Source organism: Rana temporaria, chromosome 4, assembly GCF_905171775.1.
Source record: "Rana temporaria chromosome 4, aRanTem1.1, whole genome shotgun sequence".
Classification (NCBI taxonomy): Eukaryota; Metazoa; Chordata; class Amphibia; order Anura; family Ranidae; genus Rana; species Rana temporaria.
The window spans coordinates 298722869-298794957 of record NC_053492.1 but is presented as its reverse complement, the minus strand read 5'-3'; positions in this window follow the sequence as shown (position 1 = coordinate 298794957).

Below are 72089 nucleotides of genomic sequence, written 5' to 3'. Positions count from 1 at the left end.
TCCGGGCCCCTGGGGACCTCCGGGCCCCTTACAGGTGTAATGCCTGTACCCCCCTGATGGCGGCCCTGATAACAGCCATGTATGGAAGTGGTTAAACAGCAGTGTCCATACCTCCCAACTGTGCCCGATTTGAAGGGACTGTCCCTCATTTAGAGCAATGTCCCTCTGTTCTTCTTTCCACCTTGTTTGTCCCTCATTTTGGTCTGATCTATATAGTTGTATATAAAATCCACTACATATCTATTAACAAGCATTTTACAGAGCTAAACCTTTAATCCATATTCCAAATTGCTGCATTTGTAAATTCCAGAAGTCAATATAAAAAAATAGTAGTGGAAAAAAAAGCACATGTGGGTTTAACTAATGCTTTTTTTTTTGTATAATTCTCCTTTGAAGGGGGCGTGGTAGGGGGCGTGTCTTATGCCTACACATTTTTGCTAATAGGTGTCCATCTCAGAAACTTGGGAGGTATGCAGTCTCCACTGCTTTGACCAATCTTCCAGCAATGCCAAATCATGTTCCATGTTACAGACACCTCCAGGGATATTAACCCTATTACATACCTTTGTATCATCAGTAAAAATACATACCTTGCCCAACAGACCTTTTAGTTGTATTACTTACATGTAGATTAAATAGAACAGGACCTAGTACAGAACCTTGTGGTACACCACTAGTGACTGATCTCCGTTCTGAATGAACCCCTTTTACAACCACACTCTGGTATCTATCCTTTAGCCAACTACATATCCACCGAACCACTCATAGGTTAAGTCCTAGATTGTACACATTTTGTATTAGATCATTATGTGGAACTGTCTTGCTAAAATCAAGATATGTCCACAGCACCATCCTGGTCCAAAACATTGGTAATATAGTCAAAAAAAATCAATTAGATTAGTATGACATGATCTGCCCTCAGTAAAGCCATGCTGCTTTTGGTCCAGCAAGTTGTGTATTTTTAAGTGATCAATGATCCTTCCTTCTAGGAGTGATTCCAATAATGCTAGGCTCACACCCATGCGTGTGGCTGCGGGTGCAGAAATCAAAACGATTCCCAGTGAAAATGCACGGCTCTGGGAAAATGCTTGGGGGTGCCATTGCTTCTGAATGGCACCCCCATGCATGTAAAAACAGGTGCAGGAAGAGGGTGCAGGAACTGTAGGGAAATTGCATGGTCAAAATAACCATGTGATTTCTCTGCGGGACACATTTTGAAAAAGGTGCATGCACCTTTTTCTGCAGGAAACAGAGCACTTATTCATTTGAATGGGTTGCCATGCCCACGCAAACACGGCCTGCAAAAACGTTAATATGTGACTCTAGCGTAACTTGACTACAACCGATGTTAAACTCACTGGCCTGTAATTGCCAACTTCTACCTTGCTGCCCTTCTTATGGATCCAGGGTAGGTACAATCTGGGCCGGACTTACCATTGGGCTTGACTGGGCTCAAGCCCATGGGCCCCGCTCAGTAGGGGGCCCTGCCTGTTTGCGTTAATTTTTTTTCAATAATATGCCAGTCATTACATTTTTCATTTAAAGTTTGTTGATTGGTCTAGCATTTTTAACTTACTAGGTACATTGATAATTTTTGTCCTCCGTCCAAGTAGACAAACTGCCTTTCTTTTATTATTACCCTTGTGAAGCTATTTTTACAATATTATGCCCGGTGTCTGTCCTTTTGCTGGATGTGGCATGTTAATTTGACTCCAATTTCTGGATTTGCCATTTGAATACATTGCACTCTGACTTGTGGCAGTGCTTTTTTGTGCCCATGCACAGTATACATTATGTCCTTCGGGACAACGCTATGTTTACTATTGATGACTACGCGTCATCATTATGCGACGTGGTCGCAATGACGTCATTACACCCAGTCATTCTTCTGCGCATGTGCGGGCATCCGAATGACACTATTTATAACTGCGGCGGCTACCGATGGACAGACGTGATGGCTCGTACAGCGGAATTATATGATTCCTCTCTATCTGACAGGTACAGCGGAAGCTCTTTCCTTGCCAGGCTCTTTGTGGTGATATTGGGTTATTTATCCCCACACACATTAATTTTATGCTGTTTTGCTTCCCTAGGCATACCCCTTTGAAGTAGGAGAATACATAGCGTGTGTATGTATCATTTTGTTCTATTTAAAGTAATGTATAGAAGGTAGGGCCCGAAAGTGACTCAAGCCCAGGGGCCTCCACCACCCTAAGTCCTGCCCTGGGTTCAACATTAGCTGTCCACCAGTCATGGGGAACTTCTCCTGTTAGAAGGTGGTGGGAATTTTTTTCAGCTTGGGAAAAAAACTCCTGCTAAAGTTTTAACTGAATGGCTGTAAGAAAATTGTTGTTGCATTTAAAAAAAATGCCCAGATAGTTTGCTCAGACATTCTGTTAAAATAATAGCCAAAGTCTTGTTGAAGATAGTGGGCCGGATTCAGAAAGAGATACGACGGTGTATCTCCTGATACGCCGTCGTATCTCTGAGTCTGGCTGGTCGTATCTATGTGACTGATTCAGAGAATCAGTTACGCATAGATATCCCTAAGATCCGACAGGTGTAAGTGTCTTACACCGTCGTATCTTAGGCTGCAATTTCAGGCTGGCCGCTAGGTGGCGATTCCGTATTTTTATGCGAGGAATATGCAAATTTGTATTTACGCCGATTCAGAAACGAACGACTGCCCGGCGCTTTTTTTACGTTGTTTGTGTTCGGCTTTTTCCGGCGTATAGTTACCCCTGCTATATGAGGCGTAGCTAATGTTAAGTATGGCCGTCGTTCCCGTGCCGAGTTTTGAATTTTTACGTCGTTTGCGTAAGTCGTTCGCGAATACAGCTGGACGTAATTTACGTTTACATCAAAAGCAATGACGTTTTGTGGCGGATTTTCGAGCATGCGCACTGGGATGTTTTCACGTAAAATACATGGGGTGTATCCCCATTTGAATTAGGCGGGCTTACGCCGGCCCACATACGTTACGCCGCCGTAACTTAGGGCGCAAGTTCTTTATGAATACGGAACTTGCGCCCAAAGTTAGAGCGGCGTAACGTATCTAAGATACGTTACGCCGGCCGGACAGATACGCCATTGTATCTGAATCCGGCCCAATGCATTTTTTCATGTGCCTGAATACTCAGCCTGTGTGTTTGGGCAGGGTCATATACAACATTTAAATAAAATTCTACAGATGGTCTTGGCAGACAAAACCTCCCTGATCTGCCTCTGACAAAAACAAATCTGAAACAATCTATCTAAAAATGAGAGAAAGATATTATTTAATTTGCCAGTTGTATATTTAGCTTTAATCCAGATGTTTAATTAATGCTAAAAAGCACATAATATTAGAGCAAATTATTGACAAAGGGGTATTTTTTAGGTACTGGTAACCTAAAAAGCTATGCTTTTATTATTAGATTTTATGATAATCATTTTATGTGTAAATGATTGCCCCTATAGCTCAAAAGCCACAACAACTGGAAACAATTCTTTTATTTTTTTATTTTTTTATTCTTTATTTTAAAGTTTTTTTTTCTCATAAAGATACACATACATCTTTACAAATAAACCATCTTATGCATATATTCCGCTTATTATATTCTTAATCATATTCAATTTCTCCTATCTCCTATTTCTACTTTATCTATGAACTTATATTATTTTAACTCTATCCTTAGTTATATCCTTGAGTTATTCTAACAAGAGAATATTCTTGGTTGTTCTTTTAACCATGTGAGGTCTGGAAGGTTTTATCCCCTTCATGACGAGGCCATTTTTTGCTAATCAGCACTGCGCTACTTTAACCACATAGCGACCGCCGCACGCACTTTTAGGTCTACACAATGGCACGGCCAGGCAAATGGGCGTACCTGTACGTCCCTTTAAATATTACGCCCAGCGGGCACGCGCGCGCCCACCTGTGTGCCTCCTGAGTGCGCTTGCGAGTCCAGGAAACTCGATTTTCCTGGGCGGCCCGCGATTGCGGTTGACAAAGACAGAACAGGGGGATGCCTTTGTAAACAAGGCATTCCCCTGTTCTGCCTAGTGACATGTCACTGATCGAATGTGATCAGTGACGTGTCACTGGTAGCTTCTCCCCCTAACAGTTAGAATCACTCCCACACACTAAAACCATTCAGGGCCACCTGATAGTTAACCCCTTCACTGCAAGTGTAATTTTCACAGTAATCAGTGCATTTTTATAGCACTGATCGCTGTATAAATGCCAATGGTCCCAAAAATGTTTCAAAAGTGTCCGCCTTAATGTCACAGTGGCAATAAAAATTGCAGATCGCCGCCATTACTAGTATAAAAAAGAAATAATAAAAATGCTATAAATCTATCCCCTATTTTGTAGACGCTATAACTTTTGCGCAAACCAATCAATATACGCTTATTGCGATTTTTTTTAACAAAAATATGTAGAAGACTACATATCGGCCTAAACTGAGAAAAAATTTCCTTTTTAAAAAAAAAAAAAAATTGGCATATTTATTATAGCAAAAAGTACAAAATATTGTGTTTTTTTTCAAAATTGTCGCTCTATTTTTGTTTAAAGTGCAAACAATTTAAACCGAAGAGGTGATCAAATACCACCAAAAGAAAGCTCTATTTGTGGGGAAAAAAAGGGCGTAAATTTTGTTTGGGTACAGCGTTGCACGACCGCGCAATTGTCAGTTAAAGCGTCACAGTCCCGAATCGCTAAAACATTCCCTGTCATTGGGCAGACAATTCTTCCGGGGCTGAAGTGGTTAATGATTTTTTTTTTCAAAAATTAAAGAAGGGCTTTTAATTACTCTTTGATAGAAACCAGCAATTTAAAGTGGTTGTAAAACTCAGACATGAAATGGGAACAAATCAGGGCTCAAGTCCTGCGGGAACACGTGGGAACGGGGTTCCTGCACTTTTTTCACAACAGGAACTCAGGGCCAGATTCAGGTACAAAAACGTTACGCTGCGGCGGCGTAACGTATCCCATTTACGTTACACCGCCGCAGGTTTACAGCGTAAGTGCCTGATTCACAAAGCTCTTACCTGTAAACTTGCGGCGGTGTGACGTAAATCCGCTCGGCGCAAGCCCGTCTAATTCAAATGGGGCGGGCACCATTTAAATTAGGCGCGTTCCCGCGCCGAACGTACTGCGCATGCTCCGTCCGTCAAATTACCCGACGTGCATTGCGCTAAATGACGTCGCATGGACGTCATTGGACGTTAATGTAAATGGCGTCCAGCGCCATTCACGGACGACTTACGCAAACGATGTGAATTTTAAAATTTCGATGTGGGAACGACGGCCATACTTAACATTAATAACATAAAATGAGGAGAAAAAAAAACGATTACTGATCATTTGTTTACATCATGTGATAATCTGTCATTGGCTGACAGCTGATCACGTGGTAAGGGGCCCGGACCGACCCCTTACACGGATCTGTGATCCACCGAGTCTCAGTGATTTGGTGATCACAGCGTGCGCCCGTTGCACGTGCAAAGGGGAGGATGACTATTGACGGCCTCCCGGATTTTCAGGCCCACGCTGTAGCCATCATTTGACTATAGCATGGGCCTCTAGTGGTTAAAACAACCACTAAGAAGGATGAATGGCAGAACAATAAGAACTTGTATTTTATATGCATAAAGAAGCATATTTATATGGGTCTTCATTAAAACCCAGTTTCTTTTTTTTTATATTGTTGCAGTAAACTTGAAGGATGCTGACTTTTAAAAGAGAAAAAAGTTTTGGCCAATATCCTTCATGTCCCACTTAAAATTGGGGTAGATTGGCAACTTTTGCTCATCATAGTAAAACAAACCTAAACCTCCAAAATGTTTGTATGCTTCAAGGATAGCTTCAATATGCTGGTATAAACTACTGCATTGTCTTTCACCTAAAACTCCTAAAACAATGCAGAATGCTTGAAGCCAATTTCTTACAGTTCTAGCAGTCAGTCGACCCCTATCCCCAATGACGTTTTTTTTTCCCTTTCTTGTAGACAGAAGTTACTTGGTTTGCCCTTTTAGAAGGTTTCTTCTTTTAAGATCCATCCAGGTAGGGGAATTATTTAATTTCCTTCTTGGCAAGATCCTATATAAGCTTGAGGTGGAACTTAGCTCAGAGCAGACTTGTCTGGCTAGTAGGAAGAGAGAAGCCAATAGGGAAACATGGGCTAAGAGGATATTTTTTCATTTGATACCCCAGAGGGATAGACACACCTGCCCAGAGACTGTGATTTACAAAACAGAAAACAATCATTTAATCGATCTGTATGTGGCTACCTCAATAAAATTGAGTGATACTGAGAATATGGTTGCTTCAATTGCCTGAATTGGATCCCTAGTACCCTTGCTGCTGTGAAGTGGGGTAGTGTCCCATTAAGCTTATGCTAGACAGTGCATCTCATGGGGTACACACTTGAGGAAGTAGGATCCCAGTGGAACCAACTGTGTGCAAACCTGGTCAGGCTAGGGGATGGTGGTGGACAGGGCAGTAGGAGTTTTATCCTGTAACCACATGCATGACACCAGGTCCGATGCAATGAGTGCCCACAGCCAGAGGAATAGTGCTGTCAAGAGTGACCAAGAGTATAGTGAATGTGTACACTGTTCACATCATGTCTTAGATAATAATAAACACGGGGGCCAGATTCTCGTAGATCAGCGTATCTACGAGCGGGGCGTAGCGTATGCCATTAACACTACGCCGCCGCAACTTACTGGAGCAAGTGCCGTATTCTACAAGCACTTGCTCCGTAATTTGCGGCGGCGTAGTCTAAATGGCCTGGCGTATACCTGCGTAAATCAAAGGGGGCGGATTGTATTTAAATTAAGCGCGCCCCCGTGCCGAACGAACTGCGCATGCACCGGCCTTAAACGTAGGCCACTGCGCATGCTCCGTAGTACGCCGCAAATACATTGGTTGCGACGTGAACGTAATTAACGCACAGCCCTATTCGCGCCGAGTTGCGTAAACAACGTGAAAAACCCGACGTTGTCCCGACGGCCATACTTAACATGGCATACGGCGGACCGACCTAAGGTTACCCCTCATATAGCAGGGGTAACCTTACGCTTACGGAAACGACGTAAACTATGGCGAAGAAAAATAATTTCAATCTCTCTCAATCTCTCTGAGATGGAGATTATGATGGCGGCACTCACTCGCCATACTGCTGTCCTGTATGGTGCCCAGCGGAAGAACACCACCACAGCCCAAAGGAGGGCAATCTTTGATGCCATCACTTTGGACGTGAATGCGCTGGGCAATGAGGAGAGGACCTGGGACGAGATCCAGAAATAATTAAATGATATGCGGCGTCGGGTCCGGGACAAAATGGTGTTAATCCGCAAGCATACCAGGGGCACGGGAGGAGGACCAGCCTGCCCTTTACATTTGAATGTGGAGGAGGAGGTGATTGCCCAAAGTTTCGCGCTGGAGCAGGTGGAGGGAGTCCCAGGATATGATTCCACTGTTGGGGACTTGGGGACAGGTAAGTGTGTTTTATCTCATATTTGCTGTGTATCATGGGAGGGGGTAGAAGGGAACATGTAACAAGTGTGTTTTATCTCATATTTGCTGTGTATCATGGGAGAGGGTAGAAGCGAACATGTGAGGGGGTAGAAGGCAACATGTGACAAGTGTGTTTTATCTCATATTTGCTGTGTATTATGGGAGGGGGTAGAAGGGAACATGTGAGGGGGTAGAAGGGAACATGTAACAAGTGTGTTTTATCTCATATTTGCTGTGTATCATGGGAGGTGGTAGAAGGGAACATGTGACAAGTGTGTGGCTCCACCAACATGTATTTTTTTGTGTCATCCACAGATGTTGAGGATGAAGCTGGGCCGTCGTCGGCTGCAGGGCGACCCACGCCATCCCCACAACATCATGGGGTCCAGTCAACCCCCATGCAAGTACTGGGCATGTTGGTGGAGGAGTCGATTGCCCTCCACCAGGAGGCCTCTATATACCTCCAGGAGGATCCCACCATCCCTGACCTCCCCACCACCCCTCCGACCATAACGTCATCCCCCTCCAGGGCAAGCCCCTCCCGTGTCCCTCCCACCATTGTCCCTCCCACCATTGTCGCCCCCTCCAGTGTCCCTACCACCAGTGTGACCCCCTCCCCTTCTTCTCCCTCAGTACGGGCCTCAGCCTCTCCTCCCACTAAGGCTCTCTCCAAAACGAGGGGTGTCCCCTCCAGCCTCCGAGAAGGGCTGCAGGAGGAACAGGCCCGGCAGACCCGCCATATAGGGGCCATGGTGAGTGATTTGAGGCGGGTGGCGGACAGCCTGGCATCCTCCTCCTCCTCAGTGCAGCAGGCTCTCACCCTGCATGCTGACCTGGGGAAAAGAGACACAGAGAGCCTGGAGGAAGTCAGCGCGAACTGTCTAGCCATGGCCACCTGTATGGTAGAGCAGCAGGACGCCACCGCTTTGCTCACAGCGGAGGTGAGCAGGTTGGCAGGGGCGGTGGAGGCCAACACTGATGCTGTGCGGGAGGAGGGGAGACGAAACCGGCGGTAACAGAGGAACACTACCACCCGGCAGCTGCGGATGTTAGCACAAACCAACAGTGTGCTCACCCGCCTGGCCAACGCCATGGAGGGCAGGCAGGCACCACCTGCCAGGAGTGAGGAAGTAGGGGATGATGCTCCTCCCCCCCTCCATCCCCACCCCATGCTCCATCCCCACCCCAGGCTCCATCCTCAGCCCAGGCTCCACCACGCCGACTGAGGAGCCAGAGCCGGGGCACCCTTGGCACCAGGATGTCGAAAAGAAAAAAATAATAATTTTCCTGTGCCTTTTTTTTTTTTTTTTTACATATCCCTTGGTGCTCAGATAAGGAGCTTTTTCTATTTAGTTGGATTATGCTCATATGATGTTTTTTTTTTGGATATTTATTTTTTGCTCAGATTATGAGCTTTTCTATATTTATTTAATGCTCAGATGATGAGCTTTTATATTTTTATTTTATGCTCAAAGTTTGAGTTTTTATTTTATTTGTAGTCCCTACACACGGTGAGGAGTGTATACTACAGTGTGACTGGTTTGTGAATGGGGGGGGGGGTGTCACTCATGCTGGAAAAGGGGTGTCACCCTCTGCCATGTGAAAGGTGTATGAATGGACAGCAACATAATTGGAGCCTTGACGCGGCGTTGCTGCTCCCTAATACTGTGCGGTATCCTTGGGTCTAATCCAATTTTGGGTGTATGTGGGGTGTGTGTGCTAGGGAACACAGTGGTGTGCACACGTGCATTCTACTTGTGACATGATTAATGTGTGTGTTTAACGTGAAAAGAGACGTTGCACGAGACCACTACTGACTGCTCTTCCCTCAGTAGACTGGGTAGAGTTTCTTGGGGGGGGATTGTGTGGTTGGGGGGTCAGGTCATCACATATGTCAATCTGCAAGCCCTTTCTCTCTGCAAAGTTGTGCAGAATGCAACATGCACCGATGATCTGGCACACAAAGTTTGGGGAATACAACAGGGTACCCCCAGACTTATCCAGGCATCTGAAACGTGACTTCAGGATGCCAAATGTGCGTTCCACCACTGCACGGGTACGTGCGTGTGCTTCGTTATATCTTTCCTCTCCTGGGGTTTGGGGGTTCCGGAATGGGGTCATTAGATGAGGTCTCAGTGCATATGCCGCGTCACCTGGAAGGGAAAAGACAGAAGGATGTTAGTTGTGCATGTGCCCCTCGTGATGTCTGCATCATGGGGGGGGACAGTCATACCTGACACCCATGTCACTCACCAACCAGCCAGCTGTCCCCATACATGTTCTGTTCAAATTCTGTTGGGATGCTGCTCTGACAGAATATGAAGCTGCCATGGCTGGATCCTGGGTGTTTGGCACGTACGTGCCATATGAGGCCATGGGCATCCACTATCACCTGGACATTGATGGAATGCCAATGCTTCCGATTACAGTATATATGCTCGGTCTCATGGGGGCGCTGTAGTGCCACATGGGTGCAATCAATGGCCCCCACAGTGCATGGGAATCTTGCAATTTGATAGAAATCTGTCACTGCCCTCTGCCGCAGGTCCTCCTGGGTGGGTTTGATGAATTGATTGGACATGCGTCTCAGGATTGCAGGAATAACCTGGTGAACACATCTGCTCATGAGGGATTGTGACATCCCAGCCACCATTCCACCTGTACGCTGAAAAGAGCCAGTGGCCAGGAAATGCAGTGTTGCCACTACCTTGACCAGTGGCTCCACTGCATGTCCACGATGTGTCTGGCTGGTGATGTCATCATGCAGGATTGTGGCTAATTCCAGGATGACTTCAGGGCTGAATCTAAACATGCGATACACCTCCGAATCCCCCATGTCAAAGATGTTCCTGCGCACTCGGTATATCCTCTCCCGTGCCCTCCTACGAGTCGGTTCACTCTCTAGTATTGCTAGAACCATAGCTGCCCCTGGCATGTTGGCACACAGATGTGAGGTCCTGCAAGTGTGGGTGCTCTGCTTGCTCAGCTCGTCCGTAACGGTGCTGCTGTAGTTGCTCTCCAGCTGACCTGTGGACCTCTGTTGCTAACTTGCCCCTGCTTTTATGAGGAGCAATTTTGCCCTGGCCAAACAGCTTGCGCGATTGGTGTGCAAACTGCGCCTCACACGCGCAGGTTTTAGAATCAGCGTTAGTTCCTCATTTGCATATTTGCTGAGGGAAAACAATGAGAGCGCAAGTTGCACCCTGCGCAAAAATGCTCATTACATGCGCCGGGGCAGAGAAACTGCGTCCGTTGAAAAAAGCCTAATTTCAGGCTTAGCTTGTTTTCTGGGTCATCCGCATATTTGCCTGGGTGCAAATCCGTACTTGCGCGGCGCATATCGCGATTGCGCACGTGCAAGTCGTACCTGAATCCGGGCCATGGATCACACAATATGCATTGCAGCTGATTTAATTTTTTGGATAATTGCCTGCAGTTAATTTAGACAATTAATGGGTGGAGCCAGTGATCTTTAGCGCTACTATACAGTATATTTCAAAGTTTCATGTCTGTAATGTGGTTATGGCTAAGGCCTTATAGGCTGAAACGCGTCAACCATTCCTATTTGCGTTTGTCCACTGTGGGGCTTGTTAATAAACACTACATTTTTATGGCCGGCCTTAATCTTAGAATGCATAAAAGAAAAGCTTTCAGCAAGCGTAGACAGAGAGTTAACTAAATTATTAAAGACCACTAACTAAATCAACTCACCGTCTGAAGGAGCAGTCCTGTGTTAGGATTAAAGATTTAAAATTTCCAGAAATTTTGAAGCTATGGGGAAAAAACTATTTTCCCATTTTTTTTTCTGGGAAAAATTTCAAATTTTAGAAAAATTGAAAAATAATTTGTGTGGAGTAGTTTTAAAAAATTGAAATAAAATGAAATTAAAGTACAGCTTATTCAGTAAATAAACTAAACTTGCTTTTTAAAAATCAATTTTGTATTACAAATTGGATAACAAGGACTGTATATGTTATATGTTAACAACACTTCAAATATACATGAGAACAGGTAACCACCCCCCTTTCCCTCATAGTAATGTAAAAGCTTCCTGCTAATATACATTTTCATTTATAGACAATGCTGATCCAGACGTATACTCTACATTGCTCTTTGAAGAGCTTGATCAATGTTCTCCTAATTTTCAGGTGTAATTTTCTCTATAAATAAAGGTATCATGAATTTTTGGGAGGCCGTACTTTGTAACACTTCCTTACTTGAAGATTCTGCTGGTGAAGAAACACTTTGTGATGATCCAGAAGCACTAGAAATAGTATTTCTGTAATTATATATATATATATAGATATATAGAGAGATATATATATCTCTCTATATATCTATATATAGATATATATACATTTTAGCAGAGGTTCTGGAGAATAAAGTGATGGGTTTTGCAATTTTTCATGTTACAGTCCTCTTTGGTCAGTATGGCTTGGAAGTATACTTGCCAGGAGGGATGTAACTGGTGGTGAGGATCCATCACCGTCTGCTGCGGTAAATAGTGGGGAGGAAAGGGTGGCTGTTGAGGGTGCAGGGAGACCGTAGTCTGGGCCTGCATGTTGGGCCACACTTGGGAGTCCCATGTATTGCTCAATGCTGTGGTCTGGGATGCGGACGAGGGCTGTCTCTCCGGGTCCCGTGTGAGCAGGGACCGGAGAGCAGACTGCCTGGGCGTAGGTAGCGGTATAGTCTGCACCCCACCCAGTAGATTCGGGGTCCTTAGAGCAGTATTCTCTCTGAGGTTTGGGGGAGGCAGGGGAGTAGGCCTAGTGCAGTGCGAATCTCCCCTGTGCTCTGCCTGTGAGAGCTCAGTGTCCCGTGTGTGCGCAGGATCTGGTAGGGGAGGGAAATCCTCTGAGTCCTCCAATGGAGCAGGGGAACTGGGACCCTCTGCAGTCAGGCCTGGGTCCGAGGCTGTGCACAGCAGCCGTGGGAAGGCGTTTCTGCACTGTGTGTACAAGGCAGATTTTAGGCCTAGTAGGGCAGGCTGTGTCCCGTGTGGTGTCGTCTCCTGGGAGGCAGAGTGCAGGGGGCGACTCAATGTGTCCATTGTGGATGGTTGCAGCCCGGGTTCCATCCATGCAGGCTTGGGTGAGCTCCATAAGTGGACTGGAGCTTGGGAGGCTTGCGTGGAGGAGGTGGAGGCAGCCAGCGCCATCGTGTACGTCCAGCCAGGCGGCATGGGAGGCAGCGAGAAATAGCCCTGGAGGGTGGTAGAAAAGCCGGGAGGAGGTTGGAATGATCCCCGCACTTTGGAGGAGCGAGTTCTCCTGGATCCACCCATGTATGGTGCAAAAAGTCCCCTTAAAAGGCTGTGTAGCTGTGGGCTGAGAGAGAGCTAGGAACTTAAGCATCCATGCAGGTCGACTTCCGGTCATGCCCCCTGAAAAGTATTTTTACTGGTCGTGGATGTCCATATAACAGAGGTGGTTAGCAGGAGGTGTTATATCCAAACATGTTTCACAAGCATTGGCTTCTTCAGGGGATTATTTATAGACCACCAATATCCATACAGCTCTATTAACAATAAAAATTGTGATAATAATCAATCATAAAGAAGTTTCTCATCATGTACAAAAAATGTATGCAAAAAAGAGAAAAAAAAATAAACATTTGTCATGGTAAAAATGTACCCTCCTTCCCATCAAACTCACCCAAGGAGTATCAAAAGAGAGCACCAGGCCAGTCTGCAGTGTACAGCGGGGGAGGCTCTGTGTGACCACAGGGTCCATATGAAGACCATATGAGGACCAGGCTACAAAAAAAAAGAAGGAATGGTATTCAGTATTTCTTATTGGGCATAAATCTATTGTCTAATTCATTGGCTAACATAGCCTCAGCATGTATTTACTATGCTCAAATATACATAGAGATTAATTCTAGAGCTGAGGCTATGTTAACCCATGCATTTCAATATGCTCTCTCAATCATTTTATTGAACCCTTCCTCTATGTTGATGTTTTATGTAATAAAACCCTACAATTTGTTGTTCATGTATATTTCTTTATTTTGAGCACCGCCATAATCCCAATCTCCTGTTACCATTATTTTCCAATTAATAGGGATGAGGTCCATCTACTCTCCCAGCTCTCCTTTAACTGTAATGTTCTCATATCCCCCTAACATCAACTCCCTCCTACTGTACAGGGGTTTTAATCCCCATCAAAAAATGGGCTGGATATAAAAATTATAGCAAGTCTTTCTTTCTCATAAATCGTGGTTTATTGCTTATGTACTGTATCTGCCAGCAACTTGTTGCATGCATATGCATTGGTTGTAATGTGCATGTTAAATGTGACACTGATATATGTGTTTTTTGTTCATGCTTGCAAATGTGGGTTTTATTATAAATGGAATATATTTTCCTTGGAAAAAAAAAAATATCTTTAATAGCGTAGCATAACATAATGCAAACATTGTTATAACTAGGTTGCTAAATGTAGAATGATGACAAAAGTTATTTAAAATATATATATATATTTTATGCTAGCAAGAAGTGACCAACAATAAAACTGTGCCGAAGCATGAAAACATGCATAGCATACAAGCTCATTATGATCAACTTACCTGAGATGAATGCCCCTGAAGTTCTCCTCCGTGCCCTCCGCCGCCGCCATGTCTCCTCTGATCTTCTTCCTGTTATCGCCGCTCCAGTGCTGTGATTGGCCGGAGCGGCGATGACGTCACTCCCACACATGCGCGAAGAATACGGCATTAACCCCGCATTTACCATTCACAAAATCGTCACGCTCAGTGCACCTGTGCCGTTGTGACATCGGTGCTCGTTTTTGTGAAAATATCTCCTTAACCGTGTAGGTTAAGGAGATATTTCATGCACCTACAGTAAACCTTAATCTAGGCTTACCTGTAGGTGCAAGTTGTGTAGTTGGGTTTACAACCACTTTAAGCATGCACATGTACATTAATTTTAGCAAACGTTGTTGCTTAAAGTGATCCTAAATTTAAAACATTTTTAATAAATAACACTTACCTGCTCTGTGCAATTGTTTTGCACAGAGCAGCCCTGGTCCTCTTTATCTGGGGTCCCCTGCCAGCGCTCTTGGCACCTCTTCTTCAGCAAGTGCCCCCCTACAAAGCCGCTTCCCATGGGGGCACTCGTGTGGGCTCAATCCCAAGGAGTGTTGCCTGTGTCTGTAGACAAAGTGGCTTAGTCCCACCTTTGGAACCCTCAGCACAGAATTTGATTGACAGCATCTCTCTCTCTTCATGTAAGAGAACTGCTGCTCTCGGGCACAGCGTTGGATTGAGATCATTCTCAGGTACGTATTTATGGGGGGCTGGGGGATCCTGGTTACAAAAGTTTTTTTATCTTAATGCAGAAACTGCCTTTAGAACCACTTTAAGGTTAAGGGACTGGTGAATAAGCTTACAGCCTTAGTGAATTAGTGCCTTGGAGTGCACACTTGAAAAAAATATTGTGGTGATAATGTAAGGCTGTGCAATATTTTGTCTAGCCACTAGATGTCTCCCTTCTTTGGACTAAAGTTTTCAGGAAAAGAGCAATTTTTTTTGGACCCTGCAGAAATAGACTACATTCACACGGTAGTAGTCACATATGGTTTGCTGTGTTCAGAAGAAGCCAGTTTGTTTGTGGTCATACTGTAGTTCTGCAGAAGTGCCAACCCTGAATGCACACTGCTGGGGTTCAGGGTCGGTATTTACGTGTAACCGCTCAGATGAGTGATGCCTACCATTGACTTCCACAGGGTAAAAATCTGACAGCCTCCACTGACAGCCACTTTTGGTCACACGTTGGGGTTGATTTACCAAAGGTAAATAGAATGTGAACTTGCAAGTGTAGTTCATCATCCAATCACATGCAGGCAAAAATGTGGTTATTTTATTTTCCTTGCATATGATTGGCTATTCTTTGTAAAATTAAGCTTTATCTAATTCACTAAGCTCCAGAGCAGTTGAAGTGAGAGATGATACCTCTCTAAAAACTGCTGATCCCTTGGCTTTGCTTCCGTCCCACTAAACCAAAAAGGTGCTGGCTACGAGTAAGCATCACATGATGTGAAACATGTCAGCCACCTTTTTCCTGTTGTTCACTTCATTTTGACTGCATCGCTTTGGTTGTTTTTTGGATTTTATTTGTACAATAAAGACATCGTTTTAAGGAGTGCAGCAGTCCAGGATCTTCTTCTATCCTAAGCTCCAGAGCAACCATATTGATCGATAATTGGATGACGGAGAGCTCCCTCAAACTTAATGGATCCAAAACAGAACTTCTCTTTCACCGCGCAAACCGACAAAAAAAACTCTAGGACAACAGGCACACCCCCCACATCCTTGGACAAACCATCAAACCATCACTAAAGTCAAAAGCCTCTGAGCCATCTTTGACTCAGACATGACAATGGACGCACAAATAGGATCAGTAGTAAGCGTATCCCACCATCTTCTCTGTCTGCTACGTAGACTCATCCCCTTCATCCCGAAAGAGGACACAGCAGTAGTAGTTGGAACAATCAGTAATTCACGACTCGACTACACAAACTCCTTCTACCTCAGGCTAACCAAATACCAGATTTTGCGTCTACAAGTCATCCAGAACACAGCAGCCAGACTGGTAACGGGAAAATAATTGATCACCCCGTCCCTAAGGTCCCTTCATTGGCTAACCGTAAAGGATCGGGTTGCATTTAAGACCCTCTGTCTCACTCACAAATGCACACAAGGAAACGATCCTCAATACATATGCGAGAAAAAAAAACACTACAACCCTAGTTGCACCCTCGGTCAACTAATCAAAACCTCCTCCACATCCCACAAGACCCGCTACAAATCTAAAGGAGAACAAAGATTTGCAGTCCAAAGACCACGGCTATGGAACGCTCTACCCACGAACATCCTCATGGAAGAAAACCATCGGGCCTTCAGGGAAAAACTTAAGACCCACCTCTTCTGAAGGATCAGGACGACACTGGATGTAAAGCTCCTTAAGGAGATTTAGTTCGCATTTGTAGCGCTATACAAGTTACTCACGCACTCACTTGCAAATGTGCACAGCTTATTTGCCTTTAGTAAATCAACCCCATAGTGTCTACAGATTCTTGCCCACAAGATGCCATGTGAATTTAGCCCTAATGGACAATCTATAATAGCTGCTAAAAAAGAAAATAGGAATCAATGATCAGGACAATTAAAGAGAATTAATCACACGGCAATAAAAATCTGACAGAAGTTCTGATCCCTAGCCACTCAATTCAGATTTAAATAAAGCCGTTTGCCTTTTGCTTTTACTTTAAATACTGATTAGTTCCATCTATCTATTGTTTACCTTTGGAAAGGATGCAGGTGCCCATGTACAATATGAAGAGTTTTACTGATGCCAAAAATGGCACAACCAGAACCTCTAGCAGGAAGGTGAAACAGATTTAACTATTTTATTTATATAAGTAGCCAGACAGCAAATTAATGTGCTAGTTTCCTTCCTGACCTGAAATACCAGCTTGGGTTGACTTTATTTATACACCTATAAGGCCAAATCTGAACAATCCGATCAACGGCACTACCTACCTGGAGTTTGCATGTTCTCACTGTGCCTGTGTGTGTTTCCTCCAGGTACTCCGGTTTCCTCCAACACTCCAAAGACATGCTGATAGGTTAATTGGCTCCTTTCCAAATTGGCCCTAGTATGTGTATGTATGAATGTGAGTTAGGGACCTTAGATTGTAAATTCCTTGAGGGCAGGGACTGATGTGAATATACAATATATATGTAAAGCGATGTGTAAATTAACTGTGTTAACCACTTAAGCCCCGGACCAATATGCTGCCTATAGACCCAAGGGGTTTTTACAGTTCGGGACTGCGTCGCTTTAACAGACAATTGCGCGGTCGTGCGACGTGGCTCCCAAACAAAATTGGCGTCCTTTTTTCCCCACAAATAGAGCTTTCTTTTGGTGGTATTTGATCACCTCTGCGGTTTTTATTTTTTGCGCTATAAACAAATATAGAGCGACAATTTTGAAAAAAATGCAATATTTTTTACTTTTTGCTATAATAAATATCCCCCAAAAACATATATAATTTTTTTTTCCTCAGTTTAGACCGATACGTATTCTTCTACCTATTTTTGGTAAAAAAAATCGCAATAATCGTTTATCGGTTGGTTTGCGCAAAATTTATAGCGTTTACAAAATAGGGGATAGTTTTATTGCATTTTTTTTTTTTTTTTTTTTTTACTACTTATGGCGGCGATTAGCGATTTTTTTCGTGACTGCGACATTATGGCGGACACTTCGGACAATTTTGACACATTTTTGGGACCATTGTCATTTTCACAGCAAAAAATGCATTTAAATTGCATTCTTTATTGTGAAAATGACAGTTAGGCCCCGTACTCACGACCAAACATGTCTGCTGAAACTGGTCCGCAGACCAGTTTCAGCAGACATGTTTGGCCGTGTGTTGGCCCGAGCGGACCATTTTGGGACGGATCGGACAGGTTTCCAGCGGACAACTGTTTCCCGGACTTGTTTTAAAACAGTCCGCTGGAAACCTGTCCGCCCGGACATGTACGGTCGTCTGTACAGACCTACCGTACATGTCCTGCCGCCCGCATCCCTCGCATGCGTCGAATGACTTCGACGCATGCGTGGAAGCATTTTTAAGGCGGCCCGCCCACGTCGCCGCGTCATTGTCGCGGCGACACCGCGTCATCGACGCGGCGACACCGCGGACACGCCCCGCGTAATGTTTACGCGCGGGCTTCTGTTCGATGGTGTGTATAGCCATCGAACAGAAGTCCCCGGGCAGTCCCCGGCCAGACATGTCCGATGGAAACGGTCTGCAGACCGTTTTCATCGGACATGTCCTGCCGTGAGTACTCGGCCTAACAGTTTGGGAGTTAAACACAGGGGGCGCTGTAACATTTAGTGTTCACTTTGTGTGTGTTTACAACTGTAGGGGGGTGTGGCTGTAGGACTGACATCATCGATCGAGTCTCCCTAATAAAAGGGATCACTCGATCGATGCGCCGCCATAGTGAAGCACGGGGAAGCCGTGTTTACATACGTCTCTCCCCGTTCTTCAGCTCCGGGGAGCGATCGCGACGGGGCGGCTATAAACGAATAGCCGCGCCGCCATCCCGGATCGCTCCCAGAGGCTTAAGGACCGCCGCATGTACCGGGGGGGGTCCCGATCGGACCCCCGACCCACGTCAGGCAGAGGACGTATAGGTACGTGCATGTGCCTGTCCGTGCTATTCTGCTGACGTATATTTACATGAGGCGGTCCTTAAGTGGTTAAATAAGTACCTATAATAAATAAATAAATAAACTCAATATTAGTATGCATGTTGGGCAGGAGACAAGGTGTGCTAAATTTCATAGACAGATTATCTGCAAATTTAAATGTATCTGTAGCCTAACATTATATTTCTTTTTGAAAGTATGGGGAAGGGTTATGACAGGCGTACCTTACAAATGGAGACCTTCAGTGCTGAGTTTTTACCGATCCCGACACTTCTATCTCTGTCCAGTCTTCCTTCCAGGTTCACACTTTCCGGCCATTTGAATGCATGTGCAATGATGTAATCAGCTGGAGCCGATGTGAATATCTACTAAATGGCATCAGTTTAGTCGATATTCCCGGTACTTACAGGTAAGACTTACTATAAGCTTACCTGTTGGTCAAAATTTAAAATCAGTCTGTCATTGGCTGCAAGCGCTGATAAAATGCTGCTTTTCCAGCAGGACCATACGACTAAAGCCAGTCTAATGACCGCCTTCGGTTGAACGGATAAACGGTACATGTGCACTGAAAGTTATCAGGTTCCTCCGGAACTGGCCAACTTTCAGTACGTGTTTACCAAGCTTTAGTTTAATAGAGAGGGGGAATTTTCCCATGAGGGCATTTATTTTGCTGACAACTGCCTAATAGAGGGATGCCCTTCACTTTGTAAAGATCTCTTCTCACTTCCAGTTGTTCCTTCAGGACAGGAAATGAAAGAAACCCTTCCCAACAGGGCACAAAGGCTATATATAATTTTTTAAACGTCGCCTATCGAGATTTTTAAGGGTAAAAGTTTGACGCCATGCCACGAGCGGGCGCAATTTTAAAGCGTGACATGTTGGGTATCATTTTACTCGGCGTAACATTATCTTTCACAATATATAAAAAAATTGGGCCAAATTTATTGTTGTCTTATTTTTTAATTAAAAAAAGTGAATTGTTTCCAAAAAAAGTGCGCTTGTAAGACCGCTGCGCAAATACGGTGTTACAAAATGTATTGCGATGACAGTCATTTTATTCTCTAGGGTGTTAGAAAAAAATAAATATATAATGTTTGGGGGTTTTAAGTAATTTTCTAGCAAAAAAAAACTGTTTTAGTCTTGTAAACACCGAATCTGAAAAACACCTTCTGTCCTTAAGTGGTTAAAACTGAACACATATTATTTGCACAGGTTCTGTGGCTGATTAAGGTGGTAATTAAACTTACTTGGTGCCTTATCTGCATTAAATTAGCCTCAGATACTGTGTAATTCATATGTGTTCAGGTTTAAAGGGATGAGATGGCAACCCCAATATATATATGTATATATATATATATATATATATATATATATATATATATATATATATATATATATATATATATATATATATATATATAAAATTGTTTTATTATTATTATTATTTATTTATTTTTCATTAGTTTGTGTTATATAAAATACAGCCCTTAAATATGTTAAAGGCTATTAAATTGTTGTCATTTTTCCCAGACAGCAGAAATTGTGTGGAGACAATAGCAGAGAGCTTTATGTAGATTGCATGCCACAGCCTTCAATTTTCAAAGCTTAAATTTATATAGCATGCACTGGGAACAAAGCAATTTTGAGTTAGTGACAGGAGAAGAATTACTGTTGAACAACTATTTTCCAGCTCAGGGAGTGGCTTCAAGAAAAGCACAGATGAACATAAAACTCAAATACGGGCCTGGGAAAACCATATTTAACTATAATAACCTGCTTGTTTAAACATTAAAAAGCTGTGCAAATTCCCTGAGTACATTGTGTACAGCAGTTATTTTATGTGCCTACTTTGGGAGAGCGGCAGCAGAGACCGTGTTTATTTTTAATAATCAAACTCTGCCCACATAGAAGTGGTAAACACCGAACCAGTCTGTTAATGGTCAGAGTGGGAGAGACAAGAACAGAGGGAAATCAAGAGAACAAAGTAGTGAGAAACACCATGAGAATAGGAAACATAAAGCAGATTGCAAAAACAATAATGTTGCTGTCATAACACTGGTCATTAGCAGAAACCTTAAGACAGGTAAAATTCACTTTTTTCTTATTTTTTATTATAGTAGCAATAAAACCATTGTTGCCACACAGGTACAAACAGCTGACACCTGTAGAAGATATTTATCAAAATATTTAGTGACAGAAAATGCATTTGGGGAAGAGTACAAAATGTTGAAAAGGGAAGGCATATACACTATTCTATCAAAAGTTTTGGGACAGCTGCCTTTACACGCACATGAACTTTAATGGCCTCCCAGTCTTAAGCCGCGTACACACGACCGTTTTTCATGACATGAAAAATTCGATTTTTTAAATTGGTCATTAAAAATGATCGTGTGTAGGCTCCAGAGCATTTTTAATGACGTGAAAAATGACCATTAAAAATTTAGAACATGCTCTATTTTTTTTGCGTGCTTTTTCATGTTGTCCTGAAAAACGGTAGTGTGTAGACTTTAACAACGTGAAAAAAACATGCATGCTCAGAAGCAAGTTATGAGACAGGAGCGCTCGTTCTGGTAAAACTAGCATTCGTAATGGAGATAGCTTTTACTAACACAAAATCAATAAAAGCAGCCCCAAGGGTGGCGCCATCTGAATGGAACTTCCTCTTTATAGTGCCGTTGTACGTGTTGTAGGTCACCGCGCTTTGCTTAAGCATTTTTTTTTTTCACGATCGTGTGTAGGCAATGCAGGCTTGACAAGAATCACGTCGAAAAAAACATTGTTTTTTCTAGCCCATTAAAAATGGTCGTGTGTACGCTGCATTATTCCGTAGGGTTTAATATTGAGTTGGCCCACCCTTTGCAGCTATAACAGCTTCAACTCTTCTGGGAAGGCTGTTCACAAGGTTTAGGAGTGTATCTATGGGAATTGTTCTTCCAGAAGTGCATTTGTGAGGTCAGGCACTGATGTTGGATGAATAGGTCTGGCTCGCAGTATCTGATCTAATGACATAAAGAAAATGATGGAACTACATTACCAAAAATTGTTTGAAATTCTTTGTGTGGATTGAGTAAGGAAAAATCAAAAATATACCATCTACTTCGCATGTGTTTAGATAATCCTCTGCTAAAACTTCAGTGGACTGGATTTAGGTAAGCCTTTTATTGAACTTTTATAGAACAAACATGGATGCCTCAGCCTACCAACTGAAAAAAATCTAGCCCCCTGGACATATTAAATTGTATGTCCCAAGAAGTGTGAGGACCTGTTAGTGCTAATACCAGACTTTCTGCCACTGAGCAATTCGGGTGCTTCAAGAAGAGGTGAGAAATATGTCTTTATTGGGCATCAAGCTCTCCTACATCACCAATGCTTAAAAAAAAGATGTTGTGGAAGCCAGGGGGAGTTCCTATTTTTCATTAATTATAGTGCAAATTAAGCATATAAAAATATGAAAAACCTATCCCACCCAACACCACCTATGGTAATAAAATGTTGCTTTTTTATGAATCTGCCTTATAGTCCGTACACACGATCCGAAAATCGGATGACTTCTGGTCTGATTTTTCTCAGTTGCTATGCAAATTTTCCCCAACGATACTACGTTAGCTTCCTGTATGCGTAACCACATTGTAGCATGTGAGGGGAAATGATGTGCGTGTGACCCTTCTAGCAAAGCCTTGCGCGCCTGAGTTCATAGCTACTTGGAATATTCGTGTCCAGTCACATATATTAATTTTTTTCAATCATTTCAGCACTTAATTGGAAATATGGAAGATACCAGCATTCCAGTAGCTATGCTTATGGCTATCCAAAATGTACTTAACCAAAGTGTGTGGAATAAAGAATGGCTCCTCAACCGTGCCAAGTACTCCCATTTGCAACTCATCCGGGAAATTCAAGAAAATAACCCAGATAACTTCCGCAATTATTACCGAATAAACCATGAGTGCTTCCAGCAACTCTTGGAAGCTATCACTCCACTGATCCAAAAACAGGATACATCAATGTGTCAGGCTATTAGTGCCGAGCAAAGACTGATAGCCACCCTGCATTATGTGGCGACAGAACAAAGCCTGCAGGACTTGAAATTTACCACAGGAATTTCTCCTCAGACCCTTGGCAAGATCATATCTGAGACATGCAAGGCGCTGATCACTGCTCTACAGAGTGAACATATAATGGTAATGTGCATATATGTAAAATACACACCTTAAACAATCTTTTAATCTTGGTTGCAATCCATGTCTAACAGCTATCGGCCTCTGCTCATTCCCATGTCTAAAATATATAGCTAGGTTTAAATTGTTATCTGTAGCACACAGATTTACAAATCATATCTGATTCTTGTTTGCAGTTTCCCCAAAACCCAGAGGAATGGTTTGAAGTGGCCAAAAACTTCCAAGAGGAATGGAACTTCCCAAATTGTGGAGGTGCAATAGATGGAGCCGCGAGAGCCGCCGTGGGACCCCAGAAGAGGATGTTCAGGCCACTCTGTGCAAAACAAACTGCACAGTGGAGGTAATTATGACATGTTTGTTATTTTATTTTATTTTTTAAACATAAAGCTTTAGTGTCCCTTTAACCGCAATGGTGGCAGCTGCACTCAACAGATGATGGAAACATCAAAGAGAGTTGAAAGAAACATCACTGAGGAAGGACAGGAGTACGTACTTTGCTGGACTCGCATCTCTTGACCGAGGGCATTTGGGACTACCAACACAAAGTGCACAGCAAAGCAGGCTGGAGTATATGAATTATTTTACACACAATGACATGTAATTTGCATATGCCAAAAATATGTACACTTTTTTGTTAAAAAACATGTTTACAAGAAAAACATAAAAATTTGACAAAATTAACCATTTTCTTTATATATGCTGTGTGCTTGCATTTTTCAAAACTGTTGAAATTTTAAAAAATAATTTTTTGGACTGCTTTGTTCAAACAACTGAAAGGGTTAAGGTAATTTTATTTTTAAACAACAAACATGTCTATACTTACGTACTCTTTGTAATTGAATTGCACATAGTGGCTGGGAACCTCCTCCTTTTGGTTCCCCCGCCATAGCTCCTCTCTCTCTGTTCAGTGCCCCCATGGGAAGTCGCTTGTGTGTGGGAGCCCTCTCTTAGGCCCCGTACACACGGCCGAGGAACTCGACGTGCCAAACACATCGAGTTCCTCGGCCAGTTCAGTCCTGGAGCCGCCGAGGACCTCGGCGGGCCGAGTTCTCCCATAGAACAACGAGGAAATAGAGAACATGTTCTCTATTTCCTCGCCGAGGTCCTCGTCGGCTTCCTCGGCCGAAAGTGTACACACGGCCGGGTTTCTCGGCAGAATTCAGCCAGAAACTCGGTCGGAAGCTGAATTCTGCCGAGGAAACTGGTCGTGTGTACGGGGCCTTACAGTAATAAGCTCTGATGTTCCAGCAAGATATGCTGGACCCTCAGAGTGCTTGTGCCGCTTGCGCCTAAGAACGGTGTATTCATTTTACCTAAAAGGTAAACTTACCTGTATGCAAAAATCACAAAGCTGTGTATACAAGTGGTTTAAAAAAATTGTGATCTTGAAACTGGTGTGGGGTTGTTTTTTAAGAAAGTGTTATTACAGTAAAGTTGAATCATTGGAGTTCTTAAACTTTTTAATGTCAGATTTTTCTGCATAAAACATGATGCATAAAAAGTATTTCTAATTTAATGTTTTTTTTAAAAAAGTATACATTATCATCAATTTGATTTTTAAAAGTTACATTCTATATTTTGACATTTTGTACCTAGTTGGTTTAGGACAGCTTTGATCAACCAAATTATGTTCCTCACTATCATTGTTGGATGTGCTGTTGAAAATCTATAAGGTGTGGTTACATATAGCATGCTGCACTGTTCTGAGAGGTGGGATGATGATATCATTACAATCATGTTAGTTTAGTTTGGTCAAGTCTATGAGGATGTAAAATAGGTCAAAATAAGATTTGGAGCTTATCATTATGTACTTGAGACATTTTACAGGACATGACAGGCTTTGTATGTCTGACAACATGCTAGACATATAGTGCAAATGCAAACAGTCCTTCATATAAGGAAGGCTGTCATTTAAAAAAAAAAATAATGTAACTTCCTATGCAAGTGCCACAGCCACTCTCCAGTCTCACAGTTTCCACTGCACAGTGTCCAACATATGAAGTGACCTCATATGTTGGGCAGTATTGCAGAGAGAGCTTGCTATATTTGAAAATTATGTCACTGACAGCAACAGGAAGAGAAAATTCCTGCTGTTCTCAGCCATGTGGAGAGTCCAGAGAATGTCATAGGTAATTTTCAGTGTTGCCAGTCATAGGTGTATTATCTTACGTCGAATTACATAAGGTAATAAATCTTAAAGAGTGCAAATATGTTATTGTTCTACACAAAACCATAAGAAAAAAATATTCTGAAAATAAAATGGTTATTAAAAAATTAAATTATGGCAAAAATATTACAAAGTTGATAACATAATATTGTTAACTTTTACAAATTTGAAAACATAAGTGCCATGATTGCTTGCCAAAGCCTTGGTCTACAATTTAGCTAGAATATCAATGAAATTATTCAATAAACAAAGTACGGAACTTGTTGCATCTTGTATTTTATGCAGATGAGTGCAACAGCTACAAATCAGCAGTTAGATGGCCAATGGTTGCTGGGTTCAAACTGGTTCAGTTAAGTAAATAATAATAATTAATGGCCTGTTCTGGTGGAAACAGAAACAAAAACATAAAAAACACATGAGCATGTCACTTACTGGAGAATAATACTGTCTCTGCAATGTCCACATCTGTTGGCTGCATGACATCTGCATCCACATTCTCTAAAGTGTCCCCTTCCAAGAGATCCAATCTGCTATCGTAACTGGTCATTTCGTGAATCTCCACATATTCTTTTGTTCCAGCATCTGCATTTCAAAAGATACCAATATTTACAACCCGATTTAATGCATCAGTAAACAAAATGTCCTGTGAACTTTCATGTAACCTGCTCTTCAGCATTTCTTTGATGACATTATAAGTGCAGGGATACATCACAAAATTGACAAGTTACAACCAATGTGCTACAGCTACCAACTAGTGCAAATGTGAGAATTCAAGCCTCTGCAGTGGTCCATGAATGTGATCCGAAGTCTCTGAATACTCACCTACCAATCTGGTAATACTTAATTGAATACTGATCTAATGCAAATCTCATGATTGGCTGGAACCTATACCCAACCCCTATATAGTATACCGCAATACAATAATAGCTGACATACATCAATTGTGTCGCCCAATAGGCATTTAATTTGTAATACTGTTTCTCTTAACCATTTTATATGTACCTTATGTTTTGTTTACATGCTGCCATCTAGTGACCTTTTGTGGTAATGCACCTATTCGTTATTTCTTTGTCTGATCTATGACACACTTCCTTTCTGTGTAATGCTCCACCCTTCTTCCTGAGTTTGTATTTCCTGTCTAATGGAGAACAGTTTAACAGGCCTCATGTAACATGGCCACATGTGTTCTGCATTGTAACCTACAGGAAATATCATCTTTTGACGGCACAATACTACAACCTGTTTATCTGCTGTAACCTGTCATCTGATGTATTCTGATGTTTGGATTAAAGCAACTTCTGCAAATAGAATCGGTATTGGTGAGTTCAAGCTATCTGATAAGGATTGTCCTCAGTGATTATATCTGCTTATACAGGCCAGGCATAGAGGTCTCAAAAGGGATAAATCACTTCACAACAATCGGAGTCAGAATATCAATGATCTAATTAATAAGTAAAAACAAACCTTTTACACCAGACTCTGTAATGGATAGTCATGTACCCCTGAAGAAGGCCGCTACATGTATTTTTAAGGTCGAAACGTGTTGGGGATTTTTGCTCCCATAATGATATGCATACAGTACTGTTAAATCCTACCTTGGCTGTTTTTATAACAGTGTACCAGATTTATGAATGTCTTTTGAAGCTCATGTCCTGAGTTTTTTAGATGGTGTTTCCCATCTCATATAATTATTGATATCTCATTTACTAAATTGATACTTAATAAAATGTATACTTTTTTACAAATTCTATTTTCATTATCTATAGTTTCATTCATCGCTGCAACACAAAACCCCTAGGGGTAATTTTTCCTTCTTTCCAAGTTTAATCAGGGGTGTGCAGCACCTTTATCCATAGTTGGTATCGCCATTCCCTTGCAGGAGATATCCCCTGTCCCCTGCATGTGCCGATGTCATTGGCACATGCGTACTGGGGCAAACTGAAGCAATGGCATGTATGTGCCATTGCTTCAGTCTGTGTGTTGTTACTGGCAGCTCCTGCGCGAATGCGCAGGAGTGACGTCAATCACGGCGCCGGAGCCACGATACCCGGAAATAACCCCTGGGAGAGACCCAGGAGAGATGTTGCCAGCCGGAGGGGGGTAGGAGGACCGATGTGGGTGCTTTAATTTAAGGTAAGTAATTCATAATGAGCTAGTATGCTATGCATACTAAACTCATTATGACTTTGTCTTGCAGGGGGTTATTTTTGTTTATTTTTATTAGGGTTTACAACCACTTTAAATCTGACCATCTTTTTCTGAGTTGGTCTTTTGATCTTTCTACTCCATGCTTCTTTCTAAAGCATTCCAGAACTTTGTCCAAGATGATGCCTTTTCTGCTGTTGGGCCTGTCATAAATGTGGAGCTTTCCATCATAATTGTGCTTCTCCAGCAGGAATACAAGATCGGCCATTTCATTTATGGACATTTCTGTTGCCTTTATCTTACTCCCACATGTCCCTCTGGTCTTTGGTCTGGGCTCCCCTTTGTTCTCCTTTTTGTACACCATCTTCTGCGTGTGTCGCAGACAAGCCCTATGCACATACACACTGCTGCGCGAGTCATCAGAGTGAGGCAAAGCAACGGGCGCATGCTCACTACGTGATCCTAAGAAATCCGCGCGGCAGACCCGAATGATCTGTAAACGAGCTTGGAACACTTCGATAGTCAGATTGATCCACTACACAAGTGATCTGTTCAACGAACGAAGGTAAAGTCACCCTTTTTGTATGACATGCATATGAGAACATTTTTTTTAGTTTTTTAGGTGGACAAACTGGTACTGCAGCATCAAGTAGGCATCATGAATTATCGTTGGCTATTGGCCATGACTTTTGAATCAGGCTACATTTGGTTTAGGTTTGTTAAAAAAGTTTGATTTCAGATCTGTTGTATCATATAACATAGCTGTTAATAGAACTTAATTATGTGCTTCATACCTAAGCATTACCATTTTAATTTGCAGGAAGCATGACAGACAAGTTCACTGACCCTGAATTCCTTCAATGCTTCATTGAGATGTACAGACAACTGCCTTGCCTTTGGAAAGTTAAGTCCAAAGATAACTGAGACCGCAACACGAAGCATGAGGCCCAATGGCATCCCTAGGAGGGCCAGAGGGGGCCCTGACCCCCCCAACATTATGCTGTGCCCCACCATGTGAAAAAAAAACTTTTTTTTTTTTCATTTTTTGTATTTTGCTTGGGCCGCCGCTGGAGTAACAGTCTCTCCTGAGAGACAGCTCAGCTCTGCAGGGGATTCCTCCACCCTCCCTCTGCTCGCTGACACTGCATAATGCGCGCACTCACACAACCACAGCCGCCCGATCTGCTCCTTCCCCTGCATCCTCATTGGCACGGAGAAGAGCGAGTTGCAGGAAGGACTCCATGAGCACTGTGGGGGGGGGGGGGGGGGGGGGGGGGGGTTCAAGCCTTCATCTAAGTTACTGAAAAAACAGACTGATTTCTCCCATCCTTAGGACAGGAGAACCAGCCTGTAAATTCCGAGAGTAGTGACTGCAAGCTGAACACTCTTTCACAGCCCATAGAGTCCAGCCACCCCACCCTCACTCTCCTCACATACGAGCAGGAAGGAATATAGCTCCTCCTCCTTTCAGTCCCACCCACACTATCCCAGTGTGCTGTCGCTGAAGAGAGGGGATGTGTGGCCGGGAAATATGAAAATCAGCAGCATTCCTGGCTGTGTGTGAATGATGCCTGAGATTCCAGCCTGGACCGTGGGCAAGTCTGTGCACTGCAGACTGCAGTACACTGTAATCACTGAACTGCATTATCTCCATCCCTTCTCTCCCCCATCTGTCTCCTTCCCTCCCCCTCTCCTGTTCAGAGCCTGCCAGAAAGCCCACACTGCACAGCGCTAATCACAGGCAGTGAGACACAGGGCCAGTCCTAGGCAGGGTGCACAGGGTGCTTTGCACCCAGGCCCCTTGAAGAGGTGGGGGTGCCGAAGTGCCAGAGTTCTCCCTTCCCTCCTTTTCTCCTTGTTTGTGTCTGTCCAGAACCAGTGTTCTGAGCATAGGTGTGTGTCAGTCCAGAACTGGTGTGTGAGCATAGGGCAGCCCGTCCTGCCTGGCAGTGCTCGGGGGAGGGGCTGCTCTTCTTCCTGACACAAGGGTTCTAGTTTTCAGTGGCTGCTGAGTGCTGATTTCCAGGAATTAATTCCTCACACTTGGATCCCACACTGTCTCCACCAACTCCAGTTGGAATACCTCCCCCTCCCATCTCTATCTCGGGCTGCACAGAGAGAGAACCCAGGTAAGTCCGTGTTCAGTGTGCTGTGTGCTGGGGGATGGCATCCCCAGCATCTCTTTACAAGTGCTCTGGGCTGCCCCTGCTCTAGATGTTTTATGACATGATAGATTGCATAGGATACATAGCCCCTGTCCCTTCCTGCACCTCAGTAGTCCATCTACAGATGTGATTTATAATGAGATGTACCAAGAGCCCTTTTACACTGACAGTGTGGGGGCGTCAGTGATTTAGTTAGCGGTGCTTTAGCGTTGTTTTTAGAGGTACATTTAGCCCCCACTAGCAGCCAAATAAAGGGTTTAAAGGTGCCAGTGCCGAGGCACTTTGCAGACACTGCCCATTGATTTCAATGGGCAGGGGCGCTTTAGGAATGGTGGCACAGTGGCTGCATTTGATGACATGGCACAGTGGCGACAATTGATGGCACAGTGGCAACAATTGATGGCACAGTGGCGACAATTGATGGCATGGCACAGTGGCAACAATTGATGGCACAGTGGTGACAATTGATGGCATGGCACAGTGGCTGCCTTTGATGGGCACAGTGGCTGCCTTTGATAGGCACAGTGGCTGCATTTGATGGGCACAGTGGCTGCATTTGATGGGCACAGCGGCTGCAATTGATTGGCACAGTAGCTGTGTTTGATGGGCACAGTGAGGCTGCAATTGTTTGTTTGTTTTTCGCTTGTTTGCGCCCCCCAAAAAATTTTGAGCACCAGCCGCCACTGTATCTGACATCAATCTTTTTCTAACTGCATGATAGTTTGGTACTTTTACATTGTATGAAATTCATTTTTCACAGGTGTAATTTTATGGCCTTCAACAGTGTCTGTGTTGTGCAGTAGTAAAATAACACCATGTTATTAAATGACACATCTATATGCCTAGATTTGAACATAATGTGGTCTCACTTTGCTGATAATCTTCCTTTCTAGTCATAGGAATTTGCTGATAATGAGATTGTCATTCCATCAACTCCGGTTGTACCAACACCCAAGGCTCAAAAAAGGAGGCACCTAGAGGATGCCACATCTTCATTCTTGTCAAAGGCAAGATTAGCTCTCCAACGAAAGCCTGATGATTATGATGGTTTTGGAAATCTCACAGCCAACAAATTAAGGAAAATATCTGATGAGCAATGCAATTTGGCTGAAAGTTTACTCTTGGAAGTCCTGCAGAAGGGGGGCAGTGGGCAATTGTCAACAAGCACACGTGTCTGATGATCTAGTCTTAACAACACCACCAATACCACCACCGCAGCCATCCTACCAGCATTCTTATCCTATACCATCTCATCCCATGCTATTCCATCAGCAGTCAACAGGTTGGCACTACCCTCAAATGGAAAGGCACAATTCCACCTGGTCGCAGGAGTTTAATTATACTCAACTGTAAAAATTTTGGTGATCACGTTAAGTTTTTTGATTCTATTTACTTTGTTAAATGTTAATCTATTAGAATTTTAGAGCTTGTTATTTAGTAAAATATTTTGGCATTTGTCATAACCTGTCAATTGGAAATGTTGGGTTGGAATATTCAATTCCCTAATAAAGAATGTTTTTGGTTGTTACAGTTGTCTGTTTATTCACTAAACCACTTGCCTACTTAACCATTTTGCCATCCTGCTCAGGCATAAAAAAAATGTCATTACTGTTGCACTTTGAATGACAATTGGGTTGTCATGCTGCACTGTACCCAAACTGAATTGTTATCCTTTTTGTCACACAAATAGAGCTTTCTTTTGGTGGTATAAAATCACCAGTTTTTTTGGGGGTTTTTTTGGGGGGGGGGGTTAATACATAAACAATTAAAAACAGTATATTTAAAACAAGTAAATGATCATAGTTTGATATGAAATATTTGAAACAGGTATTCCTTTCTTCTGCACTGATGTGCATTTATGAGGCTGTGCTTTAGGAGGCTGCAATGATAGATGGCACTTATAGAGGTTGTAAAGGCATAAGGTTTTTAATCTTAATGCATTCTATGTATTAAGATAGAAGACATTCTGTGTGCAGCAGCCCCCCCCCCCCCCAGGACCCCCTAATTACTTACCTAAACCCCTTCTATCTCCAGCGATGTCCACAATCCCCTCAGTGCCACTGGCTCCCGCAGCTGTCAAAGTCAGTCAGCCAATCATGGGAGAGAGGGTGCAGGGCCGGGTTGGGGCTCTGTGTCTGAATGGACACACAGAGCTCTGAGTCAGCTTAGGTGACCCCTGTAGCAAGCTACTGGCTCAGAGGGGCACTTGATAGGAGGGGGGCTAGAAGTACCGAAGAGCGACCCAAGAAGAGGAGGATACGGTATGCTCTGTGCAAAACCATCTGCGCAGAGGAGGTAAGTATAACATTTTTTTTTTCAAAAGAGACTTTACAATCACTTTAACATTCTGATTATTTGGCTATTGAGCCAGGTGGTGCTGACATGGTCATGGATGGTCTAAATTGAAGCCAATTCAGCAGGAATCGGCTGAAATGTGAGCAGTGCATGGCCATCATAAGGCCCCTTCACATGGAGCACAAGTCCCAAGCTCCTTTAGCAGTAATTACTTGTAGGAATTCTGTAAAAATATACCAGTATAAAAAAGTAAACTGTATGGAAATTTTTTCATAGAGCAGTCAGATATATGAAGTAAGCAACAGGCTGGTGTAAATGTAATATTAGTATCAGTAATACTTCTTATTAATTCACAAATTTTCTGCCAAGATGGGGCATTTCCACCAAATGTGCACTAGAGAATCCATCTCTTTATTACAACGCCAGCACAAATCAGAGGACTGTGGGAACCATTGTTTCAACTTATCAGGAGTTATATACCAATATGAAAGTTCCTGAAAATGGGAGCTCATGGAGCATTTGTGTGCAAAGATACATGGATGTTGCCATTGTTCATCATGAAATATTGTATTAATAGATGATTTCCAGAGTGCTTTAAATCTGTCCAGCCTTAAAGTGTAAGAGGCATACACTGTTGAGTTTTTTCGATCTTATTTCCTTGAAGGCAAACAGATTTGAAAGGTGTTAAAGGTCTTAAAGCGGGGGTTCACCCAAAAAAAAATTTTTTTAAATTAGATCTAGCATACTAATGATACTAAGGACATTTATTTTCGGGAGGTCATTTTTTTTTTTCTCTGTACATACCTTTATATCCTGATTTTGTCCAGGGCTTCCGGGTTTCCGATGACTGCGGAACTGGGCACTATACGGCGCCTGCACTGTCAGCCCTACACGGCTGGCACAGGCGCCGTATAGTGCTGACTCGCAGCTCGGCTATCTCCGGGAATCTGGTGACGCGCGTTGTGCGACAGGGGACCTGTTTCACAAGCCGTCAATCATCGAACCGAAGGATAGGAATGCCCAGTCCTGCAGTCATCGGAACCCTGAGGCTGGGATAGGAACGCCCAGTCCCGGAGTCATCAGAACGCGGAAGCCCTGGACAAAATCAGGATATAAAGGTATGTACAGAGAAAAAAAAATGACCTGTCAAAAGTAAATGTACTTAGTATGCTGGCTCTAATGTTAAAAATTAGTTTTTAGGGTGAACCTCCACTTTAACAAGGAATGTTTTTGTGTTGTAGTGGAAATGTTATCTTGTATCTGACAGTACATCCATTCAGTGATCAGCAGTGGGAAGCAGAGGGTGAATGGATGCTCCATCCTCTTTGCAGCCATGGTGGAGAACCTGTGAGGTGGGTGGTACTGCACTGCCTCTGGCTTGGATCTCTGCTGGTATGGTTTCCCATTGACAGGCGAATATCCAGACAAAGGTACTTACTCAATCTAACCCCCTCAGTCCCAAGAGAAAGAAGTTTGCTGGGCAGTTTGATAATAATAAAAAAAAAATCTCTGCACAGTGCCTATTGGGATCTGTAGTGTAAGAAGTCTATACATCCAAGTATATGGCTGCCATCTCAAACTACAACTCCCAGTGCATGGGCTTGCTTGGCTTTCGCTCTCCTCCTGCTTGCCAGAGGAGAATGGTACAGCATAACATCAGTATCTCAGTAGAGGAAGAGAACAATGAAGGACTTCTCCATATTGCTTTAGCCCAGCACCTGGCTACATAAATGTATGATCCAAGAAGACAAGTTTTTGTAAATATTTGTAAAGAAAAAGTGGTTTGATTATACCTGCATTTCTGACCTAATGTCTATAGATAGTTTAAAATGCAAATGTATGATTATATATATAGGGTTATAGCGTTTACCAGCAACACAATTTTATTACTAAAAATGAACAAGACTAAAATATCCAATACATTAAAGCTTGAGGTGATTGTAGCTGTATTAGTCTCAATACATTAAAGCAAATATTTCCCAAGAGACATATGGGGGCTGCCATTTCCACTTCTCTTCTATAGATGCTAGTTGTCTGGCTAGTATCCTGAGCAACTGGGTTTAATAAGGAATTAGTTATTGACCTGTAAGAAGTAATAATGTTATACACTGGATTCTATTTTCTCTTCCATATTTATAAGCATGTAGCATTTTTGTACTCGTATTCTCTCTGGTCGTTACTGTTTGTTAAACCCGTATGGTTTCTGGTGTCTACTGGTATTTGTTATTTAGTGGTTTCATGCCATGATATTTTCTAGTTCCTTGTGTGTTCCCTTATTCCTACATTTCTAAAGCCGTGTACACACGACGAGAAAAATTAAATTTTTTAAATTGGTCATTAAAAACGACCATGTGTAGGCTCCCGAGCATTTTTCTTGACGTGAAAAATTGGCATTAAAATCGTGAAAAACGGTCGTGTGTAGGCTTTAACGACGGGAAAAAACGCTCATGCTCAGAAGCAAGTTATGAGACGGGAGCACTCGTTCTGGTAAAACTAGCGTTTGTAATGGAGATAGCACATTCGTCACGCTGTAATAGACTGAAAAGCATGGAGACTGAAAAGCATGGAGACTGAAAAGCGCAAATTGTCTCTCACCAAACTTTTACTAACGGGTGGCGCCATCTGAATGAAACTTCCCCTTTATAGTGCCGTCGTTCGTGTTGTATGTCACCGCGCTTTGCTCAAGCATTTTTTTTTCACGATCGTGTGTATGCAAGGCAGGCTTGACAAGAATCACGTCGAGAAAAACTTTGTTTTTCCCATGACAATAAAAACGGTTGTGTGTACGCGGCATAAGTGTCAATATCATCTCCTTAGAAACCGTAGGTCACTTAGATCTCCTCATTCCAACACCTCTCTGTCCTTCTCTGCTCTTTCCCACCGGCTGTTATTTACCATTTTGCAAAAACAAATGGAATTTTATAAAGAATAAAATGCCTATGCCATGTCAAGGTAACCCTCTTACGGCACTGCTCAATAATTGTTCTATACTTTCCATGGCTTAAAACAGCCTTTGGCCTATGCCACCAATTCAGCAACCATAATGGACTGCTTTGGTTCAGAGACGTCCAAACTGTTTGACAATGTAGCGAAAATCCCTTTCTACATTATTTCCTGGGTGGGCCATGCCATGCCAATGTTTTTGTTATTTGTATATGAACAACAAAAAAGTAATGGATATATTTTTTATGACTTCTGTTCTTATGACTACAGCACAAGTGCTATACACATCTGAAAGACAAAAAAGCCAAGAACACAGTGTCTGTCACAAAACAAACAAACAATGTATTAATGGAGACATTAATCACAATCAAAATGGTATTAGGAATGTGATAGCCAAAGAGAGCTTAGTTGACAGCTAGTGGCCATAAACCTGTCCAAAAACTAATTTGATTACTGTCATACTAGCATCTGTGCCACTTACTAGGGTTCATTTTTGATGAAATTAAGTAGACAAGTCACTCATGCGTATAATAGACAACTAAATCATGGTAAACATGTTGTTGGCAATAGAAAAGGTTTAGGTAACTGCTGTGGTCTTTCACTGGCCTAATACCAATCCATTTACATTTTTGGAAATGTTTTCTGTATAAATTTCAAAACGCCCATGCCTTTAGACAGAGTCTTTTGTTTCTTTTACATATAAAGTCATTCAAAAGTTACATTTTTAAAACTGTGCTGTATGCTCTTTTAAAATTAGCAATATCTTTTTATTTTGCCAGCTACTTTTTTGTAAACTACTTATAGCTTTATTTATAAAATGTTATTTCAAGTTGGGTGAATGCTTGTGGATACTGAAAAACTTAACAACTTCTTTAATCTTGTAAAGGCGTTGGCTAAACCTAGCCACAAAGATCTTACTCAACTTCACTTCATCAGTGATTATAAAACCTCAAATTACTCTTATAAACAATTTAGAAGATAATAAAAAAGTTTGGAAATTTTAGATCAAGGCAAGCCTGCAAACAACATTTTTCTAATCTGTATGTTACCTGTTGTTGTTGTTGTGGATTATATTTTTAAACATGCTTGAGTCTTCAAAGCTCACATACTGCTGTCTTCAAAACTGTACTCTAAGGCCTTGTACAAACGGGCAAACATGTCCGCTGAAAACGGTCCGCCGTACCGTTTTCAGCGGACATGCCCGCCCGGAGATTTCTGTATGATGGCTGTACACACCATCATACAGAAATGAGAGTCAATCCGCGCGGACAGACAGCGCGGTGACGTGTTTGCGCCGTCGCCGCGACGATGACGCGGCGACGTGCGCGAAGCTGAAAGGTCAATGCTTCCACGCATGCGTCAAAGTCATTCGACGCATGCAAGGGATGGCGGCCGCTCGGACATGTACGGTAAGTCTGTACAGACGACCGAACATGTCCGACAGGATTCCAGCGGGCATGTTTCTAAGCAAGTTTAGAAACATTTGTCCGCTCGAAAAACGGTCTGGCAGGCAAATATACGCTGGAATCCTGTCCGATCGGCCGTACACACGACCGAACATGTCTGCTGAAACTGGTCCGCGGACCAGTTTCAGCAGACATGTTCGGTCGTGTGTACGGGGCCTAAGCAGTACCAGAATGAGCCCACAGCACAGCCAAGCTGAGACAGAGACCCTGTTTTTCACATAACAAATTGGATCAGAGTTTAGCCATACTCTGATCTCCCTCTAAATTTAAATAGCACCGGTACCTAAAGGAACCAGGCGCTACATGTATATCTAGCATTTTTGTATAAGCATTTTTGTGTATCTAGGAGGAGACCACTGTTTGCCTCACCCTTTTCCCACAGAACTCCTCGGGTCTCTCCCCCTTTACTTTTCTTACACTGGAACACACATCTTATTTAACCAATTAAGGACCGCCTAACGCCGATATACGTTGGCAGAATGGCACGGCTGGGCACAGGCACGTACAGGTACGTTGCCCTTTAAGTGTCCAGCTGTGGGTCGTGCGCCTGCCGCCAGTGTCGCGCTCGCAATCCAGGCCGAAGCTCCGTAACCAGGTCTGAGGAACCCGCGGACCCGATCGCCGCCGGTGTCCCGCGATTGGTCACAGGAGCTAAAGAACGGGGAGAGGTGAGTGTAAACACACCTTCCCCGTTCTTCTCTGTGGCAGTGACATCACACGTCCAGCCACGCCCCCTACAGTAAGAATCACTCCCTTAGGGCACACTTAACCCCTTAGCGCCCCCTAGTGGTTAACCCCTTCACTGCCATTGTCATTTTCACAGTGCATTTTTATAGCACTTTTCGCTGTGAAAATGACAATGGTCCCAAAAATGTGTCAAAAGTGTCCGATGTGTCCCCCATAATGTCGCAGTCATGAAAAAATCGCTAAACGCCGCCATTACTAGTAAAAAAATATATATTAATAAAAATGCCATAAAACTAACCCCTATTTTGTAAACGCTATAACTTTTGCGCAAACCAATCAATCAATTATTGCGATTTTTTACCAAAAATAAGTAGAAGAATATGTATCGGCCTAAACTGAGGAAAAAAAACTTTTTTTATATATTTTTTGGGGATATTTATTATAGCAAAAAAGTAAAAAATATAGATTTTTCTTCAAAATTGTCGCTCTATTTTTGTTTATAGCGCAAAAAATAAAAACCACAGAGGTGGTCAAATACCACCAAAAGAAAGCTCTATTTGTGGGGAAAAAGGACGCCAATTTTGTTTGGGAGCCACGTCGTATGTCCGTGCAATTGTCAGTTAAAGCGACGCAGTGCCGAATCGAATAAACTGGCCAGGTCCTTTACCTGCATAATGGTTCGGGTCTTAAGTGGTTAAGGTGAAGAAAAAAATGCACAGGAATGCATTAAAAACACACCAAAAACACGCATGCAGAAAAGCATCTAAAACGCATCCAGACAGCGCTTCTATGATGTGAACCAGCCCTAAAAGTCAAAAAGTCCTTATGCTGTGGTTAAGAAGACAGTGGTTGAGTAGTTAAGCAAAAGGCAATGGGGAGGGCGGACACCACTCTGTCCACAAAAATGTTCTGTCTTATCAGTCTACATTAGGAAATGAAGAGCTGAATACATTTTTGGCAGATCAACTGGTATTTTTCTGTACTTGAAAGGCTTTCACAAGGGATACACATGAGGAAATGTGCATGTATTGCAGAGATGTACCGTATATGTGGGGTTTTTTTTCAATCTTTTTTATAGATTTTTTGAGTTTATTAGAGTTACAATAGATGTGATAAACAACTTCTGGCTAGGAAACCAGAACATCACAATTATTAAAAACATGGTAACATTTTGAGTATATACAATGTTCAGGTGTGTAGTATTCCGAATTATGAAAACAGAGAACATGAGCTGGTCATAACAACAAAGTTAACAAGGCGGTCTGGAAATATTAAGAAAGGTAGAGAAAGGGGAAAGAAAAGAAAGTAAATCATTTAGAAAAAAGCGGGGGAGAGGTGGGTGTAGTAAAGGGAGGTGGTAAGAGGGTCTGTGTTTAGGTCAAAAGGTGAAAGCAGCAAGTCTTGGTTGAACCCCATAGGAAGGTTTTGGGTATTCCAATGTCTATATTTGGCTTGATCGATTGACTTTCTCCAGGAGTATCACTTGACATTTTTCATGTAGTAGAGTATTGTATTAGAGGGAAGAAAAAAGGGGGGGTTGATCATGAGGGAGGAAGTGGGAGGGGGGGAAAGGGAGGGTCACTCTCTAGGGGTGTCTCCAGATCAGTTTCAATGGGTACAAATGTACACAACTGGATGCTCAGGGTCAGACTAAGGCATTATTGCATATGAATATGAATTAATTTTTAGTCAGAAAGTTCAGTTTCAAGCTACTTTTACTTGATTACCAGTTTAAACTTACACACACATTCAGCAGAATTACTCATTACCACTTCCTCCCTCCTGCCTGCTGTGTCCACTTGGCATAGTACAGAATTCCATTTAGAAAGAGAGAGTCTGCAAGCAAACAGTAGTACACTTTCTTATGAAAACCCATATTGCTCAGTGCCACCATCATGGGTACACTGTAATTAAAAATTGACATGTAAAAAAAAAGATTTTTTGGTAAAATAAAGATTTTGCTTAAAAGGTAAAACACCTTTACTTTACAAACCAAAAATTAGCATTTATAGCATAAGTCCAACCCATTTTTTTTTCTGTTTTTGAATAGAGCGGGAAATAAGTACAACTCCTGTTAGATTTTTACTGCTATGTGGGAGTCAGTTTTAGACATTCTCCAACACTAAAGCCGGGCATAGATTGAGCGATTTTCTTTCCTACTGGGAGAACACAGTGGCCCAGATTCAAGAAGCACTTGCGCCCGCGCAACCATAGGTTGCGCGGCGCAAGTGCTTACTTGCTCCGGTGTAACGAGTGCTCCTGATTCAGGAACCTCGTTACACCGACTGCAGCCTAGGATATGACAGACATAAGCCTCCTTATGCCTTCACATCCCAGGCTGCATTCTTGCGTTGGCCGCTAGGGGGCGCGGCCATTGTGATCGGCGTATAGTATGCAAATTGCATACTACCACCGATTCACAAAAGTTGCGCGGGCCCTGCGCACGCAAGGTACGGAGTTTCCGTACGGCGACTTTAGCGCAAGGTTGCTATAGCAGGGGCAACCTATGCTAAAGTATAGCTGCGCTTCCCGCTCGTGAAATTTAAATTTCACGTCGTTTACGTAAGTGATTCGTGAATGGCGCTGGACGCCATTCACGTTCACTTAGAAGCAAATGACGTCCTTGCGACGTCATTTGCCGCAATGCACGTCGGGAAAGTTTCCCGACGGAGCATGCGCTGTTCGCTCGGCGCGGGAGCGCGCCTAATTTAAATGATTCCCGCCCCCGGCGGGATCATTTACATTAGGCAGCCTTACGCCCGGCTGTTTAGCATATCGCCCGCGCAATTTACGGAGCTACTGCTCCGTGAATCGCTGGGCAAATCAAAATATTTGCGTGGGCGCAGAGAAAAATCTTTGCTCTTTGCCCACGCAAATATTGCTCCAATCTACCTGAATCTGGGCCAGTGACTGTTACTAGTGGCTATAGCTGCTGGCAGTAATCGCACGAAAATCTGACAGGCTGGATTCGATCAACCTGGTTACAATCAGCCGGCCCATGCATGGTTCGATTCTTGGACGGTCCCAGCTGAACAGATCGGGATTTGAACTGTCTATGACAGGATTTACTGTCTGGCACACCAGATAGAAAGCAAGGGAAAATCTGCAACATACTGTAGACACAAATGTTACAAAACTTTTAAAAAAACAGCAGTTCTTCTAAACTTAAAAAAAAAACTGCAAAAAACTCAATTTTACTTCTGTTTGTGTTGCTGTTGGAGATTTGCCCTTTCTATCTGTCTGGTGAAACATTGTTAGCCAAACAATAAAGAATCGGAAATCTGTCTATTGGAGTGCCAGGTAGCAATAAAATGGACTATGTTATAAAAGATGGCTTGCGCTTAACTGCTATGCCAAAAAAAACAACCTACCAATATAGTTTCCACACCACAACAGTTTGAAGTTAAATTGGCCATAGCAGCCTATTATTAACAAAAATATAAATAACAAATAATTTAATTGATCAATAACATTAAAGTGACCTGAACACACAGGGGCAGATCCACGTACATCGGCGCATATATAGACCGGCGTAGCGCATCTCATTTACGTTACGCCGGCTCAACTTAGAGAGGCAAGTACCGTATCCTCATAGTATTTGCGCCCAACTTTGCACCGGCGCAACGTAAATTCCAAGGCATAAGCCGGTGTAATTGAAAGTGGGAAGGAAGTGGGCCTGTTCCATTGAAATGAGCCGTGGCCCAATGCAAATGAAGGGCCGAACGGACGGCGCATGCGCAATGACGCTGATTATGTTCAGCGCCTCTCTGCGCATGCTCAGAACTAGGCCCGGCGTAATCAGTGAGATAGGAACTAGGCCAATTAGTGAGATATGCCCAGGGCATAAATACGCCCAAACATGCGCCCGTCCATTGCAAAAGTACATCCATTTGTTTCCCCCCCTGAAGCAAGGTGCTTTTGTTCCGTTGTTTGTTGGTGTTTGTAGGTTTGTGTCGGTGTGTTTTTTGGAGTGATGTCAGCGAGGAAGAGGAAGCTGAACTACTTCCTGCGGGAGAAGGACATCATTGTCAGGGCCATGACCCAGTATGATCGTTTTCTCCATGGGCCTGAGAGTGTGAACACCACCCCGGCCAGGAGGAGGGAGATCCTGCAAATTATTGCAGATGATATTAATGCATTGGGGAGTGAAACCAGGACCCCCAATGAGATCTTGAAAAAGATTAATGATCTCCGCCGCGTGGTTAGAGGTAAGCTGGCTAAGATTACCGCTCATGCCAGGGGCACTGGAGGGGGACCAGTAACTGCTATCAGGCTCACTGCTGAGGAGCGTGTGGTTGCCCAGTGCCTCCACAGGCATCAAGTGGAGGGAGTGCCTGGATTTGACTCCATTGAGGAGGTCTTGAGGACAGGTAAGTGTTTTTTTTATTTTCTATCTGGTGTGTAGCATGTATGGGGGGGAAGGGAACATGTGACAAGTGTGTGGATCCTCCAACCTGTGAATGTTTTGTGTCATCCACAGATGTGCAGGAGGGTGCTGGGCCATCTGGCCAGTCCGCACCATCCCCCGGACATGAGTCTGATGCAGACCCCCAGGCAAGCCAGGAGTCCTCTGAGGAGGGGAGTGGCCACAGCTCTCCTCATGAGGAGGTTGAGGAAGAGGAGGTCACCAGTGCCAATGAAGTGAGGCTCCATTTGGAGGAGTCTAGCCCTGGTGCTGGCACCAGTCAGGCCTCCATCAGGGGTAATCCCTCCCACTCCTCCCCCAACAGGGCTTCCCCCCCAAGGGTCTCCCCTTCTCGTAGGCCCCAAGCCTCATCAGGAGGCAGGAAGGCGACCTGGAAGACAAGGGGGTCAGGTTACCCAGACTTTGGAGCGCATGGAAGACAGCATGGCCTCCATAAAGGAGTCTGTGCAGGACATGGGTTGCAAATTCCTGGCTCTGATAACCTTCTTCAATGACATGCAGACCACCACAGCAGGCGTGGGTCAGGAGGTGCGTGCCCTGACCGAGGCTGTCCAGGCCAACACGGAAGCCCTCAATGTGGGCCTCACCCGCATCGCCCTGGCGATGGAGGGCAGGCCGCCAGGTGGGCATAGACCAAGGGATTTAGGTTTTTTTTGTTTTTTTTTACTCAGGTGATGAGTGTTTTATGTTTGTTTGTTATTTTTCTCAAATTATGATTTGTTTTATTTTTGTGTAGCCCAGGCAGGCTACAGTGTGAATGATGTTTGAATGTGGGGGTGACATTCCTGCCGGAAAAGGGGTGTCACCCTCGGTTGTGGTGGAGAAGGGATCCCCAGGACCATGGGGAAGTGATCCCCAGGTCCGTGTGAATGGTGTATGAATGTACAGTGACATAATTGGAGCCTTGGCGTGGCGTTGCTGCTCCCAAGTCCTGCATGGTGGACTTGGGCTAATCCAATTTGATAAGGATGTGGGGTGTGTGTGCTAGGGACCACAGTGGTGTGCATGCGTGCATTCTCCTTGTGCCATGATTAATGTGTGGGTTTAACCTGCAAAGATGCCTACTGCAAGGCATCTCCTGACTGCTGCTCCCTCAGAAGACAGGGTATCCTCAGTCAGGGGGGGAATGTCTGGTTGGGGGGTCAGGTCATCACGTATGTCAATCTCCAGGCCCCTTCTCATGGCAAAGTTGTGCAGCATGCAACATGCACTGATAATCTGGCACACAAAGTTTGGGGAATACAACAGGGTACCCCCAAACTTATCCAGGCATCGGAAACAGGACTTCAGGAGGCCAAAGGTGCGTTCCACCACTCCACTGGTACGTATGTGTGCAGCATTGTAGTTTTCCTCTCCTGGGGTTTGGTGATTCCGGAATGGAGTCATGAGATGGGGTCCTAGTGCATATGCAGAGTCACCTGGAAGGGAAAAGACAGGAGGATGTTAGTCGTGCATGTGCCCCTCGTGATGTCTGCATCATGGGGGGGGGGGACAGTCATGCCTGACTCCCATGTCACTCACCAACCAACCAGCTGTCTTCATACATGTTCTGTTCAAATTCTGTTGGGATGGGGCTTTGACGGTATATGTAGCTGTCATGGCTGGACCCTGGGTGTTTGGCACGGACATGCCACATGAGGCAATGGGCATCGGCTATCACCTGTACGTTGATGGGGTGAATCTGAAAATGCGATACACCTCAGAATCCACCATGCCAAAGACGTTTATGCTCGGTCGGTAGATCCTCTCCCGTACCCTCCTCCGTGCCCTCCTCCTTCTACGTGCATCTAAAGCCAGTAGTATAGCTATGACCATGGATGCCCCTGGCATGTTGGCATACAGATTGTTGTCCTGCAAGTGTGGCTGCTCAGCTCGTCCCTAACGGTGTTGCTTTAGCTGACCTGCACACGTCTGGTGCAAAGTTAAAGCTGCTTTTATGAGGGGTAACTTTAGACCGGACATACAGCTTACGCGCACTTCTCTAATTCCAAATAATGATGCCTCACCACCATTGCACAGCACAAATCGTGTCACCTACATATTTGCCTTCGCCTGAGCCTTGTTCAAACCATCTACTGACCTAGCCCACCACCATTGGGTACGAGCCACCAGATCGGACCATACGATCAAACAGTCCGGGTAGCTGTGCAAAAGCCGGAGAAAATAATACTTCTTGAATGAGCTCCCACAAACACTGTAGCCCCAAATCGTTACCCCCAGCATGAATTACAAGATTGTCAGGGGCCCTATCAAGCCAAGCATGACACTAAACTTCAGGAACTACTCTACTCCACAAGAGGCTGTGCACCCCGATCCAGCGAACTACAGCCTCCTCCCTAGGAATGGCCAAATGATGCCCGTTAGGTCAGACATCAGCTCTCCTCGCACCCTAGTGGAGTGGATGTAAGAGTGGCCCAAGATCCAAATCAAGCATGCACTCCCACCTGTAAAGAAAGAACAACAAAACACCACACACATAAAAGCAATAACCTTACAGCCACCCCCTCCCCACTGAAGTACAAGAAAAGACAAACAGGAACAACCCACAGCAACCACAAACCCCACACGAACCAACCCAGCAATTTACAACAAATGAGGATGAACATAGAGGTGATAACTCAGAGATTCCCATCTGCAAATACACCGCAATACCCCTTCATTTAACCCCCAGCGCCCGCCTCCATGGCAGCCGTAATGCAAAAAGAATGTGACGCAAAGTCAGATGGACAAAAACCCAATGCACACCAAGCACTTCATGAAAACTCCCGTAAACTGGTAAAGCGACAAAGCCGAACCATCCGCATGCAATAAAAAGAAATGGAACACAAGCCAGGATCAATGTATTCATTCACTGATACCCATCTGGTATACGATAAATGATAAATGAATCAAAACTTGTTGGGTTACTTTTTGGGGGCGACCCCCAAAGGAGAAACCACCAAATTTTCAAGGGGCAAAGCTCCAAACGGACCAACCATGCGGCCCAGCGCAACTTCCTTTGCCAACTTCTCCAACACCACCTCCGGGTGAGCCATCGCCAACTGCAAATTATCCACAGGTAAATGCCATAACTAGCAGGTCCGCCGCTCCCCGGTTAGGATACCTACTTAGAAACGGATGCATCTTTGCTATAGTTCACGGAGTCCTTTTCCTTTGTGTCCGCATCTAGTAAACAAGTGGAAGCCCCCGCAGCCTGAGCACTCATGCTTAAATCGGCACGTAGTTCGGAACTTGCATGTTTCCTCATTGAGTTACCAACAATACCCCTTTTTCTTGTTGGCCGACTGTCCAGAGGAAGAGAATATGCCGGTCCCCGACTGAAAAAAACGAAGTACCAGCCCACACCGAGGTCATGAGCCGCATCCAAAGACTAATGTCTTTGTGATCCCATCGCAAGGACGGCCGTACCGCCTTGTGCTGTCAGAACTGTTCATCATATCGCAGCCATGCCAGTCCCTCGTAGACTCGATAAGCTTCCTCTATTGCGACCAAGTAACAAAATAACGTGGAACAGTGCTTCGGTGTATTTTCACCGATCACACTGGCTAAAATTACAAAAGCCTGCAGCCAATTGGTGAACAACCAAGGAATCAGCCTATACCGCCGCTTTTCCTCCTTCTATTTCTTGCTGTCATCCAACTCAATCCAGATTAAACTTTTCCAAGGGAAGCAGGGAAAAAATCTCCACTTACCCACCCCTCCAAATTTTTCTCTCACTTACATCTTGAGATGTGCCCCTAGCAGCCCCTCAAAACAAACATATACCTCCCACTGCGGCAAATCCACCAAACGGATCCGGTCCCCTTCCTTATCAATCGACTTACCTTGCCTGCTGTCCACTGCACCACCGCCCCCGCCGCAGGCTCCCGACTAGGGATTGGCCCAGAGGAGGGTGCCATCGTCCGATCCACATGTGGTGGAGCCGGTTATGGCCCATTACCGGAACTGGGCAACCCCACACCAGAGGAAGATTCCAGGCGCCCCAAAACGTCCTGCAGTCCCGACAACAGCAGAACCAAATCCTGCTCCCCCAATGCAGACCCGACACCCAAACTAACGCCACCTCCTGCCACCGCAACACCCCTACCAGGTGAAACCCCCCAGAACCAGATCCCCCTGCCACATGTACACTGCCAACAGACAAAGAGGACAGACCCAAAGGTCGCTTACCAGGCTGCCGCGGATGTTCACGTCCACCAGCAGTCCCAACGGACTCCATTGCAGTCCCAATGGACTCCATTGCTCTGCCCTGGCCTGCTGTTCCCTGAGCTTCGATGAGGACCCAGGCCGCTCACTGCCACTAACATGCAGGGCACTTCCCCTGTCAGAGCAGGGTGAAGCTGTGCTCTCTGCTCCTCCCGGCGAGCCACTCTGCCTCCCCTCAGCCAGAACACTTCTCCAGGACCCCCACTGCTCCTCCTGTAAGGTAGGCACAGGGACACTGGCTGCTCCAGGTGACAGGCCGGTTCCCGCTGCTCTCACACTCACTTGTTGTATCGCCCGGATGCCACCCACGGGTGCTGCAAATCACTCTGGATTCTCCGCTGGGGGACGGGCTGTGGCCGCAACTGAAAAAGGACCTGGGGTCTTAGTAGATGACAGGCTGCTGCAAGTAAAGCCAACAGAATATTGGCATGCATTAAAAAGGGGATTCGCTCCAGAAATAAAATGATAATTATCCCTTTTTACAAGACTCTGGTCCGGCTGCACCTGAAGTATGCCATCCAGCTGTAGGCACCAGTCCTCAGAAGGGATGTGCTGGAGCTGGAGAGGGTTCAGAGAAGGGCAACAAAGCTAATAAAGGGACTGGAGGATCTCAGCTATGGGGAAAGACTGAAAGCACTGAACTTATTCTTTCTGGAAAAGAGACGATTGAGAGAGGATATATTTTCAATGTACAAATACCATACTGGTGACCCCAAAATAAGGATAAAACTCTTCCGTGCAAGGGAACTTAAAAAGTCACGTGGCCATTCACTAAAATTAGAAGAGCATCGGTTTAACCTTCAACTGCATAGAGGGTTCTTTACTGTTAGAGTGGGAAGGAAATTTAATTCACTTCCACAAGCAGTGGTTTCAGCGGGGAGCATCGATAATTTAAAAAAACTATTAGATAGGCACCTTAACGACCACAACATATAGGGATATACAATGTAATATAAACATAAAGAACACACACAGGTTGGACTTAATAGTCTTTTTTTTAACCTCAACTTTGTAACTATGTAATAGTAGCCCCATCCCACGGGCTTCGCCGTGAAAGAGGATTCCTCGTTGCACCGCCACCTGTGAAGACCACCGTTTTGGTGAGGGGGCCCGAGGGTTCCTCAATGTGCTCTCAGAGGGGCTCCTAAGGTGACGCTGGACCCTGGGAGTCACTTTAGGGCTGAGGCGCTCCAAAGGCCTGGACCTCCAAGCACGTGGCAGAGCAGGGGGTGCAGGAACAGGTCCCCCCTGCCCAACTCCCAAAAGCAGCCCTCTAACCTGGGATTGCAGCCAGTCCATGCCATGCACATCTGCAGCAGCCCACAGCTGGGACAACAGGGTCTCCAAATCCCCCATAGCAAGCAGCCTCCGGTCCTAGAAAGAGCAGAAGTTGTAAAGTTGTTCTGGCCACCGTCTGAAGACCCACCCTCCCTTCCGGTTAACCATCCACTTCCCCCAACAGCTCCACCCAACTCTGACCATGCCCAATCTGACCCACCTCAATGCATACACAGCAACCGCCCATACTTTTCTTACCCCTCCTATCCCAAGCCATTTTAACCCCTGTCTTGCTGGCTCTCCATCTATTTGTGGTTTTACTCTGGGCCTCTCTGAACTAAATAAACAAAAGTTTTGGTTGGACACACCATTTAAACTGAAATATAAGTGATCCCAAACCATTATAGTTTCCATTCAACTTTTTCCACTTTTTTCCACTATTTTCAAAGTAATTAAAATAGAACCTTAAATTATTACTATTGATTTAATAATTTATAATAATTTATATTATTATTATTATAATTTTTTGGGGGGGAGGATAAAGATAAGAAATATAGCACAGAAAATATATGTAATTTAATCTCACTAGACATAACACATGATTATATGCATTAAGGTATGAATATAATATCTACTGTTTCACACAATAACAGATCTTCCCAAATAGCAACAATCCTCTAAACAGGAGTGGAAAAGGACAGTCACACAAGCTGTGTTCTAACGTGCCTTACCTGTGTTTACTGCAGATGAGACTTTCCTCTGGTGGGGGGAAGTAAAACACTTCTCATTAATCATTGCTTAAACCCCTCTCAGTGGGAAGACCTGAGGTTAGTCGTCATTTGAAAGCAAATTGGGTGAAAAATGGTTCTGGCAATAAGGAGTCTACACATTATTCCCCTGTGTAGGCTTGAGTGGTGTGAAAACAGACTCATCCAAGATGCTTAATGATCTGTTAGTGAAAAGAAGACATTCTAATTCAGGTTTATGTCATGACAGCAGCATTTCACATATCTTTTTATTGCAAAAATAGATTGCACTAATATCTATGTAGGCATAAATGTTAATCTACAGAAAGTGAATGTTTAATGGTTTTGGATAGTATATTTTTTTAAGTTTACAAGTTTGTAAACTGTTTGATATCATGTTTTAAATGATTCCTATAACCTATTTATTTAACATAAACATGGCAATCAGTTTGCTTAGCTTAGCTTTATTTGAAAGCCCAGCACTGCTTGCATGTTTGTTAGGAGCCTGTGCACATCAGAATAAGAAAAGCAAAAGCCTCCCTTTGAGTCACTTAACCATTGAGAACAAATAGGGGCTCTAGCTTGGAGCTTGTCATGTACTGGCTACAAATAGAATATATGAATTTTATTGACTGTTAAATGAAACTTACTGTTATTTTATATACTTTATCACTTGTATTCATTGCTTGATGGCCCCCTAAAAATCCCACCAAAACCTCTCTGTCCATACCACAATCCCAGGGATGTTGGTGCCTGTTTAATATTGTCACCTATCCATATCACCATCCCTTCCATGAATTTCATATGAAATTAAAAATAGGCAATATTTTTAGCATATGTGGTATACATATATGTACATATGTTAATCTATTTTATGGTATATTGTTGTTAAAAATACAAAAAAAGAAAAAGGGCCAAACAGCTCACATTCATTTTTAACAAGCAAGGGTAGTAGAAGGAAAAATTCACAGCAAACACACCACAGAACTCCCCAGCACTAAACTTTGTTAGTCAACAAAAACAACAAAAAGGACCTATTCGAAAATAGTTTCTAATACTTTAAGGCTCCATGCACACTAGACGCTCAAAAAACACTCAGAAAACTCTGGATAAATAACGCTAATATTTAGCATTTTTTGCCAGAGTTTAGGAGAATTTTCAACAGTGTTTATGAGTGGTAGCGTTTTTTGTTGAAGATCAGGGGGCTGCTGGCATCCTTAGCAACTATTGAATAACAGGTGTTTAAGGAGCTGGCCAGAAAACCGGCCAGCTGAATGTAAAAACAACCAGCAAAAGAAAAATGGAGAAAAAAACAGCATGGGAGTCCCCTTCAATCCATACCAGGCTCTATCGGGTCTGGTATGGATTTTATGAACACCATGCCAAAAAAAGGGTGGGGCCCCCCTCAAATTCATACCATTCTGGTATGGATTTGAGGGGGACCCTACACTTTTTTAGGTCTGGTATGGATTTTGAGGGAAACCCCCACACCAGAAAATGTTTTTTAAAATGACGTGGCGTCCCCCTCAAAATCCATACCAGACCCTTTACCGAGCATGCAGCCTGGCAGGCAAGAAAAGGGGGGTAGCAAGTCATACCAGGCCATCTGCCCTCAACATGGGGTTCTGGCCCCCCAAAGCACCTTGTCCCAATGTTAATGAGGATAAGAGCCTCTTCCCCACAACCCTGGTCCGGTGGTTGTGGAGGTGCGTGGGGTGACTTATCGGAATCTGGATCTCCCCTCTTCTGTGAATGAGTATAGGCTACATTGTACCCCTTCTCATTCACCCAAAAAAGTGTCAAAAAGTAAATAAAAACAAAAAACACACGCACAGTATTTAACAATTTAAAAAAAATCAATAAATAAAAATCAAACAAACTTAACTAATAGAGGTGTTTTTCTGTACAGACTTACAGTACACATGGCCCCACACAGTAAAAACACCTGTCCCTCACATATGTAACAGTAAAATCATATGTCCCAATGATCATCTGCACACATATGTCCGTGATCACCTACACCAGGGGTCCCCAACCTTTTGAATAACGAGGGCCACTTAGGCAACTTGGTACCCAGTCATGGGCCACAATGAGTGAGGGCGTGCGGATGACAGGTCACGGATACTCTATGGGCCCTTCGATCTGCCCAGATGGAAGGGGACAACTTCCCTTCTGTTTTTTGGATTGAAGGTAGGTGAGCGTATATGGACATCTCTCGCTCTGTAGAGGTGAATTGAGGGTCCCATTTGGTCGGGCTGATCATGTGAAAAGGGCCTAAGACTGCTTTCAACTGATGTGCTGCGGTTTGCCCACACTGCGGGTGCAGCGTAGTGCACCTGTGTCTATCCTGCGGGGTAGCTGAACTTTGCCATAGACTCCTTCTGTGGCAAAGCCGGCGCTGTAGGGGAAACATCAGCTTATGGGGCTCTGGTCCGCAGCCGCTTTCTTCCTCTACCACCAGCTTCATTCACACACTGATGCTGTGGTATGGCAAATCGGCAACCAGCGATCTGGGCTTGCCAACTCGCTATTCCAGAGCGGGAGTTTGCGGGCCACATCAGAGGGCTCCGCGGGCCACATGTGGCCCCCGGGCCACTGGTTGGCCACCCCTGACCTACGCACATCTGTAGATGATCATCTGCATACATTTGTCTGTGATCACACAAAACAATTATACACTTAACTGGATTTTTTTTTACCAAAGACATGTAGCAGAATACATTTTGGCTTAAATTTATGCCAAAATTGAATTTTATTGGATTTCTTTTAAAATAGAAAGAAGAAATATTGTATTTTTTTCCAAATTTCCACTCTTTTTTCACTTACGTATATCGCAACAAATAGAATAAAAAAGTAATGAATAAATACCACCATTTTGTGCAAACAAAATGATAAAAAATGGGTAGCACAGGGATCCTTAAACTACGGCCCTCCAGCTATTGCGGAACTACACATCCCATTAGGCATTGTAAAACTCTGACATTCACAGACATGACTAGGTATGATGGGAATTGTAGTTCCTGAACAACTGGAGGGCCATAGTCTGAAGACCCATGGCATAGCATGACTGCACAATTGTCATTGAAAGTGCGATAACGCTGAAAGCTGAAAATTGGCCTGGGAAGAAAGGGGGTGAAAGTTCCCAGTATTGATGTGGTTAATATAGTATTCATTTAAAATCTACCATGCAGTATATCCTTAGATAAAGTAGCTGGCTGTCATATTATTATGACAATTAGGTCAAACTAATGTTCGACTCGAATTACGAACGTTTTGGGCCATTCGCGCCAAATTTGAGTTGCGTTTCATGGCCCATAATTCACTGCGCCATCACAGTGCATTGCTGGCTGATGATTGGCCAAGTGTGCACTATGACCCGCATGCTTGGCCAATCACAGCTTGCAAAAAACGAAGAGCCATAATTGGCCAATTATGGCTCAGGGGGTTTAGTACACGCCCCACACTATAAAAGGCTGCCTGCTGGTCAGCCTTGTGTAGTGTGTTGCGGTGGTTAAAAGAGAGAAGACACAGAGAGAGAGAGAGAGAGAGAGTATAATTTTTAGTAGGTAGATAGAGCAGGCAGGCAGGCAGGCTAGTCAGTTTAAGTTACAGTGTGTAGAGGATATATATGCATCCCAGGTGTTGTATGTATATTTATACACTGTATAGTTTAGCTAGATCTGCACTTCCTAATTTACTGGCAGGCAGGTGATTGTGCTAGCTGCAGTATTCTCACATGGTGTACTGCCTGTGTCCTCTGCAGTGTGCATCTAAAGCTACATGGTGTGTACTGCCTGTGTCCTCTGCAGTGTGCACCTAAAGCTACGTGGTGTGTGTACTGTCTGTGTATGTGTTATTTTTCTCAATGATTTTCATCCATATTGCAGGGACCAGACATTACATTAAAGCCACAAGCAGTTTTTAATTACTTTTTTCTTATAGTAATCTCATTTTGTGCAGGGACACGTGGCACTTCACAGGCATACTATAGACACCCAGCAGGTACGATATTTAAAGGAATTTTTCATTTTTATTTTTTTTCACTTTAAGCATCATTAAAAAACAACCATTTTTAAAACTTTTTTTCCATTGATACATGTTCTCTGGGGCAAGACCCAGGTTCTCAAAGATGTTTTACGACAATAACTTGAATATTAGGCTTTAAAATTAGCACTTTTTAATTCGAATGTTTGAGTCCCATAGACGTCAATGGGGTTCTAAATGTTCGCACGAACGATCGGTCCGTTCGAAGGTTGTGATGCGAACTGAACGGGGGGGGGGGTGTTCGGCTCATCCCTAATGACACTCATTCTTTACAAAAACTAAACAAATACTACTTGTTGCACCGAGAACATAAGGGAGAGTTGTGAGTAGTTCCTCTTGACTGGAGACTTTACAGAGTGCCAGGGTCATCCTAAATTACAGCCTCCCCAGGCCCTAATGTTACAGTACTGGATACATATTATCTTCACAGCCATACCAAATGTTTATGTTAATTTTGCCACAACAGTCTCCGAACTGGGATCCCTCTACCACCCCTTAGCTCCGTAGCAGCTTCATGTAGTACTACTACTATACTTATTCTATTTGTTTAGCATATCAATCCTGATTATAAGCAGGAGACCACTTCTGCATATGTGACAGAGCATAGGCACACTCTGTTCTTGTAGGCTTATTAGAAAACACTAATTATTAAAGTGCTTGTATACAACCACTTTTTACCTACAGGTAAGCCTACATTAAGACTTACCTGTAGGTGCTCAAAATGTCTCCTAAACCTCCATGGTTTAGAAGATATTTGCAAAAGAGACGGGCGTCGATGTCTACGGTGCATGCACCGATGTCTACGGCACAGGCACACTTTAGAAACCTTTAGAAACGGCGATCGTGCCATTTCTAAAGGAGATCGTGCCATGACTGGCGGCTCCGGCCAATCACAGCACCGGAGCCGCAATATAAGGAAGGAAAAGGGTGAAAGATGGACGCTTTGTGAAGGCGAGGACATCGCATGCTTCGGTTTCAGGTAAGTGACACATAATGGGCTACTATGCGATGCATAGTAGCCCATTATGCTTTATCTTTGCAGGGAAACAAAGTGTAAGTAAAACCCATCAGGGTTTACTTCCTTTTTAAACACTGATGTCATCCAAGGCATATGCCAAACACTAATACCTATGATCATTGGATTATATTAATGAAGTCATTTAGGAACAGTAAATGCTGTTTTTCACAGAAACTGCAAAAAATGAGAAATTCTTGCTGTATTATACTGACTTATCTCACTTTTTTTGAAGACCAAAGATTCCTTATACTGGGGCCACTTTAAAATACCAGCCTTGAACACCAGACATAAAAGCTGGTATTTTCATTGACTGAGTTTGCTAATACCACATAATATCCACCTGAGAGACAATTTAGCATCATTTTGCCGCAAATCAGACTATTCCTGGGAAAGTTCTACTTCACGAGAACTCTTCTCGCAAACGCTAGTGCTCAAACTGATGGTTTGCAACATTTTCATGCTTTACCTATCCTGGGTGAATATATTTTTATATTTAGATTTGTGCAGTCTTTATGGTTCACTCCTCCGTGCATCATTATTGTTCTTTGCACTGAAATATTGAACCAGTTCTAAGTGTGGATTTATATTTATTACGAATATATTACATTTAATAATGATTTTGATTATAAAGCATTGATGTAAAATGTATAGTACAGCTCATAATTGCTAAACTAACATGCAGGTGTTAAATGAAGATAAATGAATCTGCAAAGGATATGTGGCTGATCTGGTCTATTCTCAGCAGTCAGCTAAAATCCTAGTTTGTTTTCACCACATGAAATGCTTCAGACACACCAGTAATTCATATTTATTTCATTCTCATCAGTTGCTCCCAACAGGTCGATAAGGATAAAATAAACTACCTTTTTTACTCACATTTCTATGCCAGTTGACAAGGTGGGTTGCACTCTAATGATCCTCTTTAATGACTGTTATGCAGCATATTTAATTTATGTAAAGGCATATTTATTTTTCGGTAATATTTTAGGGGTGTTACTGAGACCTCCTGGTTATCAAGAAGATTTTTGGTCCAGAGACATTTCAGAGAAGAACACACAACTGCCAGCCCTTCATTAAGGAATGGTTTTGTTCTGCTGCTTGATGTCAGGTCGAAGACTCATAATCCCAGACGTGTCATGCTCAGTTAGCGGATAACAGATTGTCAAAAAAAGCAATAAATCTTCTTGCCATTAACTGCTGTGCAGAGCTGCCATACCAAAACAGACACGCATGATAATTCAGGATGATGAGTGCGGCTGGCGGCAACCTTCTGGACTGTGGAAGTCAGCAGGGGGTGCTAGTAATAGTAAATCTGAAAGATTGCTGCTTGCATTGGCAGTATTGAAACATTTTGCACCTTCTACTAAAATCCCATGCCATAGAGGATGCAATTACTGATTAGCATCAGGACTCTGTCATGCAGGGGCCGTTAAAAAAGGGTACAAATGGCATTTGCTTTGGGCCAACCACAAAAATGGGGTCATCAACAGACATGCTAGTTATGGAGACATGCTGGTGTTTTGTTAAATCCCATATCTAAACCTTCAGGTAACCTATGAAGCCTAGTAGCTACTTATTTTTATTATGAACAGTCTTTAAGCATATATTCTACATAAAAATTGTAAAAATTTCTAATTCAATCTTTCCTCTCCAAATTCTGAAGTTTGAAAAATATCTTGAAAAATTTGTACACATTTTTTTTCTACAAATAAAGATGAACACATGTCTTATCATTAGCTATAAAAAGTATCCAGCTATAAATATTATATAAGAAAAAAAGCTGCAAAGGGCATTGGGGTAAATTGCATATTTCTTTTTAACAGTTGAATATGGTAAGAACAATTTGAAAAAAGGTGAGACTACTGGTAAAAGATGGAAGATTCCCTTAAGAATATATATTTAAAGAAGCATCAAAGTATCAGATACTTGAAAACATGTATGTAGCAAAAAGGTTGATGATGAAAAAATATTTAAAAATATTGTTTCAGGATAACATAGCACAGGAAAGCTTCTTAGGCTGGTCATACATTCTGCAATGTATTACAAAAACCATATAATATGAAGTCAAACCTACACACTTTCAATTTGTATGCAAGCAGGAAGGCTGTTGCACTACATAGTTGAAGGTAAATCTAAAGGAAATTAAATAAGGAAACCGTATAATGTATGGCCAGCTTTAGACAGTTTTTGTAGACTGGAAAGCCAATGTGTTAAAATGTAAAGACTTTTGGCACCAAAACACTGGTATCTTGCAATTTAGATAAAGCACTGTGACATGAACCTTGCTGACATGGGGAGTTAAAAACGTAAGGAGACATTGTTGGTTGGTAATACTCTACCTGGGCCCTTTGTTATAGTCAAAATAATGGAAGACCTTTTGCTTCTAATACATTCCCTAGGTCTTTACATGGCATTAAAGCTAATGCTGCCCTTGACCTTTCAGTGCCAATATATTTCTGTCCAACTTTAATTTGTTGTAAATCCCTTTATAGGATATATACAATCTAAAGTTGCAGGCGCCATGCTATCCATACATGGATATATATATTTTCTTCACTTTTTTTTCATAAAATTGAGCATATGATGAAAAAAATACAAAAGATGAAACTTCCCCCTGTGGAACCTGTTTTTGTCATTTGTTAGTAATTCATATCGGCAGGTCAAGTTGTACACAAATCTATGAACGTACTATGAATATTTGACTAGACCGAGCCAGTAAATGCTTGACCAAGGGGAGATGACTACAGTACCTGGAGAAATAAGTGGTCTACTGTGATCATGAATAGAATGAATGTAAGTTTTCAAATGTAACCATCATTTTTTTTAAAGTAATATGTCTATTATGATTTATGTTATGTTGATGATATACAGAAACTGTCTTGAAGATCCTCCTTTTTCTTTTTATTTGAAATAAAGAAAAGATTTAGATAAAAACATATACACAAATCTCAACTTTTCCACTAACCGTTAAAGCTTAACTCTAGACATATATAAAAGGCCCAAATTAATGTACCTCTGTAATTAATAATACTTAATTAAATGTATTTTCTAGATGTAAGCAGTGTAAGTACCTGAATTTGGCCTTGTATTAGACTTTTGCAGTCTCTGTACAGCAGGGCAGGAATGTGAAAGGAAAAGGAAGTACAAGGCGCCAATCAGTTCATGTGCAAATAATAAGCATGCATGTTGCTAGGAGAGAGCATGTGTGCATTTTGATCAAAATAGATGGGCATTGTCAAAATACGTGCAAAATAGACTCATAGAGCTGTTCTGAAAATACTATTATTAATTCATATTTTGCATTTGAACTTTAATACTTCATTATACATTGCTGTGTTATGGGGTATATATATAAAGCAGAGAATGTGACATGCCCAAAACATTTACTTTCAGGTAAATTACCATAACTTTAAAAACATGCACCAAGAAGCTTCACCGGCAGTGAATGATTGGTGAATATGACATTCATAGCTTTATAAATATGCCCTTACAGGATGTGAAACTTGTCTTTTATTGATGCTCAATATCATTCTATGTATCATATTAATATAACTGTACATAAAAATGGGTTAAATATTCCTTAACAATGTGTAACCTTCATCCTCAAGTGCTGCATAATTTATAAAAAAAAAAAAGTATTTTATAGTTATAAATCTTCTTTGTTGAGCATTATCTTAGAATACAGCTCGATATGATACATCACCATCTAAAATCATTCACGCGGGGCTGAGAGAGTTCAGTCAGCTACACATCTCTTGGCAGGTGGTCCGTCACAGAGTGTATAGTCAGGCTTCTGCAAGGTGCTTCAAAGTCTTGGTTTGAAAAGTAAAGGCTGAGTGTCATTGTGTTCCCCCCACTAGCTTTTGAAGGCAGGCTTTTTCTACATGACAGATTGCTGTCCTGCCACTGAACCCTTTGTTCTTTCCCAATCATCTCCACTACTACATCTTGCAGCAAGGGGCACTCCTGTACAGGCACAACCCAATGTCAGAGGTTGGATACGTATGTACAGAACATGCTGGGCGACTAGCAGTGGTGGGCATTCAGCAACACCAAACCAGCATTTTTTTCTGTGTTTGATAAAAAGACATTAAAATATATATATAGACAAGTTCCAAACAGAAAGAACCAGCTGAATATTAAACTTAGTTACTGGGAACAGAAGCGGTTGGGTTAAAAATGATATTGTTCATTGGTTAAACCAACGAAGGGGTCCTTTTTATCAAGGTTTTCAGTCAAGATTTATACAGTTTTAGCCAAAGACATTTTTCTAAAAGAAACTTATAGAGGGAAAATGTGTGAATTTTGGGTGAAAGTTGTGTGACCCTTGGGTGAACATGTTATTAAATAGACCGCTTAAATTGCACTTTTGTAGAGTGCAAACGTTTTCCTGTTGTGAAAGATAACTGTAGAAGAACTAAATTAAATAATTAAAATATGATCAGAGAAGTAATTTAGTATGATAAAGACTCCTACAGCAAAAAAATAAATAAAAAATATTCTGGTAACTGTATGTAGCTAGCACCTGCAATGATAGTACCCTGTAATAGTAGTATTCACTATATGAACTCATTTTTTATTTTTACATGGCTTCAATATAATTATCTCCACCTTACATACAGAATAAGCTATCAAAACAGCAAAATGACAGTTAAGGAAGCTAGGACACACTATATATTCAGTGGCATCTTAAGAGCATTATAGGCCCCCGGGCAATACAGTGCACTGGGGCCCTGTCTACACAATCGTACACGAGAATTTACTGACAAAAATCATGAAATTTACTGGCAGAACCACATTTTTTTACTGGCACTGCAAAAAAAGTACCTAAAATTACAGTTTTACAAATTTCTTCATTGACATGAAGGTTAGGTTACTATAACCCAGCCTTCTCAGAGTTTCCTCTTACATCAGAGTCTGCAGGATTCCCCCTTACAGTGAAAGGGAACTCGTATGTAAAGGGGAACGCTGCAGATCATAATGTAACGGGGGAACTCTGATGTGGAGGGGGACTCTGGTGACCAGAGACTACCTTATATCAGAATTCACCGCTTTCTCTTTACATCAGAGTTCCCACTTACATCAGGGTCCTTGCACTGTAAGGGGGAATCCTGCAGACTCGGATGTAAAGGGGAACACCAGGAACTCTGATGTGTGGGGCACTCTGGTGACCAGAGACCACCTTCCGTAGAGTAAATGCACTAAGGTAAGGGGGGGGTCACTAATATTTTTGAATTCACTCCCCCCTTACATCAGCAACCACCCGCCCCTTAGACTGGCCTGGCGGCGCTATCACTGACCTCCTCTCAGGTGCAACATGCACGGCTCAGTCAGATGGCTCCAGCATGGCTGCTCTGGTTTTATCCTACTGTCTCATCATGTCTGACTTCTCCCGTGACTCCCATCCCGGAGGTGCTCCCACTCTTGACTCCTCTTTAGACTCTTCCTCAGAGACTGTAGACACGATACAGTTCTACAGTTCTGACCCGCTGCTCTCCACCCTTTTTTACTGGGGTTGCTGGGCAGCCGATGGGGGCCCCCCAGGCAAGTGGGGCCCCCGGGCAACTTCCCAGCGTGCCCAATGGAAAAGACAGCCCTATATATATTACCACCAAGGGTGCTTAAAATTGTCAGTTATTATTCTTATGCAACTAATATATAGATCAGAATTTTTGTGAATGAAAGTGATTGGTGTGTCCTCTTTCAGATCCGGCACCTCATCCCTATAAATTATATTATATAGATCCCGCACTAGAAAAAATTAACAATTAAATCCTGTATAAAAAATGTAAAATAACAAAAAAAGTATGACATAAAATGACTGCTGCACTCAACGATATTTACACACAATATCCAAAATAACAATTTTAAAAATTGTGTTGCGCTGTCACATTAAATCAAACACCTATAAGAGCAATACATATTTAATACAGATAATGTGATCAATATGAAAGTCCAAGTGTTAGGCCTCGTACAGACGGGCGGATTATCCGATGAAAACGGTCCGCCGGACCGTTTCCATCGGACATATCCGCTGCCGGATTTTGATCTGATGGCTGTACACACCATCAGATCAAAATCCCAGCGGAAAACATACGCGGTGACGTGGCCGCGCCGTCGCGGCAACGTGCGCGACCCTGGAAGGTAAATACTTCCACGCATGCGTCGAATAACTTCGACGCATGCGAGGGATGGGGATCGGTCGGACTTATCCGGTGAGTCTGTACAGACGACCGGATAGGTTCGACGGACAGGTTTCCAGCGGATAGATTTCTTAGCATGCTAAGAAATTTTTATCCGCTGGAAAACGGTCAGCTGGACAAATGTCCGCCGAAAAATGTCCGCTAGGCCGTACACACGACCGGATTTGTCTGCTGGAACTGATCCGGTCGTGTGTACGGGGCCTTAGATTAGCTCAAAAGTCCACCAGAAGTGAGATAATCTTCATATATGCAGTGTGCAGTATCAACCACCATGTGAAATTAAGGATGCTTACCAGACACTAATGCTGCGTACACACGGCCGTAATTTCCGACAACAAATGTTTGATGTGAGTATTTGGTCGGATATTCCGACCGTGTGTAGGCTCCATCAGACATTTGCTGTCGGAATTTCCGACAACAAATATTTGAGAGCTGGTTCTCAATTTTTCCAACAACAAAAGTTCTTGTCGGAAATTCCAATCGTCTGTATGCAATTCCGACACACAAACATCCCTATGCATGCTCGGAATCAATTTGACGCATGCTCGGAATCATTGAACTTAATTTTTCTCGGCTTGTTGTGTTGTACATCACCGCGCTCTTGACGTTCGGAATTTCTGACAAGATTTGTGTGACTGTGTGTATGCAAGACAAGTTTGAGCGAACAATCCGTCGGAAAAAAATCCACGGTTTTGTTGTCGAACTGTTCGATCGTGTGTACGCGACATTAGATCACACTCTGTAGAGGTCCAAGTCAGCATCAGGTGATAACAGATCTCACATGGATGGATGACTCCAGCTCCCCTTCCCTCGCAGCTAAATGTGCTTCAAACCTCTCAAATATGGGCATGCCATTTCTACATGGGAGAGGTTTGAACCACATTTGGCTGTGATGGGAGAGGATCCATCCATGTGGGATCTGTTATCACTTGATGCTGACTTGGACCTCTATAATGTGAGGTCAAAGTCAGAGGCGTTGCTATGGGGGTGCTGGGGGGGGGGCTGGCACCAGGCGACACCCGCCAGAGGGGTGACACCAGGGCCGCTGTGCTGCTAAACACGTACTGTACTGCTTGATGAGGAGCGGTGCGAGCAGGGTATCCAGCTGTGCGGGGAGGCTGCCTGTAACATTCCTCAGTCAGGCTAGCTATCCCCAAGTGAGCCGGAGTTGGTGGGCTGAGCTGGTGGTGTGGCTGCCTCCTCCCACAGACACCTTCACTATGGATGATGCCGCAGCTGAAGCAGATAGAGGCGAGGACACTGCAGCCCCGCCCACATGCCCGGGTCTTCATCTGCAGGCATGCTTGTAAGTTACTCTGCAGTGTCACTACATAGGAGTTCCAAGATGCCCTGTACCACCCCAGTCTGGCCTGTACCACCCCAGCCTTCCCTGTGCCACCCCAAACAGCCCTGTGCCACCCCAGCCTGGCCTGTGCCACCCCAGCCTGCCCTGAACCAACCCAGCCTTCCCTGTGCCACCCCAAACAGCCATGTGCCACCCCAGCCTGCCCTGTGCCACCCTAAACAGCCCTGTGCCACCCCAAACTGCCCTGTGCGAGCCCAGTTTTGTAGGCACTATAACTTTTGCGCAAACCAGTCACTTATTGCGATTTTTTTTTTTTTACTAAAAATATATAGAAGAATACGTATCGGCCTAGACTGAGAAAAAAAATGTTTTTTAAAAAAAAAAATTGGGATATTTATTATAGCAACAAGTAAAAAATATTGATTTATTTTTCAAAATTGTTGCTCTTTTTTTGTTTATAGTGCAAAAAATAAAAACCACAGAGGTGATCAAATACCACCAAAAGAAAGCTCTACTTGTGGGGAAAAAAGGACATCAATTTTGTTTGGGAGCCACATCGCACGACTGCGCAATTGTCAGTTAAAGCGACGCAGTGCCGGAAGCTGAAATTTCCACTGGGCAGGAGGGGGGTATATGTGCCCAGTAAGCAACTGGATAATATAATAATTTAGCGTCAACAGTTTGCGTAGCACTTTTACAAAATGAGGGTAGACAGTACAGTTACAATACAAATCAATACAGGAGGGATTAGAGGGCCCTGCTCGTTAGAGCTTACAATCTAGGGAGGTCAAGTGGAACAAAAGGTAATAACTGGGGGGGGTGGACTGATGGAGAAAATGAAAATACAGTTGTTAGGTGTGGGTAGGATAGGTTTCTCTGAATAGGCGTGTTTTCAGGGATCGTCTAAAAGCTAATAGAGAGGGAGATAGGCGGACAGATTGGGGTAAGGCATTCCATGGGATTGGAGAGGCTCTGGAAAAGTCCTGGAGGCGAGCATGTGGGTAGGTGATGAGGGAGCTAGAGAGTAGGAGGTCTTCAGAGGAACGAAGAGAACGAGTAGGTTAGTATTTAGAGACTAGGCTAGTGATGTAGCTGGGGGCTAAATTGTGGATGGCTTTGTAAGTAGTTGTTAGTATTTTGAACTTAATTTGTTGGGTGAGCGGAAGCCAGTGGAGGGATTGACAGACAGGAGTAGCAGACACAGAGCAATTGGTAAGGTGAATGACTCTGGCAGCAGCATTCATGATGGATTGAAGGGGTGATAGACTATTTAGAGGTATGCCAATGAGGAGGGGGTTGCAGTAATCGAGGCAAGGGATGGTCAGGGAGTGAATCAAGAGCTTTGTTGTGTCATTGTTTAGAAAGGGGCATATTTTGGAGATGTTGCAGTAGTTGAGGCGGCAAGATTTGAACAGTGAATGGACATGGTGCTTAAAGGTGAGTTCGGAGTCCAGGACTACATCTAGAACCTTGGCATGCAGACATGGGCTTAAAGTTGTGCCATCGATTTTGACAGAGAGATCAGGGGAAGGGACACATGGGGAGGAAGAATTATAACTTTGGTTTTGGATTGATTGAGTTTGAGGAAGTGAGGGACATCCAGACTGATATATCTGATAGTAAATTAGTGATACGTGAGGAGACAGAGGCAGTGAGCTGAGGAGTAGAGAAATAGACTTGGGTGTCGACAGCATAGATGTGGTATTGGAAGCCATGAAAGGCCATCAGCTGACCCAAGAGGAGGTGTAGATTGAAAATAGGAGAGGTCCAAGAACAGAACCTTTGAGGACCCCAACAGAGAAAGGAAAAGGAGAGGAGGAAGTTGAGTTGTAAGAAACGCTAAAGGTGCGGTTGGATAAGTAGGAAGAGAACCAGGAAAGAGTACAGTCACAGAGACCAAAGGCGTGGAGTATTTTGAGGAGGAGGGGGCGGACAACCGTATGAAAGGCCTTAGTTACTGTTTAAAGTGGTGTTCCTATTGTTATTCCAATTGCAGAACCCCAAACATACAATCTCAGCAGGCATTTACTCAAAGGTGCCTACTCATACCTTTACCAATTTTAAGCTCTAGAAAGTAATCTTCTATGCAATACTGAGAGTGACAATACAGTCAGAGCTGTCAAACATTTTGTATAATGAAACCTGGTCTTCAAAATCAATCAGTAGTAAGTCATTTATCCCAAAACTAAAACTTGCCATTCCAGCAAAAAACAAGTGGATGCAATTGCAATATGGCAGACATGGAGCTCTAAAAAACTGGTTATCTGAGGTACAAACAGTATGGCCACCAGTCAGAATCTGGAATGGATATGTACAGATGAACAAAAAAGCTTCTGTAAGGATCTACTTGTTAACAAATGTTTTCATGCTTTTAGCTAGGTGCTTTGGAAGTGTGGTTATAAAGTCTGACCTGCCCCCCTCCTCTGTGCGGCAAATACAACAGCTAGAAACAAGACAGATCAATCCTAACTGCAGATTGTCTCGACTTTGACACTTTCGAGACAAGCACAATGTGGAGGGAGAGGGGAATGTGTCTCTTCCTCTACATTCCTTTTGTCTTGCCAGTTTTGGACTTTACAGTGGAGCTGGTTAATCTGGCACTGTCAGTGGTTTCTGTCCTGAGTTCCTAAGGAGCGACAATGTGAGCCGTGATCATGGGCGTCCGCTGAACTTTTTTATGGGGGGGGGCATCATTTTAAGGTCATCCATGCTCGGTCCCCTTTTGACAATGTCATGAAGGGGAGGGGCTTTGTCATTATCACATAAAGCGCAGGCATGCAAAGGTTTGAGAAACCTGATGCAACTATCAAGCAACTAGAAACTTTGAATAGCAATATCATAAAAAATAGAGCCCCCCCCCCCAAGGAAATAACAACCCCTCCCCTGTCTGTTAGCTGGAGCTAGAAGAAAGAGAGAGCGTCTCTAATTGGATTCGCCGTGCCGCCGCCTTGCTTCCTGCCCGCTGTTTTTCTCACCGAGGATCATGGCACTGATTTCTAGGGGGAGGCAAGCGCCCTCCTTTGCCCTATGGAGCGGACGCCCATGGCCGTGATCTTCACACTAAGTACTGCTGCTCCAGTTGGTTTGAACATTTGGATCCCAGTGAAGGAAACTGTAGCATTGTTGCAAAGTCACTGTGATGGCCTGGAGCGAGAGATCCAAGTAAGTGATCTGTGTGGAAGGGAGAGCCTGGTGTTCTGTAGACAGATCTTGGAATGCCCTGAACTCAGGTGAAAAAAAAAACAAATAAAGTAACCCTGCTTTACCCAGTTGAACGTCCCTAGCTTGGCCACATGTTCACTTCAAGGGCATTTGCTACCAGTGAAGAAAACAAAGTATGGCAATGTGTGAGCAATTAAAAGAAAGAAAAACATTTTTTTTTAAAAACAGCATGTATAGAAAATCATATTTTAAAATGACTATAAATAATAACGGCATGTTCCAGAATTTATCATTTGATATGATGTCATATAAAACTCAGATCAGTTCACAAAGTAATTGTAGTGAAGAATCTGGCCCTCATAGGTAATACATGAGGGGAAAATAGTTCTTTATAAGTAATATCACACATTAGTTTTCACAATTTGGTTGATATGTGTCACTTTTCGTGATGATAAATGATAATTCAACTTTTCACCCCATCACTTTTCACACTTTTTTCTCTCTTCTTAGATCAAATCACTACAAAGATCCCAAACAGATTGGTTCACATGTGAACTCTGCCTCTACATTCTTTCTAGAATCATAGGGGGGTAGGAATGGAAGTTGTCCAGAGTTTCTTTGAACCTAGCAATGTCTATTAACCAGTATTTACTTTGTATGGCCCGGGCCTGGACCATGCAAATCAGAAAACAAACTCCTATTCAGTCTGTCATGTCAAAGGTGACTGTTGTATCATAGTCCTGACTACAGGGCAGCCATTGCCCACTGTTCAGCAACTTTCTCAGCGCTACTGCAATGTCTGTCATAATATACCTGTCCTTGTTTGGATGAGATAATGCCTGGCATTATTTAAAAAAAGCAGAAAACTCTACGGATTTTTGTTTTCAAGCTTAAAAATATTAAAAACTAATATTTTATGTCATAATTTGCATTACTTATTTTAAATTTCTATTTTACAAGAAAACATTTAAAAGGTGAATGGAATTCAGCATGCTGGGCTGTCTAATAAGAAAGTCAAGCACTGGCTCTGCAATAAATGGGAGTTTCTTAACTTATAGGGTCTTTTTAGTAACATGCATTTCTTTTTTTCAATTTGTTCCCTTTCATGGGAAACCACACTTTCCTTTTCTACATCTGGATAAGGGTTTTCTGCTATGTCTCATAAACTCACATTTGTTTCTGCTCTTTCCAAAGTCACAAGTGCTTGGCTATATTCACTGAAGGTAGTAGCACTACCTATATACAATAGTTACACCAAATTTTTCAATTTTATAGACTATTTTTGGAGCTACCAGTTTGCACCATCATAGATTACACATGGAGATCCTCTGTTCCAGCCATGGCTGTCCTGTGAGTGACCACTACTGTATTGCTGTCTGGGGTGCCTGTACCACCCCAGGCCAAGGGTGGCAGCAGTCGAGTCAGGGTGTATTGGGTGTTTTTCCTCAGAAGCCAATCAGTGGGGGTTAATCACCTCGCTGTGCATGCTGGGGGAGAGTACTTAAAGGACAGACATCATTGGTTCTGGGTCGACGTCATTGTGAGGCTGTCCCTGGCTGTCGTCCCACCACCCCCCGTGTGTGGTCTTCATGGCCGGGGGTGCGTGTTCAAGTGTTCCTGGCTCCGGGACCACGTTGGTCTGGGGTTGTAATCTATGGTGTGGACCTGGTAGTCAGACTGGGTCTACAGTTGCAGAGTGGTCCTGTGCTGTCTGTCCTGAGGGAGGAAGCTGCCCGGTGAAGAACCTGTCTGGGGGAGTACCGAGCACGAGGCTGGTATCTCAGAAGAGGCCTTGAATGTCATCGAAGGACGCACCATTACTGAAAGGCTGAATGATGGTCGCCTGTCAGTTCTGAATTTACCAAAGTTTATTCAAGAGAGATCCGGGTGCTTAATCCTGTGTTGAGAAGGATTCTGGACCGAATACATCCCCACCTTTGGGAAGGTCTGTGGCAGAGACTTTGCTAAAGTTCTGTGTGACACTCTATCTGCTAGGCTGGTGAGAGAGGCCTATCCAGGTGCACAACACCCACTCTGGCTAGAGTGGCGATGAGAGTTTTATCGCTGAAAGCAGGACTGTTTCCGGGAAAAGTTATACACCTGAACCTACTACTTACTATCCTTTCTACCTCTTCAACTACTACTACTTTTGTCATTTTAACCCGTTGGGTAATAAAGCACAGAAAAAGACACTTAAAGTGTGGACATTGCAGTTCTTCTCAGCTCTCATAATGTACCCTAGACGGCGGAGATACAGAGGTAACATGCCACCCAAAACAAATCAGCAGCTCCTTCGGGGGTAGTGCTACATATGTATGAAATTATTAATACCCATGCATGTACAAACTGCAATGTGCTAAGTTATCTGTTTATGAAAATAAACATGTCAATGGGGGTTATTTACTAAAGGCAAATCCACGGTGCACTACAAGTGAAAACTACAAGTGCAAAGTGAACTTGAAATTGCACTGAAAGTGCACTTGGAAGTGCAGTCGCTGTAAATCTGAGGGGGACATGCAAGTAAAATAAAAAACAGCATTTTAGCTTGCACATAATTGGATAATAAAACCAGAAGAGCTTCCCCTCATTTCAGATCTACCCCTCAGATTTACAGCGACTGCACTTACAAGTACACTTTCAGTGAATTTCAGTGCAATTTCAAGTGCACTTTGCTCTTGTAGTGCAAATTGGATTTACCTTTTAAAAATAACCCCCACTATGTATTTTTACCAAGTTGGGTGTCACCTGCCTCAGCTAAAGTCCCCTTCTTATATCAAGAAATAAAAAATGCTCAACCTGTGCATAGTCGGGGGCAAAGGAAACAAATCCTCAACTTTGTAATTTAGCGTTCACAAATATTTTAAATATAACTCTCAGGCCGCGTACACACGGTCGGTCCATCCGATGAGAACGGTCCGAAGGACCGTTCTCATCGGTTAACCGATGAAGCGGACTGATGGTCTGATGTGCCTACACACCAAACGATCGAGTCCAACGCGGTGACGTAAAACACAACGACGTGCTGAGAAAAATGAAGTTCAATGCTTCCAAGCATGCGTCGACTTGATTCTGAGCATGCGCGGGTTTTTAACCGATGCTTTTGCATGCTAACCGTCGGTTTTGACCTATCGGTTAGGCGTCCATCGGTTCAATTTTAAAGCAAGTTCTCTTTTTTTTGACCGAAGGATAAATGACCGATGGTGCCCACACACGGTCGGTTTGGACCGATGAAACTGACCTTCCATCCGTTTTCATCGGTTTTGACCGACCGTGTGTACAAGGCCTAACTGTTCTGTTTCAAGCACTGCTTTAGACCTTGGTCCATCTGTATGATCACCTGCTGAATAAGCACCCTCCAAAGACAGCTCAACTCTCCAACAAGTCATGGCAGTTTAGTCCAATGCTGAACGACTTCTTAAAATGCAGTACATGGGATCTTCATTGGTAATTTTAAGTGTAAAGAGACAATAATCAACTTTATGCTTGCTATGAAGTTTGGTTGCTTACTGAGGACCACAAAGAAGAAGGGATAGGTCTATCTAAGGCCTAAACTAACTAGCCCCACTATACAGGGAAAATGGATTATACCCTGGTTTACCTCTAAACTTATTCAAGCCTTAATTTTTAATGACAAAAATTAGCATCACGACAATGAAGACAAGAACCCAATTTTATGCAGCAGAATCCAGCATGCCATACAGGAAACTCAGTGTGTGAAAAAAATCAACAGCTAAAATGAATAATTCAAATTTACAGCGTTATAAAAAGCTAGCAAAGGATTCTGCACTTGATTTATGAAAGAAAATGCAAAAATTAAGGGAAAACTGTTAGCACACATTTGGATTTTTGGCCCACATGTGCAAGTATATGTTTATAAGCCTACCAGTCAAAATCACTGAACCTAGCAGATCATTCACTGATGCATTATAGTCCTAGTTTGAAGTCCAATATGAAACATATACTGTAAATATTCTTGCCTTTGTTTCTTCTTTTCCTATAAGGTGCACTATAGAACACGCATGGCATTTTTTGTTAGAAAAATACATTGAAATAAATAGGGTTGTCCTGATACCACTTTTTTAAGCTCGAGTACAAGTACCGATACTTTTTTTCAAGTACTTGCCGATACCGATTACCGATACTTTAAAAAAATATATGTTTCGTCACATTCGGCTACCCATCTCATCTTGCTACGGAAGTGACGTTCCGCCGAGAAATTTCGCACTGCGCATGCGCAATGCGTTCCAAACGATTTGCGACAATACAGAGCAGTGAAACTGTCAGAAAATGTCACGGAAGTGACGTTACAGACAATACAAACACTGGGCTATGCGTTCCAAGACGAATACTTCCCTTGTTACCTAGTGTCTCCAGAACTGCCAGCTGTCCCTGTACAACCTCAAAGCAACCTGTGGTGTTAGGTTCTGCATTGCTGGAACTTGTAGTGCCTATCCAGAGCAACCTGTGGTGATAGATCCTGCTATGCTGGGACTTGTAGTGCCTCTAAAGATGACAGCTGTCCTTGGACTGCCCTATACAATCCAGGGCAACCAGTGCTTATTATCCTGCCATGCTGGGACTTGTAGTGCCTCTAGAGCTGTCAGCTGCCCCAATACAAGGCAGGGCAACCTGTGGTATTAGGTCCTGCTATGCTGGGACTTGTATTACCCCTAGAGCTCTAAGCTGCCCCACTACAAGACAGGGCAACCGGCAGTTCTGGAGACACTACAAGTCCCAGCATTGGGTTGTACAGGACAGCTGGCAGTTCTGGAGACACTACAAGTCCCAGCATGGCATGATAATCACCACTGGTTGCCATGCCTTGTATAGGGCAGTCCAAGGACAGCTTGCATCTTTAGAGGCACTACAAGTACCAGCAATGCAGAATCTAACACCACAGGTTGCTTTGGGTTGTACAAGGACAGCTGGCAGTTCTGGAGACAAGGTAACAAGGGAAGTATTAGTCTTGGAACGCATAGTCCAGTGTTTGTATTGTCAGTAATGTCACTTCCGTGACATTATCTGATGGTTTCACTGCTCTGTATTGTCTCAAATTGCTTGGAACGCACCGCGCATGCGCAGTGCAAAACTTCTCGGCAGAACGTCACTTCCGTAGCAAGATGAGATGGGTAGCCGAATGTGACGAGACACCAGCTCCCTGCCAGCTTACTTCAGGACTCACTCGACGCTCTGCCCTCCGCCCTCCGCTCTGGCCTGGCGCTCCACTCGCTGACCCATTCCAGGTATCGGGTGAAGCATCGGGAGCATTTGTGCGAGTACAAGTACTCGTGCAAATGATCAGTATCGGCCCAAATACCGATACTAGTATCGGTATCGGGACAACCCTAGAAATAAATAAATAAATAAAGCGACCAGCTGCATTAAAAATTGCATGTGTCAAGCTAAACAGCTTGTCAAATGTACACTGAGCTGCTGTAGGAGAAGCCAACGTATGAACAGACATGCATTGATTGTATTTCTATTCCAAGCACCAGCATATGAAATATTGCACACCAGCTAGTGTTTAAACCTCTGTACTTTTGCTCAAAGATACTTCTTGTGTAGCACAATGCACTTCTATGTATGAGTTGCTAAGGTTTTTTTTACTAATTAACATCTTACACAATCACAATTTTATTATTATAAGGTATGCCCAATAAAAATGCTAACAGTAGCAAGAAAATCGAATTTTTTTGAAGCTGTATGTTCAGGGGCTGAAGCAAACCTCCCTTGTTAGTCATTTCCTCATATATACTTGCCAACTTGTTCTCAAATGAATGAACTTTGTAGGTGCATACTACATTTATTGTGCAAACAATTTGCTTGCCTGCACAACATTGATGCACAATTTTACGTCCATATTCTGTAGTAATGCAGGCCTTTTGTGTTGCCCTTTACAGTATTAAAAAACAGGCTAGTCACTTTTATCCTGGAGTTTGAAAAAGACCTTTGAAAGTTGCCATTCATTTGACATTCACCGAGATAGTTCATGTAAAAAATGAGAAACCTGTTTCCTCTTTTTTCTCTTTCTTCCTTTTCTTTATTTTTTTGGAAAAAAAAAATATTTTTTACTTTCTGCTATAAAGCATATTCAATAAAAAAAATGGCCTAAATTAAAAAATAAACAATATTTTTTACAATATTTTTATTCTGCTACATGTTTTTGTATTAAACAAATCCCAATAAGCGTATATTGATTGGTTTTGCGCAAAAGTTATAGCGTCTACAAACTAGGGGATATTTTTATGGCATTTTTTAAAAAAAAATGTAATCTTTTTATTTCTTTTATATACAAACAACAAAAACAACATACAACCCCGAAATGAGAGGTAGGACAAAAAAAAAATCTGTCCAAGTCTACATGAATACCAAAGGCCAGCTAATGATAAGAAAATGACTTTGAATGCAACCATGTCAATTCTTAATGCTCTGTAATGATCAAATGCAATTTTTGTTTGGTACCATATGCAGTAAGATTTGACCTACAGTACATTGGATGGTTAACCCAACTATGGGGCTATTACTATGTTTGAATGCTGTATGTACTACTTAAATACACATTTTTAGACTTTGGACATTAGGAGAACAGATAGGGCCAGATCCACGTACCTCGGCGCATCTCTAAGCCCGGCGTAGCGTATCTCAGATACACTACGCCGCCGTAACTTACAACGTATTTTTCGTATTCCACAAAGAATTTGCGACGTAAGTTACGATGGGGTAGTGTAACTGTGTCGGCGTAAGGGCGCGCAATTCAAATGGATAAGATGTGGGCGTGTTTTATGTTAATGCAACTTGACCCCACGTAAATAACGTTTTTTTGGAACGGCGCATGCGCCGTCCGTGGGGGTATCCCAGTGTGCATGCTCGAAATCACGTTGGAAAAAGTCAATGCTTTCGACGTGAACGTAATTTACGCAAAGCCCTATTCGCGAACGTTTTACGCAAACGACGTACACGACGGAAAATTCTACGCTGGCCCGACGTCCATACTTAACATTGCGTACGCCTCATAGAGCAGGGGTAACGTTACGCCGAAAAAAGCCTTACGTAAACGACGTAAAAAAAATGCGCCGGGCAGACGTACATTTGTGGATTGGCGTATCTAGCTCATTTGCATACTCGACGCGTAAATCAACGGAAGCGCCACCTAGCGGCCAGCGTAAATATGCACCTTAGATCCGACGGCGTACTAAGACGTACGTCAGTCGGATCTAGCCCAGCTTCAGGCGTATCTTGTTTTGTGGATACAAAACAAAGATACGCCAGAGCATCCTAGAAGTTACGCGGCGTATCAATAGATACCCCTACGTAACTGCTTGGTGGATCTGGGCCATAATGTGCAGAGTACAGTCATCAGTAACAGACATTCAGATTTCAGATTAGGATCAGCAAAAGATCAATTCTAATTGCTTACTATGGAATACTGTTCTTTGTGCTTTGGTCTTTCCCTTAGTAAACAAACCCATTGGTGCACCAAATAATGAAAAGCAAGTAGAGTAATAGCATTGTGGTCATAGATAATGCATAGGTCTAGCCCTAACATACACAGACAACTGCAAAACAAACATCACAACTTGATAGAATTGTTGTCTGCCGCAAGAGTGGGAGTGATCTTGTGAGTGGGTTGTAGGGAATTTACAAAATTCGAAAACCTGTTGTTTTCCTGATGCAGAAGATTTTGTTGTCAGGCACCTTATTCTGTAAGAAAGGAATGTTGTTTCATTTCAAAACCCAAGATTTCCGACAAGATAGAGCATGAGCAATCTGAAAGGATGAAGGCTTTTTTCTTGCAACACAAACATGCTCAGACATAGCTTTTCTTTCAGTAAATTAAGCTGTTTTAAAGCCAACTGGTTAGGGAATGACATCTTGGTGGGGAGCCCTGAAATCAACTGCTGAACACTGTAGACAGGGCAGCTAAGGGTGATTTCTGCTTTTATTTCCTCAAGCTGATTCTATTCTTCTGTAACAATGCAGCCAAAGAAACCTTATTCAATTCAGAGCATTCAAAGCTTCTGACCTACAGAGGTGCCATGAAAGATGCAACCACAGAATAAGATTTCATGGTTTGGAGCCAACCGTAGCCTTCAAAATTATAACCTCGTGCTTACAGGATTTTACCTCCAGTTTGTATTCTGCTAAGATAATTCTGCAAACAGAATAATACTCTTGTAGATGTTGGGATCATATGGGACATTTGAAACATTTTATAGCAAATCTAAAATTAAACTTAGACCTATATTTAAAAGAGAAAATTATTCCTCAATTTTGGATTGATGCTGGCAAATGCAACCATGTCTCAGGTAAATTTAAAGCCAACATTAGTTCCTTTATATGGTTCCTTAAAGTTCTGCTGCAGCCACAAGAATCTTCATCCGGCATTTTCATACAAAATAATTACCCATAAACATTTCAATATGGAAAGCAGGACATTTAGCAACACCCATTATAACTTGGTGGGCCTTATTTTTTTTATTTTTTTTGTATTTCAAAATTCAAATTGCTAACCACAACATACAAGGCCATCCACAACATCGCCCCCAGCTACATCACCAACCTCATCTGCAGATATCGCCCAAATCATCCCCTCTGCTACTCCCAGGACCTCCTGCTCTCTAGCTCCCTTGTTACCTCCTCCCATGCTCTCCTTTAGGACTTCTCCAGAGCCTATCCCATCCTCTGGAACTTCCTGTCCCGAAATGTCCAATCAGCCCCTACCTGTCCACCTTTAGGAGATCCCTGAAAACTCACTTATTCAGAGAAGCCTAACCCACACCCACCTAACAACTGTCCCAGAGCCACCCCCATCAAATCATTCCCCGCATCTATTACCTTTTGTACCACCACCCCCTCCCTTTATAATGTAAGCTCTATGAGCAGCCCCTTCTGCATTGAACTGTACTGTAAGGCCTCGTACACA